Source organism: Helianthus annuus, chromosome 11, assembly GCF_002127325.2.
Source record: "Helianthus annuus cultivar XRQ/B chromosome 11, HanXRQr2.0-SUNRISE, whole genome shotgun sequence".
Taxonomy (NCBI): domain Eukaryota; kingdom Viridiplantae; phylum Streptophyta; class Magnoliopsida; order Asterales; family Asteraceae; genus Helianthus; species Helianthus annuus.
The window spans coordinates 3,325,849-3,397,937 of record NC_035443.2 but is presented as its reverse complement, the minus strand read 5'-3'; the positions used below and the strand labels follow the sequence as shown (position 1 = coordinate 3,397,937).

The window sequence follows — 72,089 nt, the reverse complement described above, 5'->3', positions numbered from 1 at the left end:
GTGTGAAAACGTAACATACCGTGCCAGATCCTTAGTTCCCTGAAATACATGTATGTTGGAAAAATCAACAAAAATGTTGAGCGAGTTCATGTGTAGTGAGTATGTAAAACCTTTGTAAGTATAAAAACCCTAGTATGTAGCAAATAAGGAAATAAAGAGATCACCAATGGTTTGCAAGGCTGTTGATATGTGTGAAGTGCAGTAGGAAGACTCAAACCTAGCATATTTTTTCGTCGGGCTCAAAGTCACCCCGAGGTCCGTTCTGTTGGGTCTAGGGCTGGGCTCGCTACACCCAGATAGATCTACCGCTACTGACCATCGGTCCTACACTGAGGATTAATGGTCTTCTGTTCCCGCCTACTCACTCACATGACTTAGCAACAGCCAATCCCTGTCAATGTCACCTTCGTTTCCATGCTGTAGGCTACGATTACGAGTACCTTGATGTTGCCGCGACTGTTGCCTCCAATGTCGTTGCTTGAAACGGAGCCCCATAATCTTTCACCATTAAAGTCCATCTTTTCACATTCAGTGCCACACACTACTCACTGTGCTGGTAGCCACATATTTCACACTATAATCTGTTGTCATCGCTTATGTCCCGATTGATTCGTAAGAGTTGACTCCCACGAGTCGCTGACTAGAGTTAAGAATTCAATTGAAGTCAATTTACTGGTGTTTGTTGCCGGTAGTCAGGGTTGTCCAAATACTGAGGTCGGTAAAGCACTACTCTCATCCTCTTGTCCATCGATCTAACAGGTTATTTGAGTATTACATGGTATGTTACGGGTGTGTTGCAGGAGTAATCACACTCTGGAATCTAAGACGTTAATACATTGAGTTCTAGCAAATGGAGAGAAGCGAGAGAGGTATAGACCAATAATTGTCGTCGCAACATCCAACTCAGGGATGTCCGTACAAGCACCTAACATTCTACACAGTTCGCTAGGCGTTCAGATGGGTGTTCAGGTAATACTCGATAGCATCGAGATTCGAAAGGATTCAGAGAGGAGTAAAAAGGTCACGTTCAAGTAAGAGACAATCACTGTTATGACTCTTATAGACTGTTGTGTTTCACATCAATCAAATAACGGAACAGAACCCCCTTTTCACTCGTTAAGTCTCACTGGGACTCACATGCACCCCACATTATTATTATGTGTGCACCCACAATAATATTGTGATTTGCAAGCTCATCTCAGCTCCTCTTAACTCATGTCAAATGGTTCCTTAAACGCGAATAGTAAGCAAAGAACATCACAAAACGCGAGTCATGAATGTTTAGGGAAATACTTCCCTATCAGTCACATAACACATGCAAGTAATACATGAATTCATACTGTTGTGCTAAACGTGCAATCACATGCAATATCATATGTAAGTGTTCACTAGTTATGCAGTACAATGAGTATACGAAAGATGAACCTTGCAATCTGGAGTTGAGTGTCATGGTCGATTTCGAATCTGTTCGGTTATAGTCTGGTTTTATAAAAACGTTTTAAAACCAAGTTCACTATAACCAGTGGCTCTGATACCAAACTGTCACAACCCCAAAATACCACTTAGGGAATGTCCCTGTTAGGCGTGTGACGTACCAACAACGAGCCACTAATTACATGAAACCCATTCAAGTGAATAAATAAAATCCCCAGTTATTATTATGAAAAATGTCACCAACTAGTTAAAATGAAAACCAACATGTTCAGCGGAAGCAAATGGTAAACCAAAGTTAAATTGTTCAAAACCAATGTATACTAGCCATAATCAATCACATGAGTCCCTCCAGTCGTCCCATGACCACTCCAGCTACTCCAGATAGCAAGTTCCCAAATTCAAGATATCTAACGACCTGCGAGCATGCAACAAGTGTATCAGACAACGCTGGTGAGTTCATAGTTTTAAGAAAACGTTGGTTACCAAGTGTTTAGTTAATCCATTGAATTTACAAGTCCAAAAGTAATGTTGAAAACAATGTTGATAATACCCCAATACAAGACGGCTTCTGATTATTTTGCCCTTTCTCCAATGCTCCTATCAAAGCATTGGTCATGACTAGGTCATTAGTTCAACACCCGTCCTCCCAGGTACGGGGTGAGGTTGCCAAACCTAAGTAGCGCTACTAACTAATACCATGTTACCTCCCAGGTAACCAAACAACACGGAGGGACTTTAAAGGTGATAGGAAGAGTATATTATCCAACATTCCCGTTTTTACCCAAAAGATTTATCCCTTCCCGGGATACCCACTGACTGTCCCAACCACCGGGACGCATGCTCAAGAGATGAACTCACCTTTGGTTTGCTCGGTAAGATTAACTACCCATTTATCAGTGGATCAAACACGTCCTAGCATGAGTACCAATATCAATCAGTTTTAAGTTTACTTATACGTTGCTCACATTTACACACGTAGTATACATTCATCAACAGACATAATATATCACTTAATCGTGCATGAATTCATTTAAAATATGTTCGCATACTAGGTGCTACACATATAAAGTTACACCTCGCATACCATGTTTCAATTATTCAAATAATATCTCATTTCAAACATACAACAATGTATGAGTTCATGTACCACCCATCGCCCTTAGACTCGACGTGCGAGACCCAAGCCCAAACCCGTCCCAGCCCGCAAACCATGTGTGGTATCTATTTCAGCTCCTGGCCCATCCAGACCGGCCCAACATACTTAATTTAATATGCGTGTGTGTGTGTGACCCGGTATCAAGGTGCGACCCAACCAAAACTGAGTGTTCCCCCTTTTCTTTAGTAGTCCAGTTTACCATACCAGGCCCAATCACAATGCAGATCAGTCGTGTAACACTTAAGCCCAATCCGATTTGCATGTTACTATATTAATCCAATTTCCCAATTCTTGATTTATGGTTGTATAGCATATTTAAAACATCTTTTACGTAGATACATAACCCCAATTCTATTAAACCATCACTAATATCTATCCTAGTAGGAATTTAATTCACAATCATACGTACAGAACCTATCCTTTGATTCAAGATTCATATTCAAAACCAAATCATAAATTTAGCAATTGTTATCCATGTCCATACAAACCCAAGATGCCACCATTCATCTAAACCACAAGACCACAACAGTTTCATCAATTTATATACATTTTTTTCGTGCACTAATCATGTACAGTTAAACTGCCACTTGCAAATCACATATAATCACATGACTTTATTCCAATTATAAGTTGACATCCATACTCACCAATCATGTAACACAGCCTTAGTCTAACACAAGTCCACATCAAAGAAATATAACCAGCCCAATCGACCCACATAATGCCCAGTTGTGTAGCAGGCCCAAGGTTCCAACTTAACATTCTGAGTTATTGTTTCTGTATGGCCCAACACAATTATTATCCAGTAACTCTACAGTTGTAACCAATCTCTTGTTAGGCATCCATGATCAATCGCATAACACTGTTACATCACAATTCAATTCATCCCACACTTGTTCCTCATGTTATTCACATATTAATGACTATCATACAGTAACACAATTTAGTAATCATTGTGCAATATCCATATTCTAACAAATCATCATACGAAAACATCCCTAAATAATTACCAATTCACATAATCATATGACAATATCACATATTATCACATATGACCAACATCATGCGAATATGAATGTCACCAGAATGAGAATCACTAACCAAGAGTCTAATCGTCCAAGATGCTATCTCGAGGGGGGGGTCTACTGCCGAAGTCGCACGATCAGGGAAGAGTGGGTAGGGTTTGTTTGTTGGTATCGTGAGTTTTAAAATAAAATAAAAAAAGAAGTCACGTACACTTAATATGATACCAAACAATCTAAAGTGGGCCTCTAAAGTAGGTCGGTCATAACATAACATCTATTAATATGACACCAAACACAGTGGGCCGAACTCAATATTTACATGCACAATGCACAGTGTATTGGGCCAAGATCAAATGAAATAAGTGGGCTGCCAAGATCAAATTAAAACAAGTGGTGTATTAGGCTCGTGCGACCCATGTCGGGTTTTAAAGTGTGAAGATGCGGCCCAATTGATGTGCGGCCCAAATGTCAAAACATTATTTAATAAGTTATTGTACCAATCAATTTAACAAGGTTATACGAATAGAACATTTTAACATATTAGGGAAAGATAACGAGAAGTAAAGATCAAAAGATGGAATGTTACCGACCTTAAAAGTCCGGGTTGTCACATGTAGTGAGTATGTAAAACCTTTGTAAGTATAAAAACCCTAGTATGTAGCAAATAAGGAAATAAAGAGATCACCAATGGTTTGCAAGGCTGTTGATATGTGTGGAGTGCAGTAGGAAGACTCAAACCTAGCAGATTTTTGCGTCAGACTCAAAGTCACCCCGAGGTCCGTTCTGTTGGGTCTGGGGCTGGGCTCGCTACACCCAGATAGATCTACCGCTACTGACCCTCGGTCCTACACTGAGGATTAATGGCCTTCTGTTCCCGCCTACTCACTCACATGATTTAAGTAGTAACCCTCCTTACGCTAACCATACCATGTAAAAAGTACTCGTAATCATAGTAACATGTATTTCACCCCCGCAGTTTAAAAACTGAAAACAGTTAAGAGAAAAAGGGGGACATGAACTCACCGAAATGCGTCTCTAACTAGTAATCTCCCAGTCAACCTGCTGTGCGACGACCTACACGTACTAACTTCTATTAGACGGACGGCCGTGTCTTAGCTTAAGGTTTAAGTTTTTGGGAAATAGTTAGACAATTATTTCATGTTTACACTTCTTAATTATGTATTAATTATATTCCTTCCCAAGGATGGGGGTTTTAATACATGTGCGTTTATATAATTCCAAGACTTCATTATTAAGTCCCACTTAATAAAATATATTTTAATTCATTCGTCCAAAACATTCTATCTCCAAAATATAAATATTTTTCCCAAAAATATTATATTTTATTCCATATATTTTTCCCAAAATAATACTTTTATCAAAATACGCATTTAAGAGTATTTTCTGAAAATACATAAGTTACATTTAAAGTTCGGGCGGTAAAATAATACCTGTGTAACTTAAATATTTATTGTGAGGGCGTTAGTATTATTTTGGAATCGTTACTGTTCAGTGTATTCTAGTAATATTATTTTTACTCTAAAAATAATATTCATGTAGTTCACAAAATAACCATAAAATCGCACAAGGGTTATTATGAAAAATATATATTAAATATATATTTGACAAGTTTTATTTATGAAAATTCCACCTCCGATACTTGGAAATTTTGTAATAAAAAGTCATGGCGAAATTTATTTGGAAAAAACAATATAAAAATATATTCATAACACTTGTTGTAAAAATATTTTCCAAGTGATATTTCTGGAAAAATTTCGCCAGAGTTTCCTCTGTAACTGGAGGTGGCCACGCTTACAAGCGTATCATTTTCTTTTCAAAATTCGATCAACAATTTTCCCATTATCAACAAACAATATTCAAACACTAAACTAGTCAAAACAAGTATAAATCGCAAACACATGAACTTGTAAGTTGTGTAAAAGTATGTAGTATCCTTCCATCATTTTTAGTAGATCTTTCTATCCTTAAAAATGAAATCGGTTTCCTGAAAGCTTTATTTTTAAAGACAATGCATCTTTACAACTTCTTGGTCAAAAATTACAAATATATTTCTTTGTTAAAACCTTTTGTTACACAAGTGTCTACACACTTGTTTGTTCACAAAAATGCTTTTGTTTCAAGAAAGATCCGGCTTTTAAACATGGTTTGCATCTTACACTTGGTTCTTCGAAAATACCACTTGTAGATCTTTAGATCTACTAGTTTAGAACTCCATTTTACAAGAAGATTCATTTTTACACAAGTTCATGTTCATAAGTAGTAGAGTTCATCATCTTACCATTTTTACACTTAACATAACACTAGTTCATGTTTCATGAACATGACCTAGCCCGGTTAGATGACGATCCGTTCTACTACTAGCATCAAACAACATAAAATAATCATAACAAAACAAGTTTCATAAGTTTTACACTATTATTTACTCTTTAGCCAACAAGTTCATCTTCTTTACAAGACTTTTAGTTTTGTTTTCACATGTTCTTGGTTTTCATCCGTTAAACTTCTTATTAACCACTTTAGACAAGATCAAGAGGGTATTTAGAATCACTTACTACTTGCTCAAGGCTAGGGAAGAATCAAAGCGAAAACAAGGTGGTTAATAGCGATGTAGAGAGGTCCTTGTGTTTCCGTAAGCACCGAGCCTCCTTGTATGAACTCTAGCACCTTGATATGTACTTGGAATTGCAAGATCAAAATTGAAGGATGGTGGTGGGTGTGTGAATGCTCTCGGCCGAGTATCAAAGAGAAGGGGGAGAGAGTTGTGATTTTGTTAAGTGTTGTGAAGTGAATGTTTAAGTCTATTAACCATATTTATAGACCCTCATATGTGATTATCCAACATGTAAAGTGTAGGTTAGATATGAGACAATCTCTAATAAAATGTTCAAAATTTTGTAGGGTGAGTCCCACATGGGACCGATTTCGGTCAGGGGGGGGGGGGTAATTGGTTAGTTTTGAACTAGATAGTTAGGTTATAGTTGGTTTAGTTAGGAGGTTAAACCAACTACTAGTGTGTTATGTTTTGTAACGGGTGTTAGGGTATTCGGGGACCCTAACTGGCTCAGAAAAGGAAAAACAATGTCATTGGCAATATTTTTATATTCCGGGTAAAGTCCGATTGTTCGGTTGGATACTGATCCGTTAAAGTGCTTAATAATCATTTAAAGTGTCCTTAATGTTATTTTTAGTGACACAATGAATTCTCGACACGTGTCTAGTATTGTTTTTCCATGTTTTTGCACTTTATTAGTTAGCTTAAATGCTGAATTTTGTTTTAAAGTGCAGGATTTTGTATTTAAAACATGTTTTAGGCACATCCGGTCACTATAACTAATGCCTAGTGACGTAGTTCTACAATCCTCACCTCTCTACACTCACTGCTAGTGTAGCAATCTATTCCCGGCTCATACTGGCCTTAGAGACAGTGCCTGTCTAATGCTGGCTATGTTAGCATGTTTACTGGGTTATCCGTTTATTGTGCTACTGTGCTTTTTGTGCATCAAGTTTGTCACTATAGTTCTGTGTAAATAAATGGAGTGACAGTTAATAAAGTATGATGCAAGTACATGTATGTATCGGAAATCACGTAGCAGTTTATTCACAACTGCAAGCACGGTAATTAAGCATAAATTAAATATTAATTAATTCGTACGGATACCTGGTTTGGTGAGGGTTGTCACACGTTGGGCCTGGACGACCCCCACACCGAGTGGCCTAAAGGAAACATTGTAGGATGCAACCTTTTGATTTTTATCAACACATTGTAGGAATGTGATATTTTGATTACACTATTAGGGGTAGGGTGATCATCACTCATCACCCACTTATAACTTCTAATCAAGTTCTGTCATGTCATCAAGCATTATTCCATCACTAATGATGGATTTTAGTGGAAATGCCCATCATTCACCACGACACCCAACAATTTCCCTCACCAACCAACACCCAACAACGCGTGATATATTCAACGCGTTTTCATTTTGACGTGTGATGGACGGAGATGACGGTGGTGTTTAGGATTGTATAACACGTTTTCAATTTCCATCACAGGGTAAACTCTTTTCACCCCAGGTCCCCTTAAACGGAAATACATTTTGTATAACTAAATCTTACATTTGTATTAGGTTGTACACCTCCCATGACGTCCTCACTTTTCATCACGTATTGTCATGATTCACGGGTTCCCTACTAGTACCTCATATATAAGCAAGATAATAAAGAATTCAACCTTGTTTTTGACTAAGAATCTAGAGCCACTTAACAAATTGGTTTCACATTTTTTAGACTAAAATGGGTGAGAGAAAACAATTAAATAATGTCACGCCATTCTTTTTTTATTTATTTAAATAAAATGTGTGTACTAGGTACATCACATAAATTAATAAATAATAGGAAAAACTCAAGCGCCAATGAAGTAGTGATGAGTGGTTGGGAAAGACTTGGTATTCCTTATTTTTTTTTTTTGAACGGTAAATTTGGATCACTGGCGGACCACTGGAGTATCATCATGCCACCAGCGAAACCACCCGATCATATCCATCTCCACTAGGCATAATGCCTATACACCAATTCAGGAGGAAACCCAATAAATATGGGAAAACCCCCTTGTGGGAATCGAACCCAGGACCTATTGGTCCCAAAACTTTATCCCACCCTCAAGATGCCACTAGGCTATAAAGCCATGGGTACTTGGTATTCCTTGTAACTTTATCCCCATTATTTTATGCGGCATCCAGGTGAATGGCGAATACGAGTGGGGCCGGTTCGTCTTGGATGGGAGGCGAGGTTTTATCGATTATTCCACGGTCGTGCCTTCGGGCGGGTGGAGGTCGGGTTTCCGCACATCTGGGAGAGCCAAGGGGCTGGCGGTGGTCAAGTAGTCGACCTTGGCCACAACACCCGGTATCACGATGGTTAGCACATCGTTTATTGCCATTAAAAAAAACGAAAAAGCTCAAGCCTTGTGCTTTAATACAAGACATAAAAAAGTAGAAAAAGTGTGTTTATTCAAAAAGTGAAGAGTAAATTGCCATTTTAGTCTTTGAGTTTTGTCAAAATTTGCTATTTTAGTCCAAATAGTTTTTTTGCCTCTGGGTCACTGAGTTTTCCCTTTTGTTACCATTTTGATCACATACACTAACTCCATCCAAAAACTCCATCTTTAACCAGGGGTATTTTGGGGATTTTCATTTTAAATGTTTTCAATTGCCATTTTGATCCAATTCCAAAAAATAAAAAAAAATTCCAAAAAATCAAAAAAATTCCAAAAAATTCAAAAAAATAATAAAAATTCCAAAAAATCATAAAAATTCTAAAAAAAAATACAAAAAATCCGTTTCGGCACGAACCGTTTCGAACCCGAACGTTTCGAGCTGAACCGTTTCGACGCGAACCGTTTCCACCCGTACCGTTTCGTCCCAAACCGTTTCGACGCGAACCGTTTCGACCCGTACCGTTTCGACCCGAACTGTTTCGAGCTGAACCGTTTCGACGCGAACCGTTTCGACCCGTACCGTTTCGAGCTGAACCGTTTCGACGCGAACCGTTTCGACCCGTACCGTTTCGTCCCGAACCGTTTCGAGCTGAGCCGTTTCGACGCGAACCGTTTCGACCCGAACCGTTTCGAGCTGATCCGTTTCGACGCGAACCGTTTCGACCCGTATCGTTTCGAGCTGAACCGTTTCGACGCGAACCGTTTCGAGCCGAACCGTTTCGAACCGAGCCGTTTCGAGCCGAGCCGTTTCGAGCCGAGCCGTTTCGAGCCGAGCCGTTTCGAGCTGAACCGTTTCGACGCGAACCGTTTCGACCCGTACCGTTTCGACCCGAACCGTTTCGAGCTGAACCGTTTCGACCCGTACCGTTTCGAGCTGAACCGTTTCGACCCGAACCGTTTCGACCCGTACCGTTTCGAGGCACGGTTCGCGTCGAAACGATTCAGCTCGAAACGGTTCGGGTCGAAACGGTACGGGTCGAAACGGTTAGCGTCGAAACGGTTCAGCTCGAAACGGTTCAGTTCGAAACAGTTCAGCTAGAAACGGTTCGCGTCGACACGGTTCGGGTCGAAACAGTTCGGGTCGAAACGGTACCCCTCGAAACGGTTCGGATCGAAACGGTTCGGGTCGAAACGGTACGGGTCGAAACGGTTCGGGTCGAAACGGTTCGGGTCGAAACGGTTCGGCTCGAAACGGTTCGGCTCGAAACGGTTCAGCTCGAAACGGTTCAGCTCGAAACGGTACGGGTCGAAACGGTTCGTGTCGAAACGGTTCTGCTCGAAACGGTACGGGTCGAAACGGTACGGGTCGAAACGGTTCGCGTCGAAACGGTTCGGGTTCAAAACGGTTCGCGCCGAAACGGATTTTTTTGTATTTTTTAGAATTTTAATGATTTTTAGAATTTTTATTATTTTTTAGAATTTTTTGGAATTTGTTTTGATTTTTTGGAATTGGATCAAAATGACAATTGAAAACATTTAAAATGAAAATCCCCAAAATACCTCTGGTTAAAGATGAAGTTTTTGGATGGAGTTAGTGTATGTGATCAAAATAACAACAAAAGGGAAAAGTCAGGCACACAGAGGCAAAAAAAAAAAAAAAAAACTATTTGGACTAAAATGACAAATTTGGACAAAACTTAGAGACTAAAAAGGCAATTTACTCAAAAGTGAACTTGTGTCTTTATATAATATTTTATGTAATTATACGTGTTACAAGTTTCGTTCAAAAAATAACAAAAAAAAAAAAAAAAAACTAGTGAAATTCCCTCGCATCTTATGGCGGGAATTTAGTCGATATCAATTAGGGTACGCTATCGACATTATGCATCCTTTGGCATTGTATATTAGGTCTCGACGCTTAATTATATAAGAGTAAACTTTACAATATATGAAAACTCTCTCATTATGCATCCTTTGGCATTGTATATTAGATCTCGACGCTTAATTGTATTTCTAGAATCGCATAAACAAAGAGGACCACCGATTCTTTTGATGAAACTTTACAATATATGAAAACTCTCTCATTATGCATTCTTTGGCATTGTATATTAGATCTCGACGCTTAATTGTATTTCTAGAATCACATAAACAAAGAGGACCACCGATTGTTTTGATGAAAATATCGCTTTGGACGAGTTCTAGTACTAGATAAAAGAACCCTGTGCTTCACTTTCTGGTTCAAGTTGTTCTAGCCAATTAACTCATGATCTCAATATATATAAGAAAACTAAAGTAGTTCTTTAGTTGTATATCTATCCCTCTCTCACACACATATAAGTATATATGATGGTAAAACACCTTTATATCAAAACTCTTTGTCCCTTGAAGACATTTACTTTATTTGTAGTAGTTTTTTTTATTTTTATTTAGCATGTAATAAGAGAGGCTCCGCTCTTTATTTTTTTTATTATAGCTCTTTGAGGTAAGAGAGAGAAAAGGAGACCATTGATAAAGATTATATTACATTGCATTTTTAATATTTATTAAGCATATGACAACAATTGTACCTGAAATATATGTAAGACAATAAACAATTCACCTTGTTTTAAACTAATAATCTAGTACCATTTACCAAAAGTGGTTTCACCTTTTTAAGACAAAAAGATGATGGAAAAAATAATTAAATAATGTCATGATTGTTTATAAAAATCAAATGTGTGTACTAGGTATATAACATAAATTAATAAATAATAACAATCTTGAGCTTTGGTCAAATACATAAAAAAAGAAAAACATACATACTATTGTATATTCAAAAAGTTAACTTATGTCATTTTATAATACTTTGGGAAAATCTTGAAAATAAATCTTTTTACCAACATTTGTTTTTTTTACAAAATAGATATTGATTTATACCTCATTCGAACATACACATTCTAAAAAGAAAAATCAAACACGTAAGTAAAGTGGCAAAGATACAACTGACACTTAGTATACCAGCTAATAGGGCTGCAAACGAACCGAACAAACACGAACAAGTCCTTATTCATGTTCGTTTGTTAAGAAATATATGTGTTCACGAACTGTTCATGAACGCTTACCGAACAAGATTTTATGTTCGTGTTTGTTTGTTAAGGAAATGAACGTGTTCATGTTCATTTGTGTTTGTGTTTGTTTGTTAGTTTTAGGTAACAAATGAAAACGAACGACAATGAACACAAATGAGCAAAAACTAATGTTCATGAACACAAATACTAACAAACGAACACAAACAAACGTTCATGAACAAAATATATAATACATTGACACTTATTAAATATTTTATTTGTCGTAATTTTGAAGTATTTAAATAAAATATAAAAGCTAAAAAACTAATGAACTATCGAAAACAAACGAACACGTTACCGAACGTTCACGAACATAAATAAACGAACGCGCCCTCTGTTCATGTTTGTTCATTTAACCAAACGAACGAAATTTCTTGTTTGTTTTCGTTTGTTTAATAAACAAACGAACTTCCCGCCAAACAGTTTATTGTCAGCTGCATGTCTTGGTGGTTTTATAAAATATTTTTAAAAATTTTTAATTAAAAATTATAAAGGAAATTTTAAAAATTATTTTTTTATTTATAAGATAAAAACATTATAAATATCATCCGCGCATAACCCTCTTATCTTATACACCTATCACGAAATTTCAAAAAATTCAAACCCAAGATCAACAAAGTGGTATTAATATATTATCACACGTGCATAACCCTTTTATCTTATTCACCTATCACGAAATTTCAAAAAGATCAAACTGAAAATCAACAAAATAGTATTAATATATTACCACCCGCGCATAAGCCTCTTATCTTATTCACGTATCACGAAATTTAAAAAAATTCAAACCTAAGATCAACAAAATGGTATTAATATATCGTTTACGCGTTAGTTAACGTAACTCTCCTCCTTTCCTTCCCAAACCTCTCAATTTTATGCGATTGGCACTACTAGCTAAATCCCTAGTTTTATACCATTGTCATGGCTAAACCTCTCAATTTTATGCGATTATCACGACTAGCTAAATCCCTAGTTTTATACCATTGTCATGGCTAAACCACTCAATTTATAATAGAGGCGAAGAGTTGTCATCATTTTTCACTTTTTATTAATTCAAACATTTAAACTTTGTAGTTCCCTTAATCTAACTACTATAATAAAAGAAACCAACTTTTGAACACGTGTCATTCATTGAAGGTATCCTCAAATTTATATTTATTTAAATAAATAAATAATAAATTAATATTAAATCTTATTATAATTTAATAAAATATTATCCTCAAATATAAATTGTTAATTTAATATATTTTTAAAACAAATACCTTTCTTATCTACTTATTTTATATCAAATATATAAATAATAAATTAATACTAAATGTTATCCTAATTATTTAAAGCATAACTTTTTTTTATTATTTGGTATACAAAATTATGTTTATTCAACTCGAGTAAAACGCGAGGTTTTTAAGAATATAATTTTTTTATTATTTGGTAGATTTTTCAACCCGACTATACACGAGTTTTTTTAAAGATACGACGTTTTTAGTATTTAATATACAAAATTACATTTATTTAGGATATAATTTTTTTTTATTATTTGGTAGATTTTTCAACCCGACTATACACGGGTTTTTTAAAGATACGACGTTTTTAGTATTTAATATACAAAAATACATTTATTTAATCCGTGTAATACACATGGTTTTTAAAGATATGACTCTTTTTTATATCTATTCAACACGTGTAATATACGGGGTTTTTAAGGATGCAATTTTTTATTATTTGGTAGATTTATTCAACCCGATTATACACGGGTTTTTTTAAAGATACGACATTTTTAGTATTTAGTATACAAAATTACATTTATTTAATCTGTGTAATACACATGGTTTTTAAAGATATAACTTTTTTATTATTTGATATATAAAATTACATGTATTTAACCCGTACAATATACAAGGTTCATAAAGATATAAGTTTTTATTATTTAATATTTAAAATTACATTTATTCAACCCGTATACTATACGGGGTTCTAACCTAGTAATGGTATAAAATATGGAGGTTTGGTCAGGGGATCGGGAAAGTAGTAGACATCCAACGTACTCTACATTTCTTAGAATAAAGTAGTTTGTGAAATTTGTTACAGTTTTTACTAAGAAAAGTAAAGTACAACTTGGTCTTAAAATCTATCTAATTTGTGTAATAAAATAAAATAAACACCGATTTTTTTTCTTTGAACGGCAAATTTGGATAACTGACGGATCACTAAAGTATCATTGTGAACGATTTTATTTAAATCTACTTTTTTATATTTATAAAGGTTGTCCGAAAAGCGGTACTTATTTTTAATTAAAAAAATTAAAGTAGAGAGATATCTACAAATAGTCCAACATCAACCACCATATATTTGTCACAAAATCTTTTTGCTTACCAGTTGTTGATATGTCATATAAAGGGTATCAGGGCTGGCCTAGGGGATGGGTGAGCCGCACCCTCGGTCGAGGCCCAATTTATTTGAGGGTCTAATTTCTTTTTAAAATTTTTTATATGTATATTTAAAAAAATTTGAAACTAAAAAAATTTATTGGACTCTCTCTATAAAAAATCAATTTTACAAATTATTGGGCTTAAATAATTTTTTTATCCATATCTAAAATCTTTAATCTTATAACATGTCGGGCCTATTAGATTTATTTTGATCTATATACATTATTATCCAAACATCTATCTAATGTTATTTTATTGTACTTTCTTTATAAAAAATTAATCTATAACAACTTATTGGGTCCAAAAATTTTATTTTTTTCTTCATTAAAATCTTATAACATATACGGCTCTTAGTCTTGTTTGATCTATATCGATTATCCAAACATCTATCTAATGTAATAAAAAATAAAAAGTTAAAAAATAAAAAAACTAAAAACAGATGTGACGCCACACCCAGATAAGGATGCACCATACACAATTGATACCAACTTACCAGTAAACACTTACGTTATTGATACAAACGGTAATGTACAAAAGTTGGAAACTTAAAGGTACAAAGTTTGGTCAAACTACTATTAGCTGATCACGCAAAATTTCCACCAGATAAGAAAGTTTGAGATACTTTATTTCACTAGTCACGCCAATCCGAGATAAACAACCCACCCAAGACTAACCATCATTTCCTGTGTCACATGCTTAAAAGACGTCAGATATTACACTGGTGAGTTTATGAATATACACAATTTACAATTCACATTATTTAATCATGACTTGTACCCGCCCATGTTATCATAACCCAACGTTACCACGTAACTTACATAACCATACAGTTAATGCCCACTACACCACAGGTGTAGTACCGACAAATCCCGCCGTAGCGGCACGTATAAGGGACCACAAATATCATGTGTATGTCATGCTCAGGTTACATACATGCGTACAACAGTCATGCCATATTATTACAGTTTAGGACAAGCATGTTCACATTTGAAAAGCATTCATAAAACTCACCTCTTGCTAGTAGCTAACCGTTGATACAATTGCTAGTATGATCAGGTACTATCTCAAGGTCCTGACACAATTTACATAATCCTAAGTTAGGTAATGGTACACCTAACTAGTCATTATCATGGTTGGATATTGGTTAACCCTACCTTGATTAAGCATGGTTGATCAGTCCATGCCTAACTAAGGCTAGACTACCCAATACCCGCCCCTGACAATAACCCTAGTACCTAAAAATAATACTAACACTACTACCACTAATATATTATTACTAATAATAAAACTAATATTAACTACTAAAAATAAATAATAAATAACTAAACATAAACTTAAACGAGAGTATACCTCAAGACTATCTACGGCACGTTGATGTAGAGTTTCCCTACTCCTGCTCCTACTCGTGCTCCAAAAACGACTACTAACAACATCCAACAGGGTATCGTATACGCAGGATTCTCAATACTAGAGCGTTTCTGTTAAAATTTTGGTGTATCTAAAATCCTACAATTTAACTCCTATATATATGTGAAGCAAGCAGGCACCTCAATTCCTTTCTGGTGGGATATTGACGTGCTTGCTAGCTAGCTTGACGTGCTAGCTAGCTAGCTTAGTTATATTAATTCAGCTACTTCACTCGTTTTTCTTGTATAACTTTTAAAATATGACGTTTTATAAAACGACGAATATGTCATTAGAACGAGCATATTTTTATCTACGTTTTAACCTAAGTTTCATTAAAAACGGAGTAAGGTAAATAAAATAATATATTTAATTATTAATATTAAACGGTCTCTTATAATAGCCAGGGCTTGTACAGATGTCTCATATTTCAACTAAATATTTCAACTAACCATTTTACTCGTTACTTAGTCGTTCAACAATATATAAATTATAAATTTTAAATATAATTTTATTGGTTCACAAAACAGGATGTTACAACTCTCCCCACCTTATAGAAACTTCGTCCGCGAAATTTAAGCAAAGAGATGTGGATATTTTTGTTTCATCTCGTCTTCTTTTTCCCATGTCTCTTCAGGTCCTCTCCTTGCATCCCATTTGACTCGTACTAGAGGAAACTCCCTGTTTCTTAATTTCTTTATGCGTCGATCTATTGTAACATCCCATAATTTATAAAATAGGATGTCTCAACAATTACAAGCATTATATAATAAGTTGTGCTAATTGTATTAAAAATCTAAAGAAAGTTTATAAAAATTATGGAATGGGTTATAAGGGTTCTTAAACCAAACTTGAGGGTTGATTGGGTAACATTTTAATAACATGTAAAATAAGATTAATTAGTAAATTAAAACCCAGAATGTTCTGGGTGTTGGTCGCGACCAGAGAAGGGAAAAAGGGGAAGAACCCTAGCTTGCTCAATTAACTACAAATTCAGTACAATTATGGAGGATTCATGTTACAAATCGAATGCTAATGTCTAAATACTCACTAATCTCAGTGTTTTGAGCATAAGGTAAGATGAAATCTCACCTTTTCATGTATGATGATGAACTAGGGTTTACACCAATTCGTGATTTAGTATGAAATTAGATTGCATGTGAGTTAGAATCATCATGTAGAAGGTATATTGGGCATGAATTCGAATTACTAAAGATTTTGGGAAAAACCCACTTGTTCTAGCATGATAGTGAATAGATTGTTGATTAGTTGAGTGAATCTTCAAATAAGAATTGTATGAATGATAGAGTATTGGTAGATTATATTGTGTAGAATGAATAATTGGACATGATTGGTTGATTATGTGAAAAGTGATGTATTCTAGTGAATTTATACATAAGATACATGTACACAAGGCTTGATAAGTAGTACGCATGTTAGGTGTTTGATTAAATGCCTCAATGACAATCTAAGTAGTCTTGAATAAATCATGAGCTAATGGTTTTGATATGTTGAAAGTTAATGCATTGTTAATTGTTATATGAGTGACATTGATGCTTGAAAGTATGATTATGATTGTAAGAATGATGATCTAAATAAGAACGAATTCATGTAGGATCGAAGGAAGAAGGAGCTAGTTCCGGATCACAAACAAAGTCACAAGATCGAGGTAAGTTCGTTACTTACATGTTTATTTATGAGTTTACTCAATCGCCTTCTTTAAAGATTTGATATACTAATTAAAGTGTTTGTTTCAATTAATAATGTGAAAGTAGGAATCCGTATCGGTCCATAGTAATTGGGTCGGTTCGGGTTCGAATGAGAAGGAATTTAATGGAAGTTCTATCCTTGATCCGTGCTCAACGGATTATTGGAAGCGAATGAGAAAGAGTTGTGTTAATTGACTAGAATGAAATGGCATGGATTAAGATCAATTGGTAACTTATCATGTAAATCCAAGAATGTGTATTGGGATAGGATGAAAACGTTATGTGTACCATACTAATTTATTTTGTTGAATGGTTGTAGGTAAAGCACCCGTATGATTGTCATTGCGCCGCTCGGATACGAACACACCTTGATCACCCGTGATGCGCTTCCGCAACCTTTGTAGTAACCTTGTTAGTTCAAGGCTTTTGTCAAAGTTAGTAGTGTTGATGTTTTATGTTTTAAATAGATGTTTGTGAATACCTAAGTAACTTAAACTTGATGTTTGAAACGGTAGTCTAAATGTTATGGTCTTTCGTATGGTTTCCTAAAGGTGTCGCTATTTGGGTATTTTGATATATTAAAAACAGGGAGTTTGTTCAAATTGCGAACGGGTCATGCCCAAATTTTAAATTTTTAGGTGATTAAACTATATGACGTTTTGTGATTTTCAAGTACCAAATTAGAGGGTGTTACAAGTTGGTATCAGAGCCTAGGTTTGAGGGATTCGAACACATTGTAGTGCCCGAACTCAAACCGAAAGCTCGCAAGGATGGGTGTGTTCGATCCGCGACGCGAAACAAGTAAGTAAATTATTTTTTTTTAGACTTTAAATACTTGCATAATGAATAAAATGGTTGAGTAGGTGATGAAACGTTACGGGATGGTTTCGGGAAGGCTAGGAGATAATCCGGGTCAGAATGGGTTGAATAGGGATGGTTCGGGTTATAACGAAACTTGGAAAATGGTCGAATATGCGAAAAATCAATAAATCAGCGCCAGTAACACAGAAAGGGCGTCGCCGACGGCCCCTGGCCCGTCGCCGACGGCCCCTGATGTTCCCACGGCTTAACCGTCTGCCGACGGGTTTAATGAGCCGACGCGAATTTTTAAGAGGCGTCGCCGACAACCCCATGCCCGTCGCCGACGGCCTGTGCAAATCTTGAAACGCTGATTTCCTTGTTTTTGTTCCGTGTGACGACCCGAACCTCCCGAAATCTGTTCGCCGACTCTTGATTAATTCCGGTAGCCGCCTAAAACTAATAAACAAAAGTAATGTGTGTGAGTCAATCTAGCAAAAACATATTGGGAATGGAATCTTTCGAAAGAATGAACAAGAATGAGTAAAAGAACGATGGTGTAAGTTGTGATTAATGTACTAGTGTCCCTGGAACATTTTAGAATGTGATATAAGAATGTACGAGAATGTGATTTATTTATAGTTGGGTAATATTAATAAAAGAAAGAAATGCTTTATGTAGATGACGGATGCGAGTAATGTTGATGATGCTGAAATAGCCAGACAAGAGGCACTCAATAATAAGATGATGGAGGCGGCAGAAAAAGTAATGAATGCTAACCTTCCCAAGTTAGCTCAAGAAGTCGAGAGCCGAGTCTTGGGGGTTGTTGATGAGATGATGGCTAGTAAGATTGAGGAGTTAAAGGAAATGATTGAAGGATCCAGGACAAAAAGTAAGGAAAGAAGGTGTACATATAAGGATTTTATGGCATGTAATCCCTTTTCATATAAAGGGGAGGTGGATCCGATAAAGTGTCAAAGATGGATAGCAAACGTTGAAGCGGTATTTGTGCGTAGTCGATGTGAGAAGGAAGATCAAGTAATGTTTGCTATGGGTCAGCTTCAGCAACAAGCCAAGGATTGGTGGGATACTAAATGTAAAGAGATAGGGGAAGAAAGACTCCAAACCTTGACATGGCAAGAGTTCAAAGAGTTGTTCTTAAAGCATCATTGCCCGCAATCGGCAATTGATAGAATACAAGATGAGTTTTTGCATCTTCGCCAACAGAACGAGTCTATTGATGAAATTACCAATATATTCTATGATAAGCTGAAGTTCTGTGATGATTTCGTCAAATCTGAAAGGATGAAGATAAATCGGTACTATGGAATGTTGAAGGCCGAGTATAGGGAGTTCATTACTCCTTCCAAGTGTGAAACGTTGGGTGAACTCATCAATTTAGCCCGGGATAGAGAGATAGAACTGAAACGACAAGTCGAAAGAGGAGAGAAACGGTCAGCTGAAAAGCCATCAACTACGAGTCCTTCCAAGAAGCCTAAGCAACACGACACTAGAGGTAAAGGAGGAGCGAAAAGTAGTATTCCCCCATGTAAAACTTGTGGAAAGCTTCACACCGGAGAATGTTTAATGGGAAAAAAAGGGTGTTACAACTGTGGGCAAGAGGGACATCCTTACTTTAAGTGTCCTAGTCCTGTAAGAACGTGTTTCAATTGTTTCACTCCTGGTCATGTAAAAGCCGAATGTCCGAAGCTTAAACAACAAGGGCAGAAAGATGAAAAGAAGAATGAAAACCAGAAGGCTCGGGGAAGAATGTTTCAGATTACTACCGAGGAAGCCAAGGTTTCACCGAATGTCGTATCAGGTATTTTCTTAATCAACCAAATACCCGTGAATGTGTTATTCGATTCCGGTGCTAGTAAATCTTTCGTATCGGATGAACTTATGTGTTACCCCTCCTTTAGAAAGGAACGAATGCCCATACCGTTAGAAGTAGAAGTAGCGGATAGTAAAAGTTATTTGTTATGTGAAGTTTGTAAGAATTGTAAGATAACCATAGAAAATGAAGAATTTGAAATAGATCTCATTCCTATGACTTTGGGGGAATTTAAAGTAGTAGTAGGGATGGATTGGTTATCCCGCTATCACGCGGAAATTCAATGCGAGGCGAAAGTCATTCATCTACTCTCACCTAGTGGGGCTCGAATAAGTATTCATGGAGAAAGAAAGCTCGAGACAAAACTGTGCACGATTGTTGAAGCAGTTAAGTACGCAATAAATGAAGGAAGTGTCTACTTGGCTTATGTTGTGGATACAAGACAGAAGGTACCTGAATTTGAAGAGGTAGAAGTGGTGAATGAGTATGCGGATGTGTTTCCGGATGAATTACCGGGATTACCACCTGAGCGAGAAGTGGAATTCCGAATCGAATTAAATCCGGGTGCCAAGCCAGTGGCTAAAGCTCCTTATAGATTAGCTCCCACTGAGATGCGAGAGCTAATGTCACAGATACAGGAATTACTCGATAAGGGTTTCGTACGCCCGAGTGTGTCGCCTTGGGGAGCCCCGGTACTCTTTGTGAAAAAGAAAGACGGCACGATGCGCATGTGCATAGATTATCGAGAATTGAACAAGTTGACCGTGAAGAATAAATACCCCTTACCTAGAATAGATGATCTTTTCGACCAGCTGCAAGGAGCAAGTTGGTTTTCAAAAATCGATTTGCGTTCGGGGTATCATCAACTTCGGGTACGAGAAGAAGATGTTGCGAAAACTGCGTTCAGAACCCGATACGGACATTACGAGTTTTTAGTAATGCCATTCGGACTGACTAACGCCCCGGCCGCTTTCATGGACCTGATGAATAGAGTATGTCGGCCCATGTTAGATAAGTCTGTTATAGTGTTTATAGATGATATCCTCGTGTACTCTCGGAGTAGAGCTGAACATGCAAATCATTTGCGTGAAGTGTTAGAGGTTCTTCGGAAAGAGAAGTTATATGCAAAATTTTCCAAATGTGCCTTCTGGCTTAGGGAGGTGCAATTTCTGGGTCACGTCATTAATAAGGATGGTGTCTTGGTTGACCCAACTAAAGTAGAGGCTGTTGTGGATTGGGTTCCTCCTAAGAACCCGAGTGAAGTAAGGAGTTTTCTGGGTTTGGCTGGGTATTACCGAAGGTTCATACAAGATTTTTCCAAAATATCGTTACCTTTAACCAAACTAACCAAGAAGAATGAGAAATTTGTGTGGGGAATTGAGCAAGAAAGGGCCTTCCAGACTTTGAAGAGTAAGCTGTCTGACGCCCCAATTCTAACCCTACCCGAGGGTTCAGAAGATTTTGTAGTATACACTGATGCTTCACATCAGGGTTTGGGGGCTGTCTTAATGCAACGAGGTAAAGTGATAGCATATGCTTCAAGGCAGCTTAAACCACATGAAAGCAACTACCCAACACACGATTTAGAGTTGGCTGCAGTAGTATTCGCGTTGAAACTGTGGCGACATTATTTGTACGGAACTAAATGTACCATATATTCGGATCACAAAAGTCTCAAGTATTTCTTCGAACAAAAAGAATTGAATATGAGACAACGAAGGTGGTTAGAATTAATTAAGGATTATGATTGTGAAATCCTTTATCATCCGGGGAAAGCCAATGTTGTAGCAGATGCGTTAAGCCGGAAGGAATACCCATCACCCATACAAGTTAGGTCAATGAAAATGACTGTCACCCCTAAACTTTTGGAGACGATCAAAGAGGCTCAAATAAAATCCTTAAATGGTGATCCAAAGAAGGAAAGAATGAAAGGCCTGATTGGGGAATTAAAGATGAATGCCGATGGCATCATGACCAGGTATGACCGAATCTGGATACCTTGGTTATCCGAGGTGAAATCATTATTGCTAGAGGAGGCTCACAAGTCTCGTTATACGGTACACCCTGGAGCTACAAAAATGTATCAAGATTTAAAGAAAGGGTATTGGTGGCCTGGAATGAAACGCGACATTGTTAAGTACGTGGCGAAGTGCTTGACATGTTCCCAAGTGAAGGCGGAGCACCAAAAACCATATGGTAAATTGCAATCTTTAGAGATACCAGTTTGGAAGTGGGAAGACATAACCATGGATCTTGTTACAAAGCTTCCCAGAACGAAACGAGGTCATGACGCGATTTGGGTCATAGTCGATCGACTTACAAAGAGTGCTCACTTTTTACCCATACGAGAAACTATTTCATCCGAGAAGTTGGCAGAAATTTACATGAATGAAATAATTGCTCGTCACGGAGTACCCGTGTCTATTGTGTCGGATCGTGACACAAGATTCACGTCTCGATTTTGGCGAAAATTTCACGAAGATGTGGGCACGAACTTGCGATTAAGTACCGCCCACCATCCGCAGACGGATGGACAGTCGGAAAGAACTATACAAACGTTACTAGATATGTTGAGGGCTTGTGTCATAGACCTTGGGGGTAATTGGGACAACCATTTACCATTAGTAGAGTTCGCGTACAACAACAGTTATCAAAGTAGTATCAAAATGGCGCCATACGAAATGTTGTACGGTAGAAAGTGTAGAACTCCTGTATGCTGGGGAGAAATCGGGCAACGGGAACTCGCGCCTAAAGATGTTGTGGCAATAACGAATGAAAAGATTGATCAAGTCCGGGATCGTTTGAAGGCGGCGCAAGACAGGCAAAAATCCTATGCCGATAGAAGAAAACGCCCTATCGAATTTCAAGAAGGTGATCGTGTGTTTTTAAAGGTCTCGCCGTGGAAGGGCATAATACGGTTCCGCAAACGGGGAAAATTGGGTCCTCGGTACATCGGACCGTTCAAAATAGTGTCTCGTGTTGGTAAAGTGGCATACCGGTTAGAATTACCTCCAGCTCTGGATGGAATCCATAACACGTTTCACGTGTCTCAACTAAGAAGGTGCCTCGCGGATGATACAGCGCATGTGTCACTTGATGACATTGAATTGGATGATAAAATGAATTATATTGAAAAGCCGGTAGCTATCAAAGATTCCAAAATAAAGCATTTACGAAACAAGGCCATTCGACAAGTGTTAGTGCAATGGCGGCATCGGAAAGGATCGGATCTAACTTGGGAATCTGAAGATGAAATGCAAAAGCACTACCCGTCTCTTTTTGGTACGTATCAAGGTTTCGGGGACGAAACCTCTTTTAAGGGGGGTAGATTTGTAACATCCCATAATTTATAAAATAGGATGTCTCAACAATTACAAGCATTATATAATAAGTTGTGCTAATTGTATTAAAAATCTAAAGAAAGTTTATAAAAATTATGGAATGGGTTATAAGGGTTCTTAAACCAAACTTGAGGGTTGATTGGGTAACATTTTAATAACATGTAAAATAAGATTAATTAGTAAATTAAAACCCAGAATGTTCTGGGTGTTGGTCGCGACCAGAGAAGGGAAAAAGGGGAAGAACCCTAGCTTGCTCAATTAACTACAAATTCAGTACAATTATGGAGGATTCATGTTACAAATCGAATGCTAATGTCTAAATACTCACTAATCTCAGTGTTTTGAGCATAAGGTAAGATGAAATCTCACCTTTTCATGTATGATGATGAACTAGGGTTTACACCAATTCGTGATTTAGTATGAAATTAGATTGCATGTGAGTTAGAATCATCATGTAGAAGGTATATTGGGCATGAATTCGAATTACTAAAGATTTTGGGAAAAACCCACTTGTTCTAGCATGATAGTGAATAGATTGTTGATTAGTTGAGTGAATCTTCAAATAAGAATTGTATGAATGATAGAGTATTGGTAGATTATATTGTGTAGAATGAATAATTGGACATGATTGGTTGATTATGTGAAAAGTGATGTATTCTAGTGAATTTATACATAAGATATATGTACACAAGGCTTGATAAGTAGTACGCATGTTAGGTGTTTGATTAAATGCCTCAATGACAATCTAAGTAGTCTTGAATAAATCATGAGCTAATGGTTTTGATATGTTGAAAGTTAATGCATTGTTAATTGTTATATGAGTGACATTGATGCTTGAAAGTATGATTATGATTGTAAGAATGATGATCTAAATAAGAACGAATTCATGTAGGATCGAAGGAAGAAGGAGCTAGTTCCGGATCACAAACAAAGTCACAAGATCGAGGTAAGTTCGTTACTTACATGTTTATTTATGAGTTTACTCAATCGCCTTCTTTAAAGATTTGATATACTAATTAAAGTGTTTGTTTCAATTAATAATGTGAAAGTAGGAATCCGTATCGGTCCATAGTAATTGGGTCGGTTCGGGTTCGAATGAGAAGGAATTTAATGGAAGTTCTATCCTTGATCCGTGCTCAACGGATTATTGGAAGCGAATGAGAAAGAGTTGTGTTAATTGACTAGAATGAAATGGCATGGATTAAGATCAATTGGTAACTTATCATGTAAATCCAAGAATGTGTATTGGGATAGGATGAAAACGTTATGTGTACCATACTAATTTATTTTGTTGAATGGTTGTAGGTAAAGCACCCGTATGATTGTCATTGCGCCGCTCGGATACGAACACACCTTGATCACCCGTGATGCGCTTCCGCAACCTTTGTAGTAACCTTGTTAGTTCAAGGCTTTTGTCAAAGTTAGTAGTGTTGATGTTTTATGTTTTAAATAGATGTTTGTGAATACCTAAGTAACTTAAACTTGATGTTTGAAACGGTAGTCTAAATGTTATGGTCTTTCGTATGGTTTCCTAAAGGTGTCGCTATTTGGGTATTTTGATATATTAAAAACAGGGAGTTTGTTCAAATTGCGAACGGGTCATGCCCAAATTTTAAATTTTTAGGTGATTAAACTATATGACGTTTTGTGATTTTCAAGTACCAAATTAGAGGGTGTTACATCTATGATCTGAATGGGGCGCTCTGTGAAGTTCAACTTGTCATTGATCTGGATCTCCTGCCAGGGTATCTTAAGTGACTCGTCCGCTAGACACTTTCTTAAATTTGACACGTGAAACGTGTCATGAATTCCTTGTAATTTTGTTGGCAATTTTAACCTATATGCTACAGGACCAACTCTTTCGATTATCTCAAATGGTCCAATATAGCGCGGACTTAGTTTTCCTTTCTTCCTGAAACGAATGATACCTTTCCAAGGCGAGACCTTAAGTAATACCTTGTCGCCAACTTGAAATTCTAAGGGTCTTCTTCGTCTGTCGGCATAACTTTTCTGTCTATCTCTAGCAGTCTTCATTCTTTCTCGGATTTGTATGATTTTATTGGTAGTTTCTTCAATAATTTCGGGTCCAGCTAATGGATTTCTACCAATCTCAGTCCAACAAACTGGGGTACGACACTTCCTTCCATATAGTGCTTCAAACGGAGCCGTCTTGATGCTTGCGTGATAACTGTTATTGTATGCAAACTCTATTAGAGGTAAATGCTCATCCCAGTTTCCTCCAAAGTCTATCACACATGCCCTAAGCATGTCTTCCAGTGTTTGTATGGTTCTTTCACTTTGGCCATCTGTCTGTGGGTGATAAGCCGTACTTAAATTTACTTTTGTTCCCAATTCCTTTTGGAAGCTTTGCCAAAATCTGGACGTAAAACGGCTATCTCTATCTGATATAATGGAGATAGGTACTCCATGATGGGTGACAATTTCTTTGACATAAATTCTTGCTAATTTATCCATTTTATAATCTTCTCGTATTGGCAAGAAATGAGCAGACTTAGTTAAACGATCTACTATAACCCAAATAGTATCGTGACCATTCTTAGTTCGTGGAAGTTTAGTAATGAAATCCATGGTTATCATCTCCCATTTCCATTCAGGGATCTCGGGTTGGATTAAACATCCTGCAGGCTTCTGATGTTCTGTTTTGACCTGTGAACACGTTATGCATTTTTCCACATATTCATTGATTGATTGCTTCATCCCTGGCCACCAATATTCATCTCGAATATTCTTGTACATCTTCGTACTGCCAGGATGCATTGTATACTTTGATCTATGTGCTTCTTCCATCACCATATCCCTGAGTCCTCCCACAATAGGTATCCAAATCCTATTGTGGAGTCTTAGTATTTCATCTTCTCCTTTAACAAGTAGTTCTTGTTTTCCCACCATCCTTTCTTTGTTAATCTGCTCAACTTTCAGGGCATGTGTCTGTGCATCCTTAATTCGTTCTAGTAAACCTATTTTCACTTCAATTCTAGATGCACGTATTCTTAAAGGTTTAACTTTGTCCTTCCGACTAAGGGCATCTGCTACTACATTAGCTTTTCCTGGATGGTAACGAATTTCACAATCATAGTCATTCAACAACTCCATCCATCTCCTCTGTCTCATGTTCAACATCTTTTGCTCAAATATATACTTTAGGCTTTGGTGATCAGTGTAGATCACACACTTAGTTCCATATAAGTAATGCCTCCATATCTTGAGGGCAAATACTACTGCTCCGAGTTCTAGATCATGGGTGGTGTAATTTCTTTCATGTATCTTTAACTGTCGAGATGCATAGGCGATAACTTTGCCTCTTTGCATCAACACACACCCTAGTCCATAATGAGAAGCATCACAATATACTACAAAATCTTCGGTACCCTCGGGTAATGCAAGTACTGGGGCACTGGATAACTTTGTTTTCAAAAGATTAAAAGCTTCTTCTTGTTGGCTGCCCCAGACAAATGGGGTATTTTTCTGAATCAGTGTCGTTAGAGGCATCGCTATCTTAGAGAAATCTTGAATGAACCTTCTATAATACCCTGCTAGCCCTAGGAAACGTCGAATTTCTGTGGGATTTCTTGGTGCCTCCCAATTCTTAACTACTTCAATCTTTGTAGGGTCCACTTGTATGCCTTTTTCATTAACAACATGCCCTAAAAATTGGACTTCCCTAGTCCAGAATTCACACTTACTGAACTTGGCATAAAGTTTTTCTTCTTTTAGTAACTTAAGAATGGCACGGAGATGACCCTCGTGTGTTTCTCTACTCTTAGAGTAGATTAGGATATCATCTATGAAGACGATTACAAATTGATCCAAGTATGGTTTGCAGACTTGGTTCATAAGGTCCATGAAGGCAGCTGGTGCATTAGTGAGGCCGAAAGGCATCACTAGGAACTCGTAGTGACCATACCTTGTCCTAAAGGCAGTCTTGGGTATATCTTCTTCTCTAACCTTTAATTGATGATACCCAGATCTTAGGTCTATCTTCGAGAAGTAGCTTGCGCCTTGTAATTGATCAAAAGATCATCGATTCTTGGGAGTGGGTATCGATTCTTTATAGTGATCTTATTCAGGTCTCTATAATCAATACACATCCTCATTGAGCCATCTTTCTTCTTGACAAAGAGAATCGGCGCTCCCCATGGTGACGTGCTAGGACGTATGAATCCTTTGTCCAGTAACTCCTGGAGTTGGTTTCTCAACTCTTTCATTTCAGTCGAGGCAAGGCGGTACGGGGCTTTGACAATAGGGGTTGCTCCTGGGATCAAGTCGATTCTAAACTCAATTTGTCTGTCAGGTGGTAATCCGGGAAGATCTTCAGGGAATACTTCAGGGAATTCAGCCACTACGGCTACCTCTTCTAGTTTCTTTTCTTCCTTTGCCTCTAGTGCATATACTAGGTAAGCTAAATGACCCTTTTGAATACACTTGGATACTTTTATCATGGAAATAAAACTTATGGGTTTACTTGGTCTTTCCCCATCAATTGTTACAGTTCTCCCTTTTGGGTCCTTAATTTGAATTTGCTTCTTATCACACAATATTTGAGCTTGGTGACTAGATAACCAATCCATTCCTATTACTACGTCGAACTCTCCAAGTTTCAGTGGTAGTAAGTCTATGGATATTGGGGTCTTACTAATCTGGATGGTACAATCCTTTACCACACTCACAATTTCTTCTTCCCTCCCATCTGCTAGTTCTACTATAAATGGCTTATCTAGCTTACAAGGAGTCTGATTAATCAAAACTCTAAACTGCTCAGATATAAAACTTCTATCAGCACCAGTATCAAATAGTATTTTAGCATAAAAGTTGTTAAGGAGAAATGTACCTGTTATGACATCAGGGTTCCTACGAGCCTCTTCAGTATTCAGAACAAAAGCTCTCCCTCTTACTTTATTAGGTTCCTCATTCCTCTTAGGACAGCTATCACTATAGTGGCCCGTCTCTCCACATTTAAAACACTTACGTGGCTCTCTACAATCACGATAGTTGTGTCCAGGTTTCTTACAGTTTCTACAGACTAACTGGTTACATGGACCGGAATGTCCTTTTCCACAAGTTGGGCACCTAGGTGGGGGTCCTCGTTGCCTCTTGAAATCTCTGTAATTGGGTTTCTTTTGTTCTTGGTAGTTTTCCCATTTCCTTTTCGGGATAGTTTCTGGGGTTTTCTTTTGTTGGATCTCAGTGGCGATAGTTGCCCCAGCCTCTACCGCATCATGATAGGTAGTTGGTTTGGTAGACTTGATAAACGTGCGATATTCTGTGGGGAGTCCCCACAGGAATCTTCGAATACGATTTCCTTCAGGGTTCACCAAGTAAGACACTATTTGAGACATTTCATTGAATTTGGTGACATATTCCCGGTATGTCTTATTCCCGAGTTCAAGATGCAAAAATTCCTTTTCTATTCTGTCAGTTTCGCTTGGTGGACAGAAATAATTTGTAAACAGTTCTGAAAACTCCTTCCAACTCAGGCGATATGCCAGATCATTACCTCTAGTTTGCTTTTGTATCCTCCACCAAAATAAGGCTTCAGATTTAAACAAATGAACAGCAAACCTAACTTTATTTCTTTCATGGCAATCACTGACGTCTAGAATGGCTTCTACCTCACTTAGCCATTCATGTGCCTCAATAGCACCTTTCTTCCCGTCGAATGAAGGAGGATTACATGAAATGAAAGTCTTGTAATTACATTCTTTAGAGATTTCTGTTTCTATAGCTTTAGATACTTTCGTATCATCTACCTTCTTTTCCGGGCGAGGTTCTTCTCGTGGAGTTGGTGTAGGTGTAGGTGCAGTGCTTCCCTCAGATTGCGCTGATCGTTCTGTATTCTGACGTTCGCGTCCCTGTGCGTTGGCAAGGATTTGCGCAACTCGGACGGCAATCCGATCGATCATGTCATCTCCTAAGTTTACAGGTTCGCTATGACGAGCAGGATTAACTGATGGGTTAGGTTGACGATTGTTGTTAACCGAAGGTTCTGCCGACATTTTCTATATTTTTCATGAAAAATACTACTTCAATATTCTATTTATTAATGAGCACTTAGAATAATTAATTCACATAATACAATATTTTTCAAATGTAACATGTTGAAAATATAACTCTACTATGAACATTTTACTATAATTAAATTTATAAATTAATTAATCATAGTAAAGATTTTTAATATTGAAACTTAAAAGAATTAATGTTTAACTAAACATACTACTAACCTGCTCATGTGCTTTATGTGCGAGAGAAGGTTGTGTATGATTTGTATGAAGGAGGTTGGCATCTATTTATATTAACTAGGGGTGAGCAAATTAACCACCATAACCGATAACCGAACCATAACCGACATAACCGAACCACTAATAACCGATAACCAATATAACCAATGGTTATGGTTATGAAACTTTGTATAACCGCTCAATCGGTTATGGTTATGGTTATAAAGCTTTGGTTAACCGATATAACCGAAACCGAACCGAACTTGTAATGTTAACTTTATATAATGGATTTGTGTTTTACAAAACCATATAGAGGGTTTTCACTATGATAAAAGTATGTTAGTAACAAAATGATCTTGATGTAGATGCCATTTATTTTGATAAAGAACTAATGTGTTATGTCCATAACTTTTTTTTTTGTTTGAGAATTACCTTATTAAAAAGAATCCCAAATTGGTAGTTTAACCAAAAAGTTTAGTCTCCGTTATCTTATAAAATAGGCTCAAACTAAGTTCCAATCGTGCACAACCCTATTTATTTAAAACTTTGCTCGGTTACTTAACCAAATTAACCAAAACCGAACCATAACCGACTTCATAACCGATTAACCATAACCGAAGTTTTGGTTATGGTTATGGTTACCAAAACTCCATAACCGAACTAGCGGTTATGGTTATGATTAACAGTAAAAACCGAACCAAACCGACCCATGCACACCCCTAATATTAACAATGAACTACGCTATTGGCCGCCTTCATTTTTTTTATTTTTATTTTATACTCTATGATGATTGAGAAGAAATATTACTTACTCAAATAATACACAAGTATCATTATATATATGCACTTCATGTATACAACATATACGTATTACATTTTATCTTTTAGATTTTATTATTATTATTATTATTATTATTATTACTATTATTTTCTCCTAACGAGTAAAGAAGACAAGATTTACGAGTAATTATTGTTAAGGGCAGTGTGTACAAAGTGGTAACGAAATGAGGATTTATAGGTTGTAATTATTACTATGGGTATTTTCTAATGACTCTATATCCTTAGTAAGTTCATACCCGGATTTATCTATTATTCGTATTTCAAAGTCAGCCAGAGCATCCTAAAAATTACATAAGCTGGCGTGTTCTCTTAGGTTGAAGCCTAGGTATCCATACCAAATACCTAATTCGCTAAAACCTTTGGCTCTGATACCAACTGTGACACCACACCCAGATAAGGATGCACCATACACAATTGATACCAACTTACCAGTAAACACTTACGTTATTGATACAAACGGTAATGTACAAAAGTTGGAAACTTAAAGGTACAAAGTTTGGCCAAACTACTATTAGCTGATCACGCAAAATTTCCACCAGATAAGAAAGTTTGAGATACTTTATTTCACTAGTCACGCCTATCCGAGATAAACAACCCGCCCAAGACTAACCATCATTTCCTGTGACACATGCTTAAAGACGTCAGATATTACACTGGTGAGTTTATGAATATACACAATTTACAATTCACATTATTTAATCATGACTTGTACCCGCCCATGTTATCATAACCCAACGTTACCACGTAACTTACATAACCATACAGTTAATGCCCACTACACCACAGGTGTAGTACCGACAAATCCCGCCGTAGCGGCACGTATAAGGGATCACAAATATCATGTGTATGTCATGCTCAGGTTACATACATGCGTACAACAGTCATGCCATATTATTACAGTTTAGGACAAGCATGTTCACATTTGAAAAGCATTCATAAAACTCACCTCTTGCTAGTAGCTAACCGTTGATACAATTGCTAGTATGATCAGGTACTATCTCAAGGTCCTGACACAATTTACATAATCCTAAGTTAGGTAAGGGTACACCTAACTAGTCATTATCATGGTTGGATATTGGTTAACCCTACCTTGTTTAAGCATGGTTGATCAGTCCATGCCTAACCAAGGCTAGGCTACCCAATACCCGCCCCTGACAATAACCCTAGTACCTAAAAATAATACTAACACTACTACCACTAATATATTATTACTAATAATAAAACTAATATTAACTACTAAAAATAAATAATAAATAACTAAACATAAACTTAAGCGAGAGTATACCTCAAGACTTTCTACGGCACGTTGATGTAGAGTTTCCCTACTCCTGCTCCTACTCGTGCTCCAAAAACGACTACTAACAACACCCAACGGGGTATCGTATACACGGGATTCTCAATACTAGAGCGTTCTCGTTAAAATTTTGGTGTATCTAAAATCCTACAATTTAACTCCTATATATATGTGAAGCAAGCAGGCACCTCAATTCTTTTCTGTGACGTGCTTGCTAGCTAGCTTGACGTGCTAGCTAGCTAGCTTAGTTATATTAATTCAGCTGCTTCACTCGTTTTTCTTGTATAACTTTTAAAATATGACGTTTTATAAAACGACAAATATGTCATTAGAACGAGCATATTATTATCTACGTTTTAACCTAAGTTTCATTAAAAACGGAGTAAGGTAAATAAAATAATATATTTAGTTATTAATATTAAACGGTCTCTTATAATAGCCAGGGTTTGTACAGATGTCTCATATTTCAACTAAATATTTCAACTAACCATTTTACTCGTTACTTAGTCGTTCAACAATATATAAATTATAAATTTTAAATATAATTTTATTGGTTCACAAAACAGGATGTTACACCATACATTGATGATGATGAACTTTATAAAGAGTTGAAATTATCTGCCACATTAAAAACCAGTGAATTTGGTAACCCTATATTTTTGTTATGTTTTATTGCTATAATGTTAACCGTCGTTTATTTTTTTTGAATGGCTAATTTCTTTAATCGATGACTATTAATACTGATTATATATTATTTAATCGATGACCAAGAACATACAACATTTTAATTGTTCGTATAACAACCCTCCTAGAACCCTTAACGTGACCCTAGATGTCTTAAAATATACCTCGTACGCGAGAAACGAGCCCATAATACCCTTATACTTAGAAAAATCAAGAAAAACAAAAATTTTAGGTTTCTCGTGGGGCGCGACTGGCCTTGTGTGACGGACAAGGCATTGCGCCACGTGTCCGGTGAGTCAGCATAGCTAGGCCAATGACTGGCCAAAGCTAAAAATGACACGCACTCTCTCGCGGGCCGCGAGAGAGTTAGTCTTGGTCTTCGCGGGGCGCGAGCCGCCATAGATCAGCCTATAAATAGTGGTCGATCAGTTCATTTGTTCGATGTTCAGAAATCTAAAATTCTCTCTCAATTTCTGTTAGCAAAAATTATACCCGGGCAATCGGGCATTATACCCACTATAAAGCGAAGCTCTGCCTTGTTATAAGTATTATAACCCTGCTGTTACCCTACACGATCGATTTAGGGCTCCGTAACGCATGTCAAGGCTCTGCCTGACTTAGTCGTTGGAGTTCTGTCTCGTGTTACACTCGATTGATCTAGGATTTCGTAATGCATGTCAAGGCTCTGCCTGTAACAACTCTCACAAAAATCAATAATTGGGATAATAATTAGACAATAAGAAAACCCTAATTGAGACACCCAAGTAATTCTGCATTAGCCCTAAAATTTTCAGAACAATCGGAATCAGGATCAGGGCCCTAAAACTCAAGGGGGGTAAACCCGAGTTGATGATTATCAACAGAAATTCGTTGTTAAATTATGATTGGACCAAATTTTGACTCAGCAAGGCTAGTCCCACGCATGGCAACCCTATGACCCTAGGTGTCCCCTTACGGACCGTAAAGGGTTAGGCTTACGGTCCGTAAGCATGTCCAAATTCGTGTATAAATAGCAGACATTGGCACTTGAAATCTGTGATTGAAACGACGAAGAAATTCGTCTGAGGCACGGAGTTATACTCTGTTTACTACAATTAACACACACGATTCACGAGGTGCTGCCGCAATCAGGGTAATAACTCGATCGCTATTACGATTCATTTTCCGACTGGTCAATATATCCAACGGATGTTTAAGTGCCGCCCACATAGGCTTATACTTTGTCGTTCGTCGTTAAATCGATGGATGTTTAAGTATTGCACTTTGTCGTTCGTTGTGAGAATTTGATCTCGTGAGTTATCGTAACTGCTGTATTAGTTACTAACCCGGTTGTGTGTGTGCATTATTATTTAAATTAGGAATAATCAAGGCTAATCAGTAGGCTTATACACTGCTCGTTAAATATGCAATGTGAGTCATTCTCTTTTTCTCAAATGTTTTACAATACTCCAAATTACTTTCAAAAGTTATAATTACAGGGACTAAGTCATGGATATCTTGATTTATTGGTTAGTGGGGTATTGTGCACATTACTAATTTTCTCCCAGTTAGGTTCATTGACCTACTTGGGATAATCACTGTTAGGTTCATTGACCTACAGGGATAATCATCACTATTTAGGTTCATTGATCTAATAGTGGTATGACCATCGTCACCATTGTGACATGTCACCATTGTGACATGTCACCATTGTGACATAGAGCCAGATAAATAAAAGATATAAACCATTGTAATCGCTCTTATGCTGTAATTAATAACTACGCATCATTTTATATAAATAGAATGATTCACTCAGTATTTCCCCGCTAACAAAACCTTTTTCAAACATGTTTCAGGTAATCTGTTGTGAGCAAAGAAAAGTGCCATGAAGCACTACAAGCTTAGAAAAGTGGCTCAATGTAAATAAATAAAGAAACATGTTTTGTAAAATAAAGATTTCCAAGTGAAATCATTTTATTGTAAATTATTGGGTTTTATCCCTATATTATATAAAACGGGCAGTTTTAATACTAAAAGATCCTGTTTTAAAAAGACTTCCGTTGTCGCTTAAATTAAATACCACAGGATTTCTGTCCAGCGGCTCCTGAAACGGGTCAAACCGGGTCGGGGGCCGTGACACTGCCTGACTCAGTCATTGGAATTCTGTCTCGAGTTGTACGGTTAATGTGATTTGGGTTATTTTACTAACACGTGTGCATTGTTTAATTTTAATAGACAATAACCAGGAGAATCACCAGGAAGCTATAGTAGTATCACCTAAATCTACAATGTAAGTACATTCACTTTTTCTCACTATTAGAGAGTACATTTTTGTGAGTCAAAATGTTTTACCAAAACCTCAAATGCTTTCAAATACAATTACAATGATTAAGTCTTTGTAATTCTACAATTGCTGCCAGTATTATGGGGTTTGTATACAGTACTTGATAACCTTCACAATTGGGCACGGGTATCCAATGTGTAATATGACCATAGTCACAGATTCGTCGAGTGACACGTACTGAACGAGTAATTGTGTAGATATAAACATTGTAATCGCCCTTAATACTGTAATGTGTAAACAATTGATGCTTTACAAAATGGAATGTACTTGGCAGTATTTCTTGCTGATAAAATGTTTTAAAACGCGTTTCAGGTAACACAATGTGAAAGCTAATAGAAGTCAGCTGGAGAGCACCAAAAGCTTGGAAAAGTGTCTATAAAAGTTACCTAAATAAAAAAGAGTTTTGTTTTTCAATAATTAGGGTTTATCCCTACAAATGCAATGTCAAATGAACCTGGGTTTTATCCCAATGATTTGTTATAAAAAGTTTGGTGAAAATATTTCCTAACTACGGTCCTGATGTTTCATTTTTGCTGCCAAATTAATAAACACCGATACCACTGATCTGGATCTCGCGGCATCCGCTCTCGGGATAGGGGTCGGAGATTACGACAGTTCTGCTTGGTTTACTTTGGTATAGTGATGAGATTTAAGTCCCAGGAAAAAAAAAGGAAAATGGCAATCACATACTATTAATGCAATTCAACGAAAATCACAAAAAATAACAATTTCTTTGTGTGTTATAGAATATTCTCATGTATAAAATAGATAAGTGAATCTTTGACCCTTTTGATTTTCATGTTATAAGTGAAGCTTTTTTTAGTGATAAATTCTTATAATCCGTTTGTGGGAAGTGAATCTTTGATCGTGCATATACTGTTCCAAAAAAATAAAAAATATACCCTAAATTTTGTACACAAAATATTACGCACACATATATTATCACAAATAATATTTTACATACTCGAATAATATATTTTTTAAAACGTTATTTTTTCTTTTTTACAAAGTGTTTTTGACACTTTTACAGAAAAAAAAAATCTTTTTAAAAATATAGATTTTTCAAGAGGGAATATAACAGGTAAATTACTTTTTGAGTCCCTGTGTTTTAGTGGTTTTAACTAGTTGAGTTCAAAAGCAAAAAGTTTAACGACCTGAGTTCCTATAAACATTTTCATTAACCATTTAAGTCCTTTTGAGTCCAAATTTTAACCTTTTGAGTCCAATTTTTTCGACTCAAATCCTTATAAAATGAACAAAATTGGACTCAAAACCTTATAAAATAAATGGCTAGGGACTCAGGATGTTAAACTTTTTAATTTTAGACTTAAGTGGTTAAAGCCACTAAAACATTCAAACTCAAAAAGTAATTTACTCTTATGTTTTTTTCAAGGGTGGATATGACAAGTAAGAATGAGGTATATGTTTAAATTTTTTGTATGATGCACCAATTTCTTTAAGTAGATAAAAACCTTTTTTATACATATACACACACCAACCAAATGGATACATAGAAACTTCCATCAAAAGTTACAAATAAACTTCTCAAACTTAACCTTGCAACCTTTATTCATCTACACCTGCACCATCTCTCTTTCTTCTCCAGTCATTAAAGTATCCACTAGGGTTCAAGGGTACTCTCTGATCCGGTTCATATCATGTCAAATCGATGGTGGACCGGGGGCCAAGTCAACGCCGGAGCCGAAACATCATCAGGAGGTTCTCCAGCGATCAAGAAACCGGATCTTGGAATCTCAATGAACAACAACCCAACTGGAAGTGAAGGAAATGAAGCAGGTAACGCAAGTGATGAGCCAAGAGAAGGCGCAATCGATCCCTCGAACCGTAGGCCAAGAGGTCGACCTCCAGGATCGAAAAACAAGCCAAAACCACCGATTTTTGTCACTAGAGACAGCCCGAACGCGCTGCGTAGCCATGTCATGGAGGTGGCAAGTGGGACGGATGTGGCGGAAAGCATAGCGCAGTTTAGTCGTAAACGACAGCGTGGTGTGTGTGTTATGAGTGCTAGTGGAACGGTTATGAATGTAACCCTAAGACAACCTTCAGCACCTGGTCCAGTCATGGCTTTACAAGGGCGGTTCGAGATTTTATCATTAAGTGGAGCCTTTTTACCAGGCCCGGCACCACCTGGATCCACTGGCCTCACTATATATCTAGCTGGAGGTCAGGGTCAGGTGGTTGGTGGGAGTGTCGTGGGGTCGTTGGTGGCGTCAGGGCCAGTGATGATCATCGCTGCCACGTTTTCCAACGCCACCTATGAAAGACTTCCCATTGAAGAAGAGGAGGATACAGACAGTGTCCCCCGTAGCCAAGGTGGCCTTGAAGGCGGTGCTGGTGCTGCTGGATCACCAGCACCGCCACAGCTGGGGATCAGAGATCCGAACCAGTTGCCAGGATACAATATCCAACCTAATTTGATCCCAGGTGGACAGATGAACCATGAAGCTTTTGGTTGGGCTCATGGCCGGCCAGCATACTAGAGGGTTGGGGAAAAGAGCAAACCCTGTGTAGGAGGCTTTGGTGTACATAAGGTCTAGAGGATGTGGGACAACTTGGGTCTAATGTATACATCTAAAGGGTTTGAGGTAATATATTAAAAACTAAATGATTATATTATAATAATCATATGAATTATCAATAGATATATTATTAGAATTGTTTTCAGGTAAATTGTGATGTTGGATGCATTAAGGATGATGATCATAATATTGTAACTAATGCAAATAAAAACAATAAATTTGGACGTTTGCATTTGTATAGTTTTCTCGAGTTAATTATCTGTTTTCAGTTTTATATACAAAAAAGTTTTTCTATCATTTTGGATTCTTTTATCCATAGTGATTATGCTTATTTTTTCTTTTTCAAGAATCATATGGTTCTTATTGTATATTGTTTCTTGTGAAAGGTAAACATGTAACAAATTTTGTAAATGTAAATTATAAGCTGTAATCTTGACCTTATAAATATTATTTAGTTTTTCTTCGTATCCAGTTTTGTTTATAGGAAAACATTACTATATGGAGAATTAGGAACTTTGTGAAGATTCGATAATCCAATCAAATTTTGTTAGGTTTTTTCTTCATAAAAGCAGGTTTTAAGTAATTAATAATTTTTATAACATATAACATTTCATCCAATAATACATAATGCTGTATGATTATTGTTTAATCAAACGAAGCTTTTTGATTAATTAATTTTTATGACCAATCAGATTTTATTAACTTTTTTCCAACACAGCATGCAGCTTTCAAGTGATTAATAGTTTTTTCTTTTTCAAATAGCTTTTAAAATACTATGTTATATAAAATTTTAAGTGTATCGTTGCGACATGAGTATTTTTATCTGTGCTTTGATACAAGTTTTTTTGACTTTTAACTTTTAAGATACGATGTTATATAAATATCAAATATGTCGTTGCGACTTACGTATTTTAATCTATGTCTTGATGTAATTTCTTTCTATAATCCATATGCTCTTTGACATGAAACAAATTTATTTATTGATTTTTATCTTTTGGTTGTTATAACGATGTCAGTACTATGCTAATAAGATAATGATTCGAATAGATAACGACTGCATTCCCACTGCAACACACATAGGGTCTGTTTGGTATGGCATAATGGAATAGATAAGGGAATGAAATGGACGAGATAATGGAATGAACAAAGAAATGAAATGGATCATTACATTCTATAGTCTTGTTTGGTTACCATGCAGTGAAGGAATAAATCATTACATTGTGTTGTTTGATAGGTAAGAAAAGAGGAATGAATTAAATCGGCGATGGGTGGTGGTGGTGATCGGTGGCGGCTAGTGGCGGTGGCAGCGATGGGTGGCGGTGGTGGTGGCGGACGGTGGGAGACGGTGGTCGGTGGTAGTAGTGGTGGGTGGCGGTGGTCGGTGGGTGACAGTTGTTAGCGGCGGCGGCGGCGATGGTCGGGGTTGGCGGTGGTATGCGGTGGAAGGTGGCGGCATGGTGGTGGCGAAGACGGTGGGTGGTGGTGGTTGACGGTAGCGGGTGGTGGCCGCGGAGGATGGTGGTGGTGGTCGGCGGAGGGTGGCGGTAGTGGTCGGGGTGGCGGTTGTCGGTGGTTGCGGGTGGTGGCGATGGTGGTCTATGGTTGTGGCAACGATGACGGTGGGTGGTGCTGGTTAACGGTAGCGGGAGGTGGTCGCGGAGGATGGTAGTGGTGGCCGGCGGAGGGTGGCGGTAGTGTTCGGGGTGGCGGTGGTCGGTGGTGGCGGGTGGCGGCGATGGTGGTCGTGGTGGAGGCGACGGGTGGTGGTGGCGGCGACGACGATGGGTGGTGGTGGTCGACGTTAGCGGGTGGTGGTAGTGAAGGATGGTGGTGGTGGTCGGCGAAGGGTGGCGGTAGTGGTCGGGGTGGCGGTGGTTTGCGATGGCGGGTGGCAGCGATGCTAGTCGATGGCGGTGGCGGCGGGCGACATTGGCGACGGAGGACGGTGGTGGTGGTTGGTGACGACGGCAGGTGGTGGTGGTAGATGGTGGAGGTGATGGGCAGTGTTTGTGACGTAGGCTGAGAGAGGGAATGGAAAAAAAAACAGGGGAATTGATGGAACAAATTTGAGGGAATGGAATGACTTATGTAATGGGTGATTCTATTACGTTGACCAATCAAACACACTTTTTTTCATTCCCTCGCAATAGTTCATTCAATTTCACCTCTCATTCCTGCATACCAAACACTACCGTAAGGAATTCTATTAGTTATTAAAGATGATTAACTTTATTATTAAACTAGGTTTAAAGAAGTTCGCCGCGTTGCGGCGAACGCGGCGAATTTCTTTTGTTATTTAGTCTGTGTTTACATATGTTTTGAAATCACTATGAGCATGTTGCGAATGGAACTGCTGACAAGAATAAAAAAAATGTAGAAAAAAACACTAAAAGATAACCGAAAGAAAATCAATCAAAAAAGTTGTATGGTAACGATGTTGTTCGTACGAAACCCGTGGTCAGAGATGAGCAAATTGTTCTGGGTACCGGTACCAAATTTGCCGAACCGAAAGATCTTAATTACTAATTCGGTACCGACTTTTGGCGTTCTTGGTACCTGTTCACTACCGTTTTTTACCTTCATATACCGGTACCGTAACCGGTATTTACTGATATGTCTAGTACAAAATACAAGAGTATTATTTATGGGTTATAACATTAATACAAACATAAGAGTTAATTACACAAATGGGTCCTGTGGTTTGTACCTATTTTCGCCTTTGGGTACTAACTTTTTTTTTAACAGGTTTAGGTTTTATGGTTTCAATTTTGTAACACCTTTGGGTACTAACACCAAAATTAGTTAATTAATGACTAAAATACCCTTGCATTTTTTTAAGTTTATCAATGTAACACATTTGGGTACTAACAACTAATTTTATTTAAGTTTAAATCAATTTTAAAAAATCTATTTATTTTTTTATTTTCATCTTTTTATTATATCTCTTAATTAACATAAAGTCTATTTATTTTTTTATTTTCATGTTTTTATTAAATTTCTTATTTAACATAAAATCTACTTGTTACACCAATATTTCTTTTAAATAGATTTTTTAATAAAATCTACTAGCTATATAGTTTTATGTAAATTAAAAATTTCTTACTCGTTTTAAATAATGTAAACCTTACTCGTTTTCAATTTTGGATAGAAATGATTGATAATAATAAATATCTTTAATGTAAAAAAAATTTAAGCCTTTTTTAACTCGTTTTTTGTTCATTTACATTTTACTATTTTATAAAGATATTTAATTTACATAAAACTATATGGCCAGGTATTTTAGATAAAACTATATAACTAGGCATTTTAGATAAAACTAAAAAATTTAAGCCTTTTTTAACTCGTTTTTTTGTAAAAAAGATATTTAATTTACATAAAACTATATAGCTAGTATATTTTACTGTTGCAACTAGTAGATTTTATGTAAATTAAATATCTTTCTAAAATGTAAATGAACAAAAAAACGAGTTAAAAAAGGCTTAAATTTTTTTACATTGAAGATATTTGTTATTATCAATCATTTCTATCTAAAATTGAAAACGAGTAAGGTTTACAGTATTTAAAACGTGTAAGAAATTTAATTTACATAAAACTATATAGCTAGTAGATTTTATTTAAAAAATCTATTTAAAAAAATACTAGTGTAACAAGAAGATTTTATGTTAAATAGGAAATTTAATAAAAATATGAAAATAAAAAAATAAATAAACTTTATGTTAATTAAGAGATATAATAAAAAGATGAAAAATAAAAAATAAATAGATTTTGAAAAATTGATTTAAACTTAAATAAAATTAGTTGTTAGTACCCAAATGTGTTACATTGATAAACTTAAAAAAATGTAAGGGTATTTTAGTCATTAACTAACTAATTTTGGTGTTAGTACCCAAAGGTGTTACAAAATTGAAACCATAAAACCTATACCTGTTAAAAAAAAGTTAGTACCCAAAGGCGAAAATAGGTATAAACCACAGGACCCATTTGTGTAATTAACTCCAAACATAAACATAATGAAAAAATGAGGGTTATGAATGTGGAGAGTCAATAAAATTATTATGATGTATTCATAGCGCTCCACATAATGAAATAAAAGAATATATTATTTTATTAATATGCTTGGTGACATTGCGTCGTTAAAAACCTTGTTAGGAAAACCCAGTGGGATAGGGAAAAATAGTGCAATGTGTATTTCCCCCCTGATACTTATGGATCACTTATGTTGCTTCGTTAAAACCTTACTAAGAAAACCCAACAGTAGAAATTTAGTGAAGAGAAAAAAGAGTGCAACGCGTATAATACCCCCTTCCTTTAATATGTGACAGTGTCGATCTTCTGTTAAAGTTGCTCAAAGCCTTTGTAGTCATTGAATTGCCGCTTAATCTCTTGATGTGCAATTCTTTAAACTAAGAAATGATATATGATCTTCATGTCAAACTTCTAGTGTATCATCTATTAAGAATTAGATAAGGATAATATGTTTTATACCATATGATTTAACGATATCTAACTTTCTAGAGATGAACTTTGATACATAAAAAATGCCCTAACATCTTTTGGATGTAGTTTGATTGATATATAAAAATATTATTATAAAAATGCTCGACCCCCAAGCTATCTCTTCAGCAAATATAATGCTATCATCAACATATCTTATGATATTTCTAAACATGATATTGTTGACTCAATAAAACATATGATCTAGTACATCATACTCATATCGCTTTTCTTCAAGATTATCACCGAGTTGATTATACCATGTTTGACTCAACTATTTTGTTCTCCATATATAGAACGTGTTAATTTCATATAATTATTTTTTTATCCTTTAATTCAATGTCTCATGCCTTTACAATCCGTTATAGACGCCATTCCATGTTGACCCATCATGTATGTGAACGCACTTTTCGAGAGTTTTGCCACATAATCATTATCCGTATCATATTAAAAAAAAGTAGTTAACAATTGTTTCGTTTTCATTTCATATTGTACCATCTTTTACATACTTAATTGAGATATCATGATCACCATATGCTTAGTGCCTCATAGGAATTGTATCCTTAAGATGTTTGCTTTTAAGCACTAAATTGCCTCAGGAAACTCATCATGAGTTCCAGTTCGATTCATTTAATTAACTTATACACCAATATAATGTACTTGGATCCGAAATTGTATAATGCAACCTTATCTTTCTCGAGAACTTACTTTACATGATTTTAATAAAATTCAAACCCTTTAGGGATTTCATGTAAATTTCATAGCATATGTTCAAGATACCATCATTATCATATCCTTTAGGGATTTCATGTAAATTTCATTATCATATATTCAAGATACCATAATATCAATTAGACGCATATCAATTTTCTCTAGTATTACTAGACTAAAAAAGTTGTTGCATCCACGAATTGTGCCTAATATTGTATAATTTCACTTTTCTAATATGCTTTCGCACAAAAGTCTCATTTGTATATAACAAATTTTACAACTTTTAGTTATATAAATCATTGGTCCACAAACTTCTAAATTCATGAGAGACAGTTCTGCCTTATTTGTGTCTTTCCATTTTGGTGAATCACTTCACAAATCATTTGTCGACAAATCTAAGTTCTTGATCCTCTTTATTTTCATATTTCAAGCGCTACATTATTGTCAACGACGTCGATATTGTTTCAATTCCACATATATCTAGACATGATATAATTTACCGAGATCTTTTTATTTTTTAGATACCTGAGGTTCTTCTCTGTCCAATGTCTCTTCAAGAAACACTTTTACTATACCTCAATTTGACCATTGTATTACTTGCTCCGTTTTCTAGGTTTCATATTTTTGGAACCGACAAGTCTACCACGCTTTAGATGTGCCATAGACTCATCACTAATGTATGGTTATCTTGCTAGAACACTGATTTTAATTGGAGGACTTGCAGTTGGTACATATGACTTAGCTGATCATTCTATTTAAGTCACTTAATACGTCTTGTAATCCATTCGTTAATACTTTTAAATGAATTATCCTTTTAGCTTTCAGTTCACACTTTTTTTAATCTGAGGATCAAGATAAATTAGTGATAATTCATTCAACTTTTCCAACTGCTTTTTATCTTCCCCTCATCTTGGGAATATTGATTCGTTAAAATGAAAATTAATCAATTGTGTCATAAACAAATCCCACATTTAATACCAATATATAATACCACCCTTCTTTGAGGTCCTATCTTTGTGCATTGTGGTGGAGTAATTACAACATATAACGCAAAACCAAAAACCAATTATAATAGATAGGAAGTTTAGTAACTTGTCGGCTTGATGTGAGTTAAAGTTACATCATTTCAAAACGCATGTTTCCGCATACAAATATGAACTTTTGCTCTCATGATTATTGGCTTTGCAATTAATAGACGGTTTAGTCATCGTTTTCAACAAAAGAAATTCGTGTAACAACCTTTATTACATTTAGCTTAACATTGGTTCTAATAATCACAAGTAAAATAAGAATCAAGATCACCACATTTATCAAGGTTAATACGATACTCAAGAATAACGTACTTGCTATCTTATTAGCTAAGCTACAAGTCTCACAAATTTCATATTGTGAATTTGATAACCATTTAGAGATGTGTCAGTTTCAGATTACTTAATGGAATCATGTTGAGATACACATATCCTCTTATTAGTTTCATAATATTTAGGAATACAAACCATACTTGAGATGGCATATAATTAACTTCCCTTGAAAGAATAAAATGTATGCTTAAGTACAATGAAGAACTCGAACAACTCAACCTGAAAAACCCGATACCTGGAAAAAAAATCGTAGAACACCCTTATCTAGAACATGTTGATCTCTTGCTTACATTGCAAATCATATCAAATTATCAAAATTTATTTAGTTATTAATTATATACATTCATACACACACATATATATTTGTATTAAACGACGGAGTATCAATAATAGATAAGATCCTTTGGCGTTTGCCGACGGATAGGGTTGAAATCGTTTACCCGGATAAAAATATGGGTTGCATATGGATTTCATAATTCAACCCGCTAACCTGCAACCCTTCAACGCGTCAACCTGACACGATTGAAACCCACACCAGAATCATATATCTAAACTGACATGAAATGGCGAATTATGCAACATTTTCTAAACAGACACCACTATGAAGATATGGTAGAACGTATAAGTTTATCGAGACATCGGATAAAGGTTATGAATTTCCATATATAAAGTGTTTATTATTATTATTATTTGAGAAACCTTTTATCGATGTTTCAATTAATTCGTATTAGTCTTATTAGTTAGTGGTTGGAAACATAGAATCAAGTGTTTTTTTTTTTTTTTTTTTTTTTTTTTTTTTTTTTTTCTAAATTAGAAACTTTTATATAGCTTCTGATATAAAAAGTCATATGATTATGTTTAAGGATGTTTATTACAAATTAAAATACTAGTTTCTGGATTGACTAAAGAAAGTGATGCTATTCTAAAAAAACCTTAATAGATATAAAAAAAGGTTTTCCTTAATTTTCATAAACATTTCATGTTTTGAAGAAAAATGTTTTTCAACGTGTGTAAAAAGAATGATTTTTTTTCAGAGAGAATTTAACAAGTTTTGATGTAATTTTTCAAATAGGTAGGGATTCATTGTGAATGCTCAATGAGTTCTTTTTCTCTATCGATAGTTACACTCAAAATCATAAGATGCGAACAATGTTCTCATATATTTACAGATAGATAAATAGTAACATTTTCTCTCTTCTTCACTCATAATTACTTAAAATCACTAACAACCATTCCTTATAATATAATTATCCCACTCATGTAAATACAGGAACTGTTGTGAATGCTCATAGTCAACCTAAAACAAAGTTTCTTTTATATTATTTCTTTTCATATTCATTCAAACCCTATTTTGGGTTGCAATTTGTGTCCATCGAGTAGTCAAATTTAAATAGTTGTTTTTTATTTGACCACTAACTTGTATGACTAGAGAATGGTGGAGGTGGACCATGTGCCATTTAATTTAAATAATAATCCATAACATAATGTTTGGCAAGGTATTATTAAATTATTCAGTCGTTTCTATTTAAATATTAAGCATGCCCATCTGGCCGGTAACGTTGTACTGCTATAGTCATTTAATCGTGGTAAGAAAAATAAACAGAAGCAAACTTTAAAAAAAAGAAATAATTATCAAAATTCTTGACATTCATGGTTTTGCTGTCTTTATAGTTGATGTTCTGATTTTACATTATTCTTTATTCATTGAATCTTGGATTGTTTATGTCTTGTTCAAAAGGTGTACGATGAAATGCATGCAGTTTATTTTGATGTTATTTGGTTATTTTCTTTGTAGTAAATCAGGTATATGCTATAAATGAAGCCTTTATGTAAGAGAAAAATTACAAAATTAGCTAAGAAAAAAGTCAAATTATCAATTTAGCCATCTCATGCGTCCTAGGAAGGCCACTTACAGATCTCAAGTCTTCTGATGCGTCTGCGTGGCCAAGTATTGCGTCCGCCAATCCCCAACTGACACGTGGAAAGACTCATCCCATCCCACACATGAAAGACTCATCCCATGCGTCCACGGACTCATCTCATGCTTGAAAGACTCATCCCATGTTTGAAAGACTCATCCCATGCGTCCGCGGCCATGCGTCCGCAGACTCATCCCATGCGTCTGTGGCCACGTGTCTATTTTTTATTGGGTTTCTCCCCAAGGACTCATCCCATGCTTGAAAGACTCATCCCATACATGTGAGTGGCCTTCCAAGGACGCATAAGGTGGCTAGATTGGTAATTTGATTAAAGTCTTGGCTAGATTGGTAATTTTCTCTTTATGTAATATATATCTTAGATATATGTTAAAGTACTAGCATGCAACCCGTGCGTTATAGCAAACAAAAGAGAAACCCGAATATATAGTGGTAAGAGTGAATTTCAATGATTATCCTTTATCTTTATACCCATTTTCAGAAGTTGTCCTTTATGTTTAAAATTGACGAGTTTTGTCTTTTATGTTTTCATATCATACATGTTTTGTCCTTTAGGTCTAACCCAGTTGGTTTTTTCAGTTAAATTTGGTCATATGCTTTGCACATGAGGGTATTTTTGTCAATTCATATGTAAGTTCAACGGTAGATTTACAGCTCAAAGCTTCTACAACCTTTGAATTGACAAAAATGCCATCATGTGCAAAACACATGACCGAATTTAACTGAAAAAACTAACCGGGTTAGGCCTAAAGGACAAAACGTGTATGATATGAAAACATAAAGGACAAAACTCGTCAATTTGAAACATAAAGGTCAGAACCTGAAAATATGTATAAAAATAAAGGACAATCCTTGAAATTCACTCTATGTTTAACTTGTGTTCAATTCAAGGTTTTTTGTGTTATTTAAGTTAGCTTTATCGCAATATTAAAAAATTGTATTTAACAATAAAAAGTTCTAATAAATACATATAGTTTGTAGTTTTGTATAACAGACAATTATATTGAAATGGATGACCGAGGATGGCGGAGATTATCATTTTGGTGGAACTATTTGAGTTATTCCGGGTTTGGTTTTTTTGTTGTGCCTTCGGAGAGGTGTTTCGTGGGGTGTGATCTGGTCCGGTCCGGTGATATGGGTGTCGAGTTCCAAGCCAATGAGGGTAGAGAGAACTTGTTATCGCCATGAAGGGAAGTTTTGGGGTGTGAGTTTAATAGGGAAATCAAGCTCTTACAGACTAAGGAGCTGTTTGGCAACATCTGAATGGTTAAGTGCTGAATCAGTAAGAGGTCTGAACCATTAAGTGCTGAATCAGTAATAGGGAACCATTAAGAGTCTGTATAATGCTTAACCGTTCAGAGGCAAATGTCTGACCAATTCAGATTAGAGGTCTTAACCATTCAGACTCTGTATAAATCTTAACCATTCAGAGGCAAATGTCTGAACCATTCAGACATTTGCTTGTGAAACAAACAGTTTGAAACATTAAGTGCTGAACGAGTAAGAGACCTGAACCATTAAGAGCTTCATTAAGAGGTAAACAAACAACCCCTAAATAATAGAGGCAATAATGCTGTGATTTGGTAGGAGATATATATGGGATCCTTGTTATTTTGAGGAGGTATTTACGGCATCCTTGATAATTAATACGATCATATTTCCAACATTAACATATTAACTAATGTTTTAAAGTAGAGGAAACACTTCTTGTTGTTGTAATTGTGTTGATTATATTGGTTTGATTTGGGCTTGTTTTCTTCTTCTTGTAGGATTGAAAGAAACCTGTTATCGAATGCAAAGGCCGTCTCATTCTTGTTGGTATACAGACACTCTTGATGTCTCGTTTCTCACTTGCATATCAGTTGAAATTCCAGTAAAGAGGATCGGAGCATGATCCTATCGAAAACTAATTATGGACCGTACGTAATTTGTATTAGTATCTCATACACTCCAACAACTTTGTTTGTTTACAGGTGACTTATATATAAATACTAAGATTAAATAGCGTTACATCTTCAACACCTTGATGCTTCCACGAAGGATGCACTATGATATCATTTTTTTTCGGCTTCCACGCAATTTGCTTTGGCAAGTTCCACACAGGATGTCTTCACAACTCTTTATCGATCCACACAGGTTCGATTCTTGGCCTTCTTTAGATCCCGGGTAGAAATTGGTCTCGTACCACACATGTTCGAGTTCCTGATATGCTTTTCTCTTCCACGGTTCCACTAAGGATCCGGTTCTTCGCATGTCATAGATGGGTTGCTTCTATAACAAGGTTCAACTAAGGATCTGGTTCTTAACACACAATGTCTTTCTTGGATCCTCCTTGAGTATATCCAAGTATTTATTAGTTTAATTAAAGTGTTCAAATATTTACATAACCTAACACATTTATTTATACTAACAAATCACATGGAAAATAAGCTAATGTAAACTAACACCAATTCAAACCCAACTAAATAAAACTATAATCCAATCGAATAATTATATCTACCCGTTTGAACATTTTTGCTGACCAAGGGAAAGAGAATACAACATGAGTTGAAACTCAAAGTGTATTGAGTTTTGTTGTTTTCAAGGTACAAAATGTCAAACCTAAGACCAAATTTTAATAACTTTATTGCTTCAGTTACTACACAACAAAATTAGTTAACAGTTTTTAAATACTAAAAGCAGTCTAGATGTCGACACTCGACAGTATTCAGTCTTGATCCTCCTTGAGTATATCCAAGTATTTATTAGTTTAATTTACCCGATCATTTAGTTAATCGTATATGCACGCTATTTGTGTGTTATTTTGTTTTTCTGAAGCAATAAAAGTTTTTTATTCCAAAATAATGAATATAAACAAAGACGATTACAGACTAATAGCAGGTAAATGAGCAAAGTGTACACTTTTAACTGAGGAAATGGGATAAACACAAGGTAGGGGGGGGGGGGGGGGCGTTTTTTTACTTGAAGCAAATAAGCATGAGGTTAAGCCCATATTTGGAAAGCTTCATTTTTTTGATAATTATATAAAATAATAGTCACACACCTTCATATATAATTGATGTCTGTCTTTAGTGACATGCAAAAACCGAAATAAACTAGTAGCTAGAGTAAGTCGGATATCGAACCAGAGGAGGATTGTGGAAAGTGTCGAATGAAAAGTATTAACTAATTACTACTGAATTGGGAAATCGGTGTGATTGATTATAAGAATTATCTAAATTAACAAATAAAAATTGAGAAAAAGATTGAGTTGTAAGAAACAATGATGAGAGAAGGTGATCACTCCGGGATTTAGATTCTGTAATTACTAATAACCTAGTTCTGATTTTATTGGATGCTATTGATTGAATAGTAAATCTGTCACATCTACCAATTACCTATGCAGTTCAAAATCTTAATATTAATTGATCAGATAAATATTAAAACAAACATACATAGAAATCATTCAATCAACAAAAACATAATTGGATTCAAAACACAATTATAACTCTGACTGTCACTCAGGATTTGTCTGTCACACAAATAATATAATTATGTAAATAGTCGGCTGTCACCCGACTACAAATCCAAATCTCAATACAAAACAAAAACTAGAATAAAAAAGTGTCTCACAAGAATCGTTCACCCAGAGTGTCCACAAGAGATTTAGCCGCTCATCTCGGTTGACTCATCTTCGCCATGGTTGAAACCCCGTTCAAAAACCCTTGCTGCCGTCGAATATGATAGATCATGTGAATCTTCACTTTTCTTGTTTTATCATAGCGGCTTTCCTCCAAACTCTCCTTCACGTCAGTATGGCCCAAGAAGTGACTGCCAGCCCATTAATCCACGTGATGCTTAGAAGTCCACCCAATATGTCGGTCCAATGAAACAAAAGTCCAGCCGCCACTTATGTATGCGTAGATGTGATGTTGAGACTTATGTTTCTTCTTTCAATAAAAATAATCGTGCCCTTCCAAAGTGTGCATCTCTTGGTCTCCTTGATGTATGTGGCAGCCTCAAAAGAATTACTAAAATAATGGCCCCAATGGCTGATGTGAATGATGATGCTGATGACCCAAAGTCCACATGACTTCTTTTTAATCCCCCAATTAATGTTACTAATGTTGATAATGATTCATTAAAATAATATTGCCATCAAAAGTCATATGCCTTTTGTATCTCCTGTATGCGAGCCCGTAGTCACACGTGATGTCTGCCTCTCTCCTATTCGGCCCATGAAGTTTAATTGGATGATGCTCTCATTTTCAATGTTGGCCCATGTGCGTCATTATTTTGCGTTCTTTACACATTCAAGCTACATGTTAACTTGTAACAGCTCCCAAATAATATAATATAGTGTTTCGACTATCATCCTTCATAATTCTGTTTCATCACTAAACTCTCCAAACTTCATCGTTTTAAGCCGATTAACCTGTAAAACCACATATTTGCGTAGTTAACATATTCAAAGCGTATAATCACATGAACGACAGTAAAACACGTAAATTAAGCACATTAACACTCGGATTTCACACTCTCCATCAATAATCTACCACAAACCTTTAAGGGTCGTTTCGTCTTTAGTAGAATTGGCTTTGCAATTCAAAAGAGGGTTGCGGCGCAACTTGTTGTCCGTTTACCTGCCACTTGTTTGTAATTTGTTACTTTGGCATTTTAAGGAAAATAAAGATGAAAAAAAAAAAATTATTATCACAATATTACATACACTTCATAACAAATACTGCATACAACATAAATAACAATATTTCACCTTTTATTCATACTAGCATAGTTGCTATTGATGACTCAATCCAATCATATGTCGTAATTATATTTACATACATGGGTAATGGGTTAACTCAATCATTTGGCTCATCCTCCCAGCACTCCCAACAACCGGCCCTATCTTTTGGTTGGTTTTTTGGTTGAAACATGGATCCTGTATAGAGTAAACACAAATAAAACTAATATGATCGATCAACATACATCGATCCAAACACACACAAACATATATGTATGTATATAATTGAATTCATATGAGAATATTACAATGAGAAAAAAATGTTCCCACGAAATTGTGAATATAGAAACACGACGTGTTTTACTCACGCAAAATAAATTGTTCGTAAAAATATAGTCTTGTCACATGATTGCAAGACGCAAAATAGTGTATCTATACATTTATCGTTAGTAATCATACCTCGTGGGTTGATAACTTGGTGTTGTGGAGAGCTCTGAAGGAGGTTTCTTCCTCCGGATGTAATCAGGACAAGTGTAAAAAGAACTATTAAGAACAACCCAACATCACTCAACTTCATTTTCAGAAACCGTTATGCTGGTGATGGTGCAATGCTTTGATTATAAAGAATAAAAAACAAAGGGCAATGGTTGAAATGATCAAAACGAATAACATTAATTATGAACTTATACACATCAGGAGGTTGATATTTCAACATCTTGAAGGGTTCCTTTGTAGGGATTTTCCAAGTAATGATCCGTTGAACATGATTTTTCCAAGTAATATTTCCTTCACATTTTGCGTATATGAACTTAATTTTTTTAAGTTGGTATTTTCAACGTCTTGAAGAAGGATCTTTCTTGGCACTTACATTTTGAGGCTTCATGACATTTTCAGTGCCCGCAAACATAGACATGTATGTTTTTTTTTTTTTTTTTTTTTTTTTTTTTTTTTTTGAACGGCCGACATAAATTATTTTATTAAATTGTAGCAAGATGCTACCCGCCAACTTTACAAAATACATGGAACCAACACCAAAATCACAAAGAATTACATAATTCTAAACGCTAGATATTAAACCGACTCCAATCTCCCCACGTCATTGACACCATTTTTGCTCTATTTCTTACCCAAAGGAACGCCATAGCTTTGATCTCATCTAAGATCTTCGTTGTGTGCGGAACCGAGTTATTAAAAACGGAGTCGTTTCTTAGCTTCCAAAGGCTCCAAATAGTTGTCAGAATCACCGCATGAATCACCTTCTTCTTCGTTGAATTACTGGAGCATGTTTCATGTAGGAACAGCACATCATTCAAATCGAACGCATATATTGGCGGGATGTTACACCAATCCGCAATGTTTTGCCATATCATTTGAGCGAACTGGCATGCTACGAATAAATGTTCGGACGTTTCTGCATAATCACCACAAAGAACACACAAATTATTTTGGACCGAGATATTCCGTGACGCCAGTGCACACTTTGTCGGTAACCTTTCCATTGCTGCCCTCCAAGCCACAATAGACACCTTTTTTGGGACCCAATTATTCCACTTAAAAACCTTTGCAGGAGCTACACGGTTCACCGAACTTAAAACTTTTTTAATCCCAGCCACACAGAATACACCATCAGAAGCATACTGCCATTTCCATAGGTCCCTACCCAAACCCATATTTAGTCCACTCACCAAAGAGATCAGCTGTAATAATTGACTTTGGCAAGCATCATCAAAATCCGGCTGAGTCCAGGCCCACAAGAAGACAGGCCCAAACTCCCCAATGCACATCCGATCCGCCAACCTGCATGTCTTGTTTGATTCAACCTTAAATAAATTAGGGAATTTAGCATATAAAGGTTGTGGGTCCGCCCAGGCATCTAACCAAAATTGTATGCTTTCTCCATTTACAGGTACTGCGGAAATAGCTCTACTTAAATCAATTCCGGCACCAAGAAGACACGGTTTTATACTCATGATACCCTTCCATGGACCCGCAATCGATACTTTAACCGGGAAATCATTCCAGACTCTATTATTATGATGTAAAGCCCAGACTACTCTTCGCCATAAACTATATTTTTCGGTTTTAAACCTCCACCACCACTTAGCCAACATGGCTAAATTAGTGTCTCTAATAGAGCCGAAACCCAACCCACCAAACTCAACCGGAGCAATTGTTTTTTCCCATGCTACCCAATTCATTTTAGCTTTATCTTCCGAGCCACCCCAAAAAAACACCCTTCTAATCTTATCAAGAGCACTCAACACCTTAGCCGGAGCTTTAAATAAGGATAGGTAGTAGGTTGGCAAGGAATTTAAAACCGACTTTATCAAGGTAATTCTTCCACCATATGAAAGGGTTTTGGCTTTCCATATCGAAAGCCTATTCCTAAACACGTCTACCACAGATTTCCAATTCCGGGCCAAATTCATGTTAGCCCCAACTGGAAGCCCAAGATGGATAAAAGGAAACGTACCTTTCTTACATCGCAAATAACTCGCCATTTGTTGAACTTCTTGGTCGCTGACTCCAATCCCGTATATGCTACACTTAGCTAAGTTAACCTTGAGGCCGGAAGCTAGATAAAAACATCTAAGAAGCCGTCTCAGGTTATTAATATTGGTAATCGACCAATCACCAATGAACATCACATCATCCGCATACGAGAGATGAGACAGGGTTAGGCCATCAGCAGAGATTTTGATACCGTTAAACAATCCAGATGAAGTTGCCTTATTCATGGCACATGTTAGGGCTTCCATCACAATTACAAATAAAAACGGAGATAGCGGGTCACCTTGCCTAAGACCGCGTGAGCAATCAAACTCTCTTGTTGGAGACCCATTAACTAAAACCGAAGCTCTAGCTGAATAGAGAGTCGCCATCACCCAAGATCTCCATCTACTCGGAAAATTCATCTGAGCCATAATCGAGTTTAGAAAGGACCAGTTCACCGAATCATACGCTTTATTGATATCTACTTTGAAGAACATTCCACTTCGCTTGTACTTTTTTAGCCAACCGAAAACTTCATTAAGAACCAGTGGGCCATCCATGATATTTCTGCCAGCTAAAAAGGCTGATTGTTGTTCAGAAATTAACTTCCCCATCACACTTTTAAGACGATTGACAAGCACCTTTGAGATTACTTTGTTAATCACGCCAATCAAACTAATCGGCCTGAAGTCGGTTGGGCCAACTGGATCTTTTACCTTAGGAATTAAGGCTATAAAAGATGATGTGCAACACTTATTTATAGAGCCCTCCTCATAAAATTTATTAAACAACCTGACCAAGTCATCCTGGAGCCCAACCCAACACTTTTTAATAAACTTAAAATTGAAACCATCCGGCCCAGGAGCACGTTCACCTTCACATTCCCAAACAGCCTCTTTAATTTCCACCACCGAAAAAGGATTCTCTAGCTTAGCTGCCTCAAGATCCGAAATTTTAGCGATATTAGGACACACCATCACCGGTCTAATTGGCATAGGTTCCGAAAACTGGTTTTGGAAAAACTCAAACAGAGCTTCTTTAATAGCTAGAGGATTAGTATTCCATTCTCCGTCAATCAATAAACCATTCAACCTATTCGTACTGATATTTGAATTAATAATATGATGAAAATAAGCAGTATTTTCATCACCTTCAATAGCCCACTTGGACCTAGATTTCTGGCGCAAATCCAACTGTTTTATTCTTTCAAATTCAGCCACATAGTTCCGACATTCCGCCCGTTCAGCCAGTTCATCTTCCTCAAGAGTTCTTTCTTCCGCCAGGTTCTCAATGATTTCCAATCTCCTCTTTTTTCCACCATAGATCCCATCTCTTCTTTCTTTTTCCTGTTTCAGCCAAGATTTGATTTTATTTTTAAGCCACCTTAATTTAATCGCAAAGGCCAGATCCTCCGGCCCCGAGAACTGAAACACACCACAGTTTTGTAGAACAAATTCGAGAAACCCAGAAAACTCAAACCATGAATTAAAGAATCTGAAAGGGATATGCCCAAAATCTGATTGAACAGTAGAAAGCACAATTGGCCGGTGATCCGAAACTTCCCTAGCCAAAGCAACAACGCTCGCATTTGGCCAATTCTCCCTAAACCCCAAGCATACTAGAAAACGGTCCAACTTACTCAGCTTTTTACCATTATCCGAAATATAGGTGAAATTTCCACCACCCATATTATATTCCACAAGGCCGGCTGCAAGAATAAAATCATTAAAGGCCCTCGCACTAGCTTCCACAAATTCTGAGTTCTTACGCTCACTTTCATCCCGCACATCATTAAAGTCCCCCATCATGACCCATAACCCTTGTAGAGAGTTCCTAAACCCCATAATTTCCGACCAAACACCACGTCTACTACTAGCATCATTTGGAGCATATATATTAACAACATTAATTTTGCATCCCGTCTGAACCAAAAAACCCGAGACAATAATAAAGTGTCTATTATAATAAGTGTCTACACACCTGAAGACTGCTGGGGACCAGAGACAAGCAAGACCACCGGATCTGCCTTGAGAGTCCACAACAGCAACCTTAAATTCAGCTCGACCCCAAAACTGGTTAAATCTAAACGACTCTGACATCTGTAATTTCGTTTCCTGAATGGCGAGAAAATGAATACCATAACTAGTTTTAATCCCTCTGATCCAATCCGCCTTACGACTACTCCGCACCCCCCTTAGATTGATGGATAAACAATTCATCGAAAACAGTTTTCTTCACCTTCTTTAACAATCAGCTCCTCAGTAGCCGACAAGAACCCACTTAGGTCAACACCAATCATTGCTCCAACCTGTACCGTAGCTTCGACTTCATTCCTTAGGTTTGCATCTTCAATCCGGACTTCATGACTCTCTTGGGCCTGAACAGTGACTTCAACTGGCTCAACTACCTCTTGATTTAAAGAATCAGTACCCCCAGCTCCTAGATCTTCACAAGCATACTCTTCGTTTCCAGAGACTTCCACCAACGGAGAGTTAAGATCCAATGAAACCGATCCAGACTTATTGGGCATACCAAAAATTTTCTGTGAAGGCCCTTGCATAGACCCAATAGACGGTGGGCTACGGTCATCACGGTTTCTTTTACCCAAACTGATAATGGGAGTTGGGCCATCCTCACCTAATTCAAAGTTGGGCTGTGATACCCCCACATCTGGCCCAGACTCATTGGGACCATAATACCCACCACCTTTTTTAATAGAACCGTTCCTATTCCCTAGATCCCCCTCATTATTGCAAACCTTATTCGCCGTCATATTCTCTTCCCCATGCAGATCATTATTCCCCATATTCACATCGAAGGTAGGAGACTCCTCATGAAACGGCGACCCTTGGTCTACCGGCGACTTATCCTTACCCACCGGATTATCAATTTTTACACCCGCCGGAGAGTTCTCCCCCAACTCCGGCACCGGAGACTGATGGACTTCCTGATTACCTACATTTGAATGATTTGACGGTCGAATCTCTCCATCCTCAACATCTTCTTCATCTTCCAAAGATTCATCTGGATCCGAATCCGAAACTAACTCAGAATCACTATCCTCCAACCTGAGATCACAATTCAAATTATTCAAATACTGCCCGGGGGATTCCGAAACCCAGACTGGTATGCTTTTATCATTCCACTTAATGACCACTGCTTCTTCTATTCTGGACTTTTGATGAGTTAGGACCGATACCGATCCCAACGAGTTATCCTCATTTTGCCAAGAGAACTCGGACTGTTTAATCACTTCCCCAAATAATCCACCGATCCTATCGAATATTGAAAAATCTCGAATAATAAAAGGCACACCAACAATATTGATCGTGGCAACCCGATAAAACGGAATATCTTCACCAGTCCATAAGTAAAATTTTGAAAAAATTTTATTGAACAGGGTAGAATGAGAGTTCATGCACTCCAAGGCTATAGGCTTATCCTTAAAAGTCAATAAGAAGGTCACCCCCCCAACATACGACAAACCTACATCTGTTAGGTCTGCTTCTTCCAATAACAAGCGAACCTTACCAATAGACATGACTTCCTTAGTATTCCCAATAATAGATCTTCCAATACAGTGAAGTGGATAAAGTGATCCTTTCCCCTTCACGTTAACTACCTTTGCTCCATTATGTTGATTATCATTATTCCTCCTTAGCATGTCTGCAAATGATCTTCCTTCTTGGACGTACGACGGACCGGATGTGGTATTACCAGATGCTTGTTTCTCCACTTGTGGCTGACCCCCATCCTGAGCATTGCCTTTAGGTCGCCAAGCACTTTGACCCAAATTTTCTGGAGCATAATTAAACCGCTTATGGTCTTTGTCATATTTAGCTAGGGATACCAACACCTTCATATCGAACATCTTGACAGTATTCAGTTTTAACAGAGTCTCTTTCACATCAACTATACCCATGTAGCGAACAAATCCAAAACACCTTCCTCTAGCATCTCGCTTCCTCGCGACATACACATCAGATACATATCCAAAAGGTTGGAAGGCCCGCCATAATAAATTCCTTGATACGCGATCTGATAAGTTCTGCACCAAAAACGTCCATTCGATACCATCACCCTTGCTTTTCCGATTCTTCCGATACTGCACATTGGACCACGGACCACCATCATCATAACCACCCTCTCGTCCGTTCCTAGAAGCCATCCTCCGAAGCCCTCCAAAAACAAACAAACGACTCAGAAGCTTCCCGACCCTAAGGGTGTTAACGGGATTCGAATCGATCTAGCTAAACTACACACAGGTAGCCGCGATCAATATCAGACCCACTAAGCCCCGAAGAAATCAAGGAGAGCTACTGCGGGAACTGAGGGTGGAGGAGGAAGCCGACCGAAAGCAACGATACAACCGACCCGGAAGATGGAAGTAGAGATGCGGGATCAAGATAGAGGGAAAGGTGCTACCGGATCTTTCAAGAAGAAGGAACCGGGACCTCGCTCGCTATTTCGACGACACTCGCCTTCGGGATTACATAGACATGTATGTATCTACCAATTTTAAAATTTGATTGAGACAACATATAGATATTTAAATGTCTTGAAAATGATAGCTGGAAACCAAAGTCTATTAGAGTTATGTTGTTTTCATGGTTATAAATGGGTCTACATATTCCCACACCTTAATGCTTATTTTCACACCCTTCAAGACGCCTCGTATAGACGTATACGAGGCGTATAGGGTTTCTTTTCCCGATCAGCTTCTGCACCTTGTACAACGTCACATCAGTCACATAAGACGGGGAGTCTAGGCCTGTACGAGGGACCATTACGAGGGTACTTAGATGCCTTGTATAGGTCTATACGAGGCGTCTTGCTGACTGATTTGACTATGATGAGACTATGTGTCTGACATGACTTAAAGGCATACGGGGAGTAAAGAGCTATACGAGGCGTCTATATCTCACATAAAATGCAACATACAGTGCATTCTTGGTCCACACCCGAGCATTCAACAAACACTCACATTCACACATTCTGTTTCTTCTTATATTTATTCGAAAGACACTCTTGTTGTTTGTATTTGCGTTCTTATCATCCCGGAGTGTTGAAATGTCAACATATTGGGACGGCAACTATATCTTCGGGCAGTATTCTAGCAAAAACTGGGGGCACGAAAGCGTTCCGGTAACAGTTATTAGCTTAAATGTTTTAATTACTTGTTGTTTTAGTTTATTATTTACTAATGATGATACGGTTGTCTATTTTGGAGGAGTCTGGCGTTCCCGATTCTAATGAGCAAGAGGAGGTTGTGTCTAGTATACAAGGAAAACAAAACAGCCCGTTTCTAGATTTGAACAAGCATCCTCCTGTTGATGAAACAGCCCCTGTAGATGACTCATACCATGCTAGTGGATACGGAGGAAACGGTGGATACGAAGGAGATGGTGGATACGGAGGAGACCGTGGATACGAAGGAGATGGTGGATACGGAGGAGACGGTGGATACGGAGGAGACGGTGGATACGGAGGAGACGGTGGATACGGAGGAGACGGTGGATACGGAGGAGACGGTGGATACGGAGAAGACGGTGGATACGGAGGAGACCGTGGATACGGAGGAGAAGGTGGATACGGAGGAGACAGTGGATATGGTGGATACAGTGGATATGGTGGATACGGAAGAGACGGTGATCATCAGCCATTCATTTCCCCGGGCACTCCTTACGTTCATCAAAACAATCCGGACGTTGGAGGATATGGTGGTTATGGTGGATATCGTAGATATGGTGGTGAGGCACCTCCCATCCTGGACAGTCCGTACTTAAAAAAGCAGGTATAAATTACTATTTTATTATTATTATTATTAATATTGTCGATGTTACAGGTTTTCAACTCTGTAACACCTCGAAATTTTGTGTCCAATAATGTATTGACACGTGTCTTAAGTTACACGTGGCGTATTATATTTAATAAAGGGCTAATGTTGACAAAACTTGAAAGTATGTAAATTCGAGGGTTATAAATGTCAAACAAGGGTAAGTATACTGTATAGTAACCCTAAACGATGCTCGTACCTTCAAACGAATGAGTCATGGATCGTACGGAAGCGAAACACGGAAGAAAGTGAGAGATTACAAGCTGCGGGGGTTAACTGTGTTAACATGTTTAATTATACCTCTGAGTGACCCTTTGACAAACCCAAGGCTTTGTAACAGTAAAATACGCTCACTAGAATGCACTATATAAATTCCGCAAAGTTCCGTTTTAAAACGAGAAAGTTATGATCAAATTCGTATGAGAAGGGTTAAAAGCGTCAACAATATAAATTAAGACTTTTCGGATAATAAGTAAACTAACGGGGGCTTAACAATGCGGGTAAATAACGCGAGGTCCTTAATTGTAATTAAACGAGGGCCAAATCGCAAAGGTACCCCTTCAAACCCGAAAGGTCAGGTTAATAAATACCAAAGATTTCGTTATTAATTACCAGGATTCCGTAATCATTACAAAAGATTTAAAATCTTTGAAAAAACAACCCTCTCGCGGGCCGCATTACATTTTTGGTTAAGTTGAGGCGGGCCGCGAGCCTCCTAAATTGTACGCGTCTGATATTGAACTCAGGCGGCCCGCGTACTAAGTGCATGGATCTTCCATGCGGGCCGCGTGGGACGCCCAGATGCAGAAACCTTGGACTTGCATGCCTTTTGAGCTTGTGAAGGATCAAATGGGCAATAAGTGAGGCATGGGCACCCCCTACTCGACCCATAACACTCTAGGCCACCTGCCCATCATCCATACTCAGTTGTAGTATGTGTTGTAATGATCTAAGGGCATGTTGAACACTATAAATAGGCTTACATAGTTCACAACTCAAAACACCTTCTCTGATCATTTCTGAAGCTCCCAAGTCTTCTTCTAGCATTCCAAATCGTGCTCAAGCTTCTGTAAGTTGTTTAGAGCATTTATGGTCTTGTTTGCTTAGTAATATAGCTAGAAATCAAACCGTCCTAACTACGGTTTGACTTCAAGATAAATCCTTAATGGCTCAGTCTTATGTCGAATCAAAGGTGGTTATGTGTTGGTGTTTATGTGGGTAATAAACCTCTGAAAGGGTTCCCCATGATCACCACTCTAACTAGCTCAAATGTCGAGTCAAACGAATGCTTAAAAAGTCAACAGAAAGTTATTTTTGCGATTCTTGCATAATCTGTAATATAAATGATATACCACCTGTTTAGACAATCATAAAACATGATAATAAGTATATAAACTTGTCTAAACTCGTTTGATTCGGCCATTTGCTATATTAACCCGGTTCGGAGCCGAATGTCGCAAAAGTTTGACTTTTGCTTTGACTTCAGTTCTGACCCGTTTTAGTACAATGTAGATATGCCTTAGGACTCTATTAGGACCAGGTCACATGTTGGTATCACCCTCTGTGACCGGTTCGTTGTTTATCCGAGTCTTTTACGCATTTCCGTTAATTACTTAAAAGTTGACCGTAACGCCCTTTTTAAAATAAAACGAGTATTTCGGACACGTGAAGGGACCATAACCTTGCTTACTAAATTCTAAGCATGTCTCGAAAGTTTCACGCCAATCCGAGGTCTAGAATGGGAGTTATGCTGATTAGCGCATTTATAAGAAACTTTTGTAATAAACGGCACAATTATCATAACGCCTACCTAAACCAAGATTTCGTCACCAAAACTTTTACCCACGGTATAAAAATAATATTTTGGGATTTTTAAAGATTTTTAATTAATTTTAACCTGCTCATAACCTGCGGTTATGGCTACGGTTCGGTAAATACCGAATATGCCCTTTTCGGCCAAAACTTGAGTTCTACAAGGTCTTTTGACCCGATTCCAGTTGCTACTGATTTTAAATAATAAATAAGATATTTTAAACTTATTAAACTGATCGGGGAACTCAGGTTTCCTGTAGAACTCAGAAATCCCTTTAAAAGTCTTTAAAATGACCGGAAAACCCCTACGGGGCGTATAATGAACTAAAACTCGTTACGGACATTATGGAAGGTATCCTACTGATACGACAACCTCTTTAAAGTATATTAACTTAGGAAAACAGTGTAAGACTCTTACGATTACCCGTTGCGCCTACCGCGCGCACGGTTCGTCTTATGTAACTAGTTTACATAAATTAGCCGATACGGGTCAAACCATATCATTTTGACCCCAAAATCCAGAGTGTGAATATTAAACCCATACAAAACAAGTCTCCGAACTTGTTGGGTCAGAATCACACTCCATTCTCGGTTTTCGCCTTTCACGCGATTAAACCGTATCGATCCCTCGAAACTAACCGGTCTAGGCTACGGCAAATATAAAGACCCGTTAGGATTCTAATAGGTTATTTTAAAACCTTCGTTCCAGAATAAGGAGCCCCAGTAAAAGATATCAGTGACTTAATTGATTAAGGAATATACATTGCAAAGGTAAATACTTTTAACTTATTTTCCCTTATACGGGCTTGGGTTACGGTATATAAAATACCGCTTGATTGAGCATCAAATAATTCCATCGCTTAGGTGGTTAATTGAATAGTTTGATCGGCTCATTTAAACAGTCTTGTTACTTAAAAGCCTTTGGGGGGTTAATGACCATGTCCCGGATATCCTTGGCATCATTTTACGAAATGGCCACGACCTCGACACCCGGGTGTAGGCGTATACCCGGTTGATGTCTATACTATTAAAAGATGTAGCCGATGGTTTACCCACCTCGGTTTTACGCAAATGTGGTGTGTCTATTGATCTTTAACCCGGCACGATCCGGGCTACTGAACGCAAAGAAGGAACATGTAATTCGTTCACAAGATTATAATTTTAAATAATTCTCCTAAGTTATAAAAGAATTTGTGCCTCGTGCATTCAAATCAAATTTTAATGAACTTTTTACAAAAGAGTCGGTTGAATGTATTTACCAGTGTAAAATGACGTATTTTTCCCAAAAAGATTAAGTGCAGGTACTATACGTAATTGGCTGGTATTAGCTCCATAGCATCGTTAAGAAGCCTCCCAAGCTTGATGTCTTATCTGTTGAACTACATTTTTATTATTTTGATCCATCCTGTGGATACTATTCAACTACTTGTGATACATTTGATATTACAGTAAATGGTTGAATTATATTTATATCTTTATGCTTCCACTGTGCATTTATATATTGTGGTTTGACTATATTGCTGCCAACTACGTCACGATAATCCCCCACCGGGCCCACCGGTGATACACGTGGAAATCGGGGTGTGACAGGTTGGTATCAGAGCCAACATTGAGTGAATTAAACACTATCCTAATGTGTTTAATCTCAGTGACACAATTGCACATACTTGAGTCTAGACAAGAACATAGGACAAATTCGGATTGTTATTCCAATTTTGTCTTTTTCTTTTATTATTGGTATTTAAAGTTTTAAAAAGCAGGAAATATGCCGCCAGTGATATTCCGAGGAAGAGGAAGGGGAAGAAGAGGCAGAGGAGAGATCGTTACTCATCACGATCATGAAGCCGGGCCTTCAAATATGCGAGCTCCTTCAACTACAAGGAGTGAAGAACCGCAAAGGCGAAGAGACCTTTATGAACCTGCGTGGCATTCCACCTCGCATAGCTCGACGCCATCATACCGGCACTCATTCGGGCCAAATTCAGAAAACGATCCCAACAACCCGCAACCCTCCTTCATACCTCTACAGCGTTCGGTATCGCACCGAAATTTTGACGACCCTACTCCATACTTCAGAGGTCAGTTTAATCCAGCTGACTACATCCAGGAACCTTCAGGCTTTGTTCCGTTAGGGCCACAAGATCATTTCTCCGAAGATCATATGGACGAGGATACTGATCCGACAGAACCTGCTCGTGGTACGCCCACGCATCCAATAGAAGTCTCTGATGGGTCATCCTTCCATGGCACACCCTATCAGGGACCAGACAGCTTTCAAGCGTTGTTCGACCGACATGAGTGGTACTACACGCCACCTCAGCAGACATCACAACAACCGCGACATCCGCAAGATCCTTCCGAGGATTCACGCTTCGTGGCAGTTACGCCACCACCTCCGCCACCGGTACAGCCAGTAATGCCTGATCCGCCAAGGCGTAGGAGGACAAATGCTCGTATGTCCACACGAGGAGGAGGGGATTTCCACTTCAGCACCCCTCGACACTCTAGTAGTAGCCACTACCCGCCACTACAAGAAGAAGGACCTTCAAGTCCTGTACAGGAGGTGAACTCCGCACCAGCTGCACCAAATTCGCCACCATTTGGGTATGACCAACCCATACCTGCTTACACGGGTCCAACGGCTTACAACCCGTTCGAACCGTCATCACAAGCACATTACAACTATGATTATGAGCGCGACCCATATGTGGTGTCGGCTAGGTATAATGCACGCCATCCCGACGGAGCTCATGGGAACATGGGAGCACCGGACTACTCAGCACATGGGTATCCAGCACCTCCCAGACCTCCAGTTCCGCAACAGGCGCCACAACCTCGTTTCTCTCCTCCTGAACAAGAAGAAATACTCCACCGTTTGAGCCATGTGGAAAGAGACTTCGAGGAAGAACGCAAGAGCCATCGAGGATTCCTCAAGGGCTTAGCAAACCTACTAAAGGGCAAGAAGAAGAAACGTGACCATTAGTCCTTATGTATGTTCTAATGTAATGTTATTTTAAAAGAAGTCCCTGCGTGGACATTTATAGTATTTCAGTCCCTACGTGGACTTATCTTTTAGTCCTTGCATGGACACTTATCTTGTATTAGTCCCTGCGTGGACTTGTCACTTATTTTAAACCTCTATGAAGGTAAGTACTATTTAAAAGTCCCGTTTAGGGCGGTGTGTGATCGTATTAAAATTATGGAATGTTATATTATAAATTTCATTTTGTTATCACTATATATGAAATAAATCAAAACCATTCCTTTTAATTTGATCTGCCTAAATAAAGAATCTTCAGAGTGAAACCTAGCCAGGTGTCTTTTAAGATCCGGCCAAGATGGTAAGACCTAATTTAAAAGATTCTGATTCCCTGTTAACCTCTGTAAGCATGTTAACAAATCATGACAGATGTGGTTCGTTAAAGTCACACACGTCATTCTTATACAAGAATCCTTTAAAGGATTCCAAAGCCCAAATTAATAATATAATAAATCATGGGTTAAATCATCAATAAAGATGATCACTTATTAAACATCCATAAGTGATGTAGTGCCTAAGGGCCAAATTATTAAACATCCATAAGTGATGTAGTGCCTAAGGGCCGAATTATCAAACATCCGTTAGTGGTGTAGTGCCTATGGGCCATAGTTGTTGTCATAATAAGACAAAAGACAGTGGTGGTTTAGGACTCCCTGTCAGAAGGAGTAAAAGGACTACGGTTCAAACCTTCATACCGTGATTCTCAGAAATCTCGGCTAATAGTATAATAACGTCCTCGTGACTAGGCTTTTATGCCACTAGCAATATTAATTGTAATTAGGATAAGTATATTCAAATCCTAAATGTAAAGTGAGTAACAAATTAACCAGATATGGTTTTCAATACCATGGTTAATGAATTGCCATAAAAGACAATTCAATGATAAACTCCTAAATAGAATTTTCGTTATCTTCTGCAGCAGATACAAGCTACTATGGCGAATCCTAATGAAGGAAGTAGTCATACAAATGAAGATGAGTATGATAATGCCTAAATAAGTCTAACGGGTGCTCAACTCAAGGCTCTTGTCGACAACGCTGTGCAAGCAGCTCTGGATCGACAATATACAGAATCGTGAAGCAGAACAGTTTCCAAACCACCATCAAAACCCAAGACACAATCAAAATCCCACAGCAAACCACTATCCAAACCTAAGAAGGATGACGATAACCACTTGTCCAAGCCCAAGAAAGACGACGACAATCACTCGTCAAACGAAAATAGTGTTCGTCGCGAACGGGAGTATACTGATGCTTCCCGTGCTAGGGGCTGCACATACAAGTACTTCGTATCTTGTAAACCCCGAGACTTTACGGGGGAGAAGGGTGCTGTCGAATGCATGACATGGTTGGATGAGATGGACACAGTAGTGGACATCAGTGGCTGCGCTGAAAGGGATGTAGTGAAGTTTGTGTCCCAGTCATTTAAGGGCGAGGCCCTAGCTTGGTGGAGGGCGTTGGTTCAGGCCTCAGGAAAAGCTGTGCTTTACAGCATGACGTGGGAGGAATTCGTTTCTCTCATCAGGGAAAACTACTGCCCTCAGCATGAGGTGGAGAAGATAGAGTCCGATTTTGTGTCATTAGTGATGACGAATCTGGACTGCCAGGCCTACTTGACGAGTTTCAATACGATGTCTCGCTTGGTTCCTTATCTAGTTACCCCGGAACCAATGAGGATTGCTCGTTTTATCGGGGGGGTTAGAACCCGCGATAAAGGCTAGTGTAAAGGCCTCTCGGCCAACGACCTTCAGGTCAGTGACTGACCTCTCTTTGTCCCTCACGATGGACGCGGTCCGACTGAGATCGCAGAGGAACAAAGAGGCCGAAAAGAGGAAACGTGAGGATGATACCTCGCGGAGGTCAGGAAAGAAACACCGTGGAAACGGTGATGGCAAGAAAGGGGGCGAGTCGAGAAAGGATGGGCAACAATCGGGAGAGAAGCCCAAATGCAATAACTGCCAGAAATTTCACTTCGGGAAGTGCAGGCTCGGGTCGAACTCACAGTCGCAGTCAAAGACGTATGCTTGTGGACTGTGCAAGTCCAAAGACCACAAAACTGTGGACTGTAAGAAGATCAAGGACGCAACCTGCTACAACTGTAGTGAGAAGGGGCACATCAGGAGCAACTGCCCCAAGTTCGCTAAGAAGACTGAAGAACCCAAAAAGAATAACGCTAGGGTCTTCAAAATGGATGTGAAGGAAGCCCTGCAAGACGACAACGTAATAACAGGTACTTTTCTCGTGAATAATATTTTTGCAAGAGTACTGTTCGATTCAGGAGCTGATAAATCCTTCGTAGACCAAAAATTTTGCAAACTGCTAAACATGCCTATCAAAACTCTAAATGTGAAATATGAAGTAGAGCTGGCAGACGGCACTATAGAAACCGTCTCCAATATATTAGAGGGATGTATGATATCCATTAAGAACCATTCTTTTCCTTTATCTCTACTTCCCTTTAATTTAGCTGGTTTTGATATCGTTCTGGGCATGGACTGGTTAGCACACAACCAGGCCCAGATAGTCTGCAATAGAAAACACATTGTGCTAAAGACCCCGACTGGCGAATCGCTCACCATTCGAGGGGATACGCAGTATGGACTGCCTGAGAACGTATCTATGCTCAAAGCTTCAAGGTGCTTAAAAAGAGGCTGTGTCATCTACATGGCACAAGTGATTATTGAAAAACCCAAACCAAAGATAGAGGACATTCCTGTCATTTCGGAGTATCCAGAAGTTTTTCCCGAAGATCTACCTGGGTTACCACCAGATAGGCAGGTGGAATTCAGAATAGATATCATTCCTGGAGCAGCTCCTATTGCTAGAGCACCCTACAGACTAGCACCAACGGAAATGAAAGAATTGAGGACCCAGCTAGATGAACTGTTAGCAAAAGGGTTCATCAAGCCTAGTTCGTCTCCCTGGGGAGCACCTGTCCTGTTTGTAAAGAAAAAGGACGGATCGATGCGTTTGTGCATCGATTATCGTGAACTTAATAAGGTCACGATCAAGAATAGATACCCATTGCCAAGAATCGACGATCTGTTTGACCAATTGCAAGGGGCTAGCTATTTCTCAAAGATCGACTTAAGGTCGGGCTACCATCAACTGAAGGTCAGAGATGAAGACGTACACAAAACAGCATTTAGGACTCGCTACGGTCACTACGAGTTCCTGGTGATGCCTTTTGGGCTCACAAATGCACCGGCTGCGTTCATGGACCTCATGAATCGCGTCTGTAAGCCGTATTTAGACAAATTCGTCATCGTATTCATCGACGACATCCTCATCTATTCAAAGAACAAAACTGACCATGAGAAACACCTACGATGTATTCTCAAATTGCTACATCGCGAGAAACTCTATGCCAAATTCTCCAAGTGTGAATTCTGGCTAAGAGAAGTTCAATTTCTTGGACACATCGTAAGCGAGCGTGGTATCCAAGTGGATCCCGCTAAGGTAGAGGCGGTCATGAACTGGCAAGAGCCAAAGACGCCCACAGAGATCCGTAGTTTCCTAGGATTGGCAGGATACTACCGAAGGTTCATTGAGAATTTCTCAAGGATTGCTGCGCCCTTAACTTCTCTAACCAAGAAGAAGGAAAAGTTCATTTGGGGCCCTAAGCAGCAAGAATCCTTTGACATTTTGAAACAGAGATTGAGCAACGCTCCTGTGTTGACACTACCGGAAGGTACTGAAGAGTTCGTAGTCTACTGCGACGCGTCACACACAGGCATGCGGTGTGTGCTCATGCAGAAAGGCAAGGTGATTGCCTATGCTTCAAGACAGTTGAAGGTGCACGAAAAGAATTACACCACCCATGACTTGGAGCTGGGTGCCGTTGTATTCGCACTAAAACTATGGAGGCATTATTTATATGGAATCAAGTTTGTGATCTATTCAGATCACAAAAGCCTCCAACATCTGTTCAACCAAAAAGAGCTAAACATGAGGACAAATGGTTTGATTAGAGATTTTCTAAGAATCGACTTAGCGAAGTCACCTATTTCAACACACGTGCTACAATGGCCGGGACAAAGGGTCGTGATCCCGCGAGGGTGAGCCAACGTCGTTGGATGGAAACCTTGAATGATTATGATTGTGAGATCAGGTACCATCCCGGCAAAGCGAATGTAGTCGCTGATGCCTTGAGTCGGAAAGAAAGGATGAAACCCATCCGCATCAATGCGAGGAGGATGGAAGTAAAGAATAACTTGATTGAAAGGATATTAGCTGCACAGCGAGAGGCTGTGTTGGAAGCTAATTATCCTAAGGAAAAGTTGGGAGTAACTGAGGAGCAGTTAACTCTTCACAAGGATGGACTTTTGAGATTGAATGGGCGGATATGGGTTCCTATTTATGGAGGACTACGAGATGTTATCCTCCAGGAAGCCCATAGTTCCAAATATTCTGTCCATCCTGGAGCAGACAAAATGTATCAGGATTTAAAGGCAAATTATTGGTGGATAGGCTTGAAAAAGTCTGTAGCCGCCTATGTAGCCAAATGCTTGACTTGTGCGCAAGTCAAGGCTGAGCATCAAAAGCCATCTGGCTTGCTACAACAGCCTGAACTTCCTGAATGGAAATGGGAGTGTGTAACTATGGATTTTATCACCAAGTTACCAAAAACGAGCAAAGGAAACGACACAATATGGGTTATAGTCGATCGACTGACTAAGTCAGCTCATTTCTTACCCATCAAGGAGACTTATAGCTCCGATACATTGGCCCAACTTTATGTTGATAAGATTGTAGCCTTACACGGCATACCTGTGTCTATTTTCTCCGACAGGGATACTAGGTACACGTCTCATTTCTGGAAGAGTTTCCAGCAATCTTTGGGCACGCGTTTGAACTTCAGTACGGCTTACCATCCACAGACGGACGGTCAGAGTGAGCGTACCATTCAAACGTTAGAAGACATGCTGCGAGCATGTGCTATCGATTTAGGTGGTAGTTGGGATAAGAACTTACCCCTAATCGAATTCTCCTACAACAATAGCTACCATACCAGCATAAAGGCTGCGCCTTTCGAGGCATTATACGGTAGGAAGTGTAGATCGCCTGTTTGTTGGGCGGAAGTGGGAGAGGTCCAATTATCGGGACCAGAGATAGTTTTCGAGACAACGGACAAGATTGTCCAGATTCGGGAATGTCTCAAGGCTGCCCGTGATAGGCAGAAAAGTTACGCTGATCCGAAGCGTAAGGATTTTCACTTTGAGGTAGGTGAAAAAGTGCTGCTAAAAGTATCACCCTGGAAGGGGGTGATGCGTTTTGGTAAGAAGGGTAAACTGAGCCCGCGATATATAGGACCTTTTGAGGTTATCGAACGGGTCGGGTCAGTTGCCTATAAATTGAACTTACCAGAAGAGCTCAATGGAATTCAAAATGTGTTCCACATCTGCAATCTAAAGAAATGCTTCGCTGATGAATCATTAGTGATCCCACACACAGATGTGCATATAGATGAGAGCTTGAAGTTTGTGGAGAAGCCTTTGTCGATTGAAGACCGACAGGTGAAAAAGCTCCGAAGAAAACATGTGCCGATAGTTAAAGTTAAATGGGATGCCCGTCGAGGTCCCGAATTCACGTGGGAAGTTGAATCCACGATGAAAGAAAAATATCCCTATTTGTTTGAGTAAATCTCGGGTCGAGATTTATTTTAAGGGGGTAAGGATGTAACACCTCGAAATTTTGTGTCCAATAATGTATTGACACGTGTCTTAAGTTACACGTGGCGTATTATATTTAATAAAGGACTAATGTTGACAAAACTTGAAAGTACGTAAATTCGAGGGTTATAAATGTCAAACAAGGGTAAGTATACTGTATAGTAACCCTAAACGATGCTCGTACCTTCAAACGAATGAGTCATGGATCGTACGGAAGCGAAACACGGAAGAAAGTGAGAGATTACAAGCTGCGGGGGTTAACTGTGTTAACATGTTTAATTATACCTCTGAGTGACCCTTTGACAAACCCAAGGCTTTGTAACAGTAAAATACGCTCACTAGAATGCACTATATAAATTCCGCAAAGTTCCGTTTTAAAACGAGAAAGTTATGATCAAATTCGTATGAGAAGGGTTAAAAGCGTCAACAATATAAATTAAGACTTTTCGGATAATAAGTAAACTAACGGGGGCTTAACAATGCGGGTAAATAACGCGAGGTCCTTAATTGTAATTAAACGAGGGCCAAATCGCAAAGGTACCCCTTCAAACCCGAAAGGTCAGGTTAATAAATACCAAAGATTTCGTTATTAATTACCAGGATTCCGTAATCATTACAAAAGATTTAAAATCTTTGAAAAACAACCCTCTCGCGGGCCGCATTACATTTTTGGTTAAGCTGAGGCGGGCCGTGAGCCTCCTAAATTGTACGCGTCTGATATTGAACTCAGGCGGCCCGCGTACTAAGTGCATGGATCTTCCATGCGGGCCGCGTGGGACGCCCAGATGCAGAAACCTTGGACTTGCATGCCTTTTGAGCTTGTGAAGGATCAAATGGGCAATAAGTGAGGCATGGGCACCCCCTACTCGACCCATAACACTCTAGGCCACCTGCCCATCATCCATACTCAGTTGTAGTATGTGTTGTAATGATCTAAGGGCATGTTGAACACTATAAATAGGCTTACATAGTACACAACTCAATCACAACTCCAAACACCTTCTCTGATCATTTCTGAAGCTCCCAAGTCTTCTTCTAGCATTCCAAATCGTGCTCAAGCTTCTGTAAGTTGTTTAGAGCATTTATGGTCTTGTTTGCTTAGTAATATAGCTAGAAATCAAACCGTCGTAACTACGGTTTGACTTCAAGATAAATTCTTAATGGCTCAGTCTTATGTCGAATCAAAGGTGGTTATGTGTTGGTGTTTATGTGGGTAATAAACCTCTGAAAGGGTTCCCCATGATCACCACTCTAACTAGCTCAAATGTCGAGTCAAACGAATGCTTAAAAAGTCAACAGAAAGTTATTTTTGCGATTCTTGCATAATCTGTAATATAAATGATATACCACCTGTTTAGACAATCATAAAACATGATAATAAGTATATAAACTTGTCTAAACTCGTTTGATTCGGCCATTTGCTATATTAACCCGGTTCGGAGCCGAATGTCGCAAAAGTTTGACTTTTGCTTTGACTTCAGTTCTGACCCGTTTTAGTACAATTTAGATATGCCTTAGGACTCTATTAGGACCAGGTCACATGTTGGTATCACCCTCTGTGACCGGTTCGTTGTTTATCCGAGTCTTTTACGCATTTCCGTTAATTACTTAAAAGTTGACCGTAACGCCCTTTTTAAAATAAAACGAGTATTTCGGACACGTGAAGGGACCATAACCTTGCTTACTAAATTCTAAGCATGTCTCGAAAGTTTCACGCCAATCCGAGGTCTAGAATGGGAGTTATGCTGATTAGCGCATTTATAAGAAACTTTTGTAATAAACGGCACAATTATCATAACGCCTACCTAAACCAAGATTTCGTCACCAAAACTTTTACCCACGGTATTAAAATAATATTTTGGGATTTTTAAAGATTTTTAATTAATTTTAACCTGCTCATAACCTGCGGTTATGGCTACGGTTCGGTAAATACCGAATATGACCTTTTCGGCCAAAACTTGAGTTCTACAAGGTCTTTTGACCCGATTCCAGTTGCTACTGATTTTAAATAATAAATAAGATATTTTAAACTTATTAAACTGATCGGGGAACTCAGGTTTCCTGTAGAACTCAGAAATCCCTTTAAAAGTCTTTAAAATGACCGGAAAACCCCTACGGGGCGTATAATGAACTAAAACTCGTTACGGACATTATGGAAGGTATCCTACTGATACGACAACCTCTTTAAAGTATATTAACTTAGGAAAACAGTGTAAGACTCTTACGATTACCCGTTGCGCCTACCGCGCGCACGGTTCGTCTTATGTAACTAGTTTACATAAATTAGCCGATACGGGTCAAACCATATCATTTTGACCCCAAAATCCAGAGTGTGAATATTAAACCCATACAAAACAAGTCTCCGAACTTGTTGGGTCAGAATCACACTCCATTCTCGGTTTTCGCCTTTCACGCGATTAAACCGTATCGATCCCTCGAAACTAACCGGTCTAGGCTACGGCTAATATAAAGACCCGTTAGGATTCTAATAGGTTATTTTAAAACCTTCGTTCCAGAATAAGGAGCCCCAGTAAAAGATATCAGTGACTTAAGTGATTGAGGAATATACATTGCAAAGGTAAATACTTTTAACTTATTTTCCCTTATACGGGCTTGGGTTACGGTATATAAAATACCGCTTGATTGAGCATCAAATAATTCCATCGCTTAGGTGGTTAATTGAATAGTTTGATCGGCTCATTTAAACAGTCTTGTTACTTAAAAGCCTTTGGGGGTTAATGACCATGTCCCGGATATCCTTGGCATCATTTTACGAAATGGCCACGACCTCGACACCCGGGTGTAGGCGTATACCCGGTTGATGTCTATACTATTAAAAGACGTAGCCGATGGTTTACCCGCCTCGGTTTTACGCAAATGTGGTGTGTCTATTGATCTTTAACCCGG

The 72,089-nt window shown here is 37.9% G+C and overlaps 1 protein-coding gene and 1 long non-coding RNA gene across 2 annotated transcripts; one reads left to right on the top strand and one right to left on the bottom strand.

Moving 5' to 3' along the window:
• Nucleotides 1-36,049: 36,049 nt before the first annotated feature.
• LOC110889158 (AT-hook motif nuclear-localized protein 19) lies at nt 36,050-37,344 on the top strand. The gene has a single exon (XM_022136670.2). It carries the CDS (start codon nt 36,223-36,225, stop codon nt 37,063-37,065), a length of 843 nt encoding a protein of 280 aa, XP_021992362.1. The 5' UTR covers nt 36,050-36,222; the 3' UTR covers nt 37,066-37,344.
• Nucleotides 37,345-50,296: 12,952 nt separating this feature from the next.
• LOC118483852 lies at nt 50,297-50,948 on the bottom strand. The gene is made up of 2 exons (XR_004871899.1): nt 50,790-50,948; nt 50,297-50,528 (listed from the first exon to the last, which is right to left on the bottom strand). It is a non-coding gene; the product is annotated as an uncharacterized LOC118483852 (long non-coding RNA).
• Between the last annotated feature and the right edge of the window lie 21,141 nt (nt 50,949-72,089).

What these genes read in the sequence shown, in the direction of transcription:
- LOC110889158 (XM_022136670.2), top strand. Translation starts at nt 36,223, where the DNA reads ATGTCAAATCGATGGTGGACCGGGGGCCAAGTCAACGCCGGAGCCGAA.